Below are 72089 nucleotides of genomic sequence, written 5' to 3' on the forward strand. Positions count from 1 at the left end.
GCAGGGGAGAACGATAAATAAGGAATATTACCAGCAAGTTATGCGCAATTTGCATTAAGCGATCCACCACAAAGGCCGAGATTTGTGGAAGAACAAAAATTGGCTCTTGCACCTTGACAACGCCCCTGCTCACACATCGCTGCTTGTGCGCGAATTTTTGGCCAAAAACAACACACTAATGATGCCGCAGCCACAGTATTCCCCAGATCTGCACCCAGTGACTTTTTCTCGATCCTGAAACTGAGGAGACACATGAAAGGACGACGCTACGCTGCGATTGACGAGATAAAGACTGCATTGAAGGAGGAGCTGAACAAGATCACGAAAAATGGTTTATTGAAGTACTTCGAGGATTGGAAAAAACGTTGGCACAAGGGTAAAATATATAATTGGGATTACTTTGAAGGGGACAAAATAGATATTCATGAATAAACGAATAATTTTATAAAAACATAAAAGTCGCGATACTTTTGGAACAGAGCTCGTATGTCGCATGAGTATCGGATTGAGGGGTGACATGAATAAATGATAATAGTTCCCATTTTTTTAAATACTGGAGGATATATGTAGCCACCATTGATATTGACCATCCTTCGATCGAGGTAGAAGTTACGAATAGCTTTCAATAAATTTATTCGGTTCCGTCAATCACATTAAGAATCAATACCCAATATTGCCATGGGGCACTTCAACCATTATCACTGGCCGTTTGGGACCCAAGGGGTAGTAAAAACGGCGGCGAAAGCCAAACGAAGCCTTTTAATACTCATTTTCCCTTTCTACCCCGTTTAAAGGGATTTTATTTTCTTCGAGCACATACTCCGGATGTGTGTAAATGGCGGGTTCCTGCGGGTAAATCAAAATTTAACTGACAGTGAAAGAAAGAATGCCGCAAATCACATCGACGGAGGAACTTGTCTTCCCTGCTGACACCCATGACACAAGGCTATTTATTCTAGATTTACTAGGTTTTTTTATCATTTTCTTTTCGGTTTAATTTATTCGCTTGGTTGAATTGGTGTTTTATAAATTGAATGAAATGCTTACCAGCGTGTAACTTTTGGAAAATAAAATGCATGTGTCTAAATATTTCCCAATGGTTAACTATGTTACAACATTGAGTTAATTTCGGATCTGGACCAAACCTTAATTTTATCAGATAGTCTAACCCCTCGCGATTTTTCCGCCCAACTTTGGCAATCAGAGAAATACGATGTCGGCTTATAATAGAGTTCACGCAGGAAACGTTGAACATATGATGTTACACGGCTACTCTCGATGCACCGGTTAGAAGGTTCAAGACCTGTTAAGGCATTCGGACCCTCCAAGCGGTGTCATTTTTCAGCCTCCATAACTGTTTGAAAACCTCAGAGAAAGAATCTCGCTTCGTTGCTTAGAATGTGTCAATATCACACGCCTGTAGTGATGGTTACTACACGCTGGGTTCTACCTTTGCCCATGAAAACCAGTCATGAACTTGGTTTTTACTATATATAATCACCTTATTATAAACATACTCCTCTGACTGTGTAACTGATTCTGAGGGGGCTATACGTAAATGCCCATGCTTGGGAAGTGTTCTCGCGAAGCAAATCATACATTTGGTGTAAGTTTTACCATTCGGAATTTGTCCATCCAATCCAATCCATTCAATACTGGCCAAGTGAGGCCCTTTAGACGAACTCCATTCTTTCCCTGGCCTCTCCGCTTTGGGTGACGATATGAGGAAGCTATGGCTGCAGTCAGATGGTGGCACGGTCGTAATCCTTGGCCAGCCTCTCTCATGACCATAAATTTATTTTATTTATTTTTATTTATTTAATAATTTATCGTTGTAATCAGGCAATTTTCGCGGTGGAAACGGTCAAGTCTGATCAATGATCACTCTTACAATGCACATACATACATACACGCACAAGAAAAACAGAGAGGAGACAAAATATTCTTACTTACAATGACACTTAAAGATTACCAACCGCACCTTTACCATCACCCATAGCTAGGTTCACGCCGTACGAGTATATACTCGTACTACAATTCATTGATTGCTCGATCAGATGCATTCGGAGGCATGTTCTACGTAATTGAAATAGGCAAGGCTTTGCTTTTTGCGAGTGTCATTGGGCAGAAAGCAAAATCAAGGGACCAAGATCAATTTCACGGTGCAACGGTACACTTTTCCATTTCCCAATATTTTTGTAACCCTTGTCAAATGTCATTGCCTCTTCCTTACGCTGTCAGCGCGCTCGGGATGCTGAGGAGGTCCACTCTCACCGCTGCAGACCTAACACACTCGGATCTCTCTCAATCCGGATGGAGTCCAACTTCCCGCCGTGACGTCACGGCACTCGACCGAAAGGAGGCGTGATTACGTCGCTCTTCGCCGTCTGACGTCAGAACTTCCTTCCCCCCATCCCACCACTGCCTCACCCTCCCCGGTCGGCGATACTCGCATTGCTGGGAGATGCCACGGGCGTGTGTGAGGTCGTCATTTCCCTTCCGTCTTTCTCCTGATGTGAGGTGTCGCCTCAGAGGGGAGGGGCGAGCGGATGTTTGTGTTGAGCCGCCAAAATCGATTCGTTCAATGTGTCGGAGTAATTCGAGCAAGGCGTGTTCCATCTACGCGTTCACGCACGAGGGTTTTGAGGTAACGGAGGAATCGATGAAGATTTTCCTCGGAAAAAAAACACTCAGCTGTTAGCAATTCACGGGTTTTCCGAGCGTTGTCTCCTGCATCACAAACTGATGTAGGTAGCCTTAATACCCGCTTGCCTCTGACTGCTTCATTGAAAGTAACGGTTATGGAAAGCTGATTTTTTTCTTTTTGGAGATTTTGCAAAAGTGTTATCAATTAAATATTGTAAATCCCTTTGTTGACAGCAATATGGTGCGTTTCATTGGCCATATTAATAGTGAGCGAAGGTTAAATTGCAGATTACATCTCTTAAATTAATTAGAAGGAGGTACTTTCAGCAATGATGTTGAAAATGGATTATTAACCTTTAGTACGACGGTATGAAAGATCGTGAAAATAATTTAGGATCCAATGTAAGATGTACAGGTCATTGTGTCATTTTTCCACGAGTGATAAAGGACCAGAATAAGTAACGGCAAACGACAGCGCCAGGGGAGAAATTCGCATCATCAAGCTAAAATTTGAAACGCCAAGGATATATTGAGCATCAGAATAAACGGTATGAACATAATTGTATTTCCAAGGGTAATTATTCGAGGTAGATATTGTTGCTGTGTGGGAGGAGGTTCGCTAGTCGGATAATTCAACCCTGGAAAGGAAATTCTTACGCACGAGTATACGTAGGTATCTGAATCCTAATTGTTCGAACTCAGCGGGATCAGAATTCAGCGGGATCGCCACTCGAGGAGTAAGCGATCCCGCTGAAATGCGAAATTCTAATCACCAGACGAAAAAGTTTCCAGGTCGCACAGCTGAGAACGAGGTCATCGATCGGAAACGTACTCGACGAGGAGCGATTGCGCCTCCTCAAATCATTTGCCTCCGTTCGACTCTCAACGCGTGTGATTTCCCTTCCGCCTCGGGTAAGCCCTGCCCCACCAGAATCGCCGCCCCCTTGCGCGCGCCCTTCTGGCCGCGGAGGCGAAGTGACGCATGGGGGTCGGGGAGGGGGCGGCGTCGGGTTCACCACCGCACCTGGGATTCGCCATCGGTGCAGGAGAGGTGGCTCTGGCGCGCCCCATTCTCCCCCAAACACAGGTGGGCCACCTGTGGCCGCTGCTCCCTCCTTGCCGTTACGTCGTCCTCGTGCCTTGGAAGCGAGGGTGCGCGTCTTAGGGGAAGGAGTGGGGTGGGGGGATGTAAGATGGTCGTGGCACGACCGTAGAGTGCCCCATCCCAACCCCTCCGCCCCCTCTCACCCTTCCCTTCCATCATCCCCCTCGACCGCCCATCCTCCCGACCCACGGCGTCTTATCTCTCCCCGTCCGCCGTCCCGCGAAGGGCGCAGCGATGAGGAGGAGGCGGCGGGGGCCGGGGGGGGGGGGCAGAGAGGGAGAGGTTAGGTTATCAGGGAGAGAGGGGGGGGTCCCCATCGTCGTCTTCTTGTCGCGGGAGAGGGGAGAGAAGATCCCCGCTCTCTCTCTCGTGTGGGAGTCGCAGAGCGTCGCTCAGCGTTGTTGTGTAGACGGCCGTCCAGACTGAGAGAGAGGAAGGAAGAAAGAGAAGAGGAGAGGATAGATAGAGAGAGTGTGTGTGGAGGAGACGGGTGAAAAGGCGGAGGCGTCGTGGCGAGGGAGCGGAAGCAAAGGAGAGAGACAGAGAGAGGAAGATGAGGAGCGAGAGTGCGGAGGAGGTGTTCCTGGAGATGCTGGGTGAGTGTGCTCCCTGCCCGGGCCCGTCGTCGTGTGCGAGGGGTCATGGAGGGTGAGAGTGTGTGTTACCGTGTGTGCATGCTGGGGCGGGAGAGAGAGAGAGAGGGGGGGAGGGACGTGGGAAAGCCGTCCCCTCCCATCCGTGACCCACCTGCTCACACCTCTCTCCTTCTCCTCGCCCCCTCTCGCCCACCCCCGGCCTCCCCTCGCCTGCTCTTTTGGTACTCGCTGAATCCCGAACCTCGTGAGACCGTGCCCTCCCTCTCCCCCTCCTCCCCTCTCCCAAAATGTGGAGGCACACCCCCTGCCATAAGTCGCATCGCCAAAGTTGGGATCGCCCTCCTCTGGCTCAGTGTAGTCGTCGGACGATCTACTCAACGGGAAAGGGAGGCTCGGGAGTCTGTGTGCATCCGTCCATCTCTCCTGGATATTCCCTGCACGAGCGGACGTTCGAGGTGGCGGATGCGACCCCTCAGTCATTGAGGGTCCTCTATCCCTTGAGGGACACCGAACGGGGGTGTCCGGGCATCCGCGTCCGAGATGGTTCCATTTCGGTTTTCGGAACGACGTCCAGTGTTCGTCTACTTCCATGTTGACCTCCGACTGCTTGGTTTGGTGATGCTTGACATTTCACTGGTAAATTTTGACTGAAGAGTTCACTCGTAAATCTATTTCCTCCTCTGTCCTCGTATCCCTGTGTTGTGACATGGAAGACACCGCTTCCGCAGGGCAAAGGATTCGGTGGAGGGGGGGGGGCGGTGTCCGTTCGCGCGTCCCGTGGTAATTGGATTCCGAATGCTCGCTGCTTCTTGATTATCCAGGCCTATGTCACTCTTCAATTAGACTCGACAAAGTCGTGACTCTCGGGCATTCATTTTTTGCGTCTAAAATGATACTTCAAGCTTCTGCATATCCAGGCATCCATCACATGATAGCGTATCATGCCCTATCAGCTGAAAGTAGTGTTTCGTTTGGTAATTTGCTTCGGTAGTTTTTTCATTATCTATCCGTGGAAATGTTGGTGCTTATTACGGAAAGTTGAAGATATTTTTTATTATTAACAGAAAACAACTTATGTTGCAAACAATAAAATGCGACTTATTTACCATTAGAAAGTGGCTACATCGTTTTGGGTATAACTTTATATTATATATAATATATATATATAAATATATATATATATATGCATACGTTTATATGTACATTTATATATATATATACATATGTATATGTATATATACATTTAAATAAATAAATAAATAAATATATATATATATAAATGTATATATATATTTTTTTTAAGGTAATCCACCGGTCAAGGTAGGTTTTTGGATGGACACAACTACCAAACAAACATTTTATTACTCCTAACAAAACACAAAATTCATCATCCTACTCGATATCAGGTCCCTCTTCATCTCTGAGTACTTTCTTCCTCCCTTCATCCCGTCCAACATCCCTATCCTGTTCCTTCCCTTTCCTCGTTTGCCAAACATTCTCCCCTCAATTACAGTCTTCAACATCCCACTGCCGGCCAATACACCCTTCATCCACTTTTCCTGCCTCCATAGGATTTCTCCCAACAAACCCATCTCTTCGCCCACCATACCAAGTACTTCCTCATTTGTTTTCTTCTCTGTCCATTTCACCTTCTCCATTCTTCTCCACACCCACATTTCAAAAGCCTCCAATCCGCACCGTACATAGCTACGCTCCATATCAAAGTTTTTACGAGTCTTTTCTTAATATCCTTACTCAACGTCCCTGTCATCAACGCCCTCCTCCTAGTGAAAGCATATATATATATATATATATATATATATATATATATATATATATATATATATACATATATATATATATATATATATATACATATATATATATATATATATATATATATATATATATATATATATATATATATATATAAACCATAACACAGTAATTAACCCGAAGGTCGGTTTGGTAAGTGATGGTAGAGCTCACCCAGTACTAAGCCCGACGGCGTGTGAAATTCACACATCAGGGTAGGGGGGCCAGTTCCTTTCCCTGTGCCGGTTGTGGCTTCCCAGGAAGGCCTGGTACCCGAAAAATCACAAAGCTTGGGTGGAGCTTTAGGTGCCCAGAGTGCCTTGCCCGGGAATTGAACCCGGGACCCTCCGGTCAGTAGTATATATATAAATTTATATATATGTAGACATTTATATTATATATATATATATATATAAATCAGATGCTTTCCTTTCTATATCCGAACCTTCCCTTCTGCCTGCTGTCATAGGTACGAGTAGACTTTTGCTTCCTGTCCTACGTGTTGCCTTTTGCGACACTCGCTCTAACCCATGCATGTTCACCTCGTATATTTCCGCCGCGCCGTTCCAGGCACTCACGGCCCCGTGCCTCCACTTACGAGATTTGAGTGATGATGCGTGATATTTTCAATATTGTTTATGACTGCAACTATCTGCCAATCCATTGCGTTGGCTGATAAAGAGTCGGAGTCACTGCAGTCGAGCAACTGACATCCCCCGCCGATCGCAGCAGGGAAGCGTTTCCGTTTGTTCGCGTTGCCTCCAAGACTCATTCCTCGATTCTGGGATCGAAAAGGCGATATCGGAGCACTTCCTATCGTCCACGTACGTTGTTCCTTTTTAATTATTTACATTCAGAGTTCTCCAAAAGAGTCAAAACAGTTGTCTTTGAGTCTATAAGAAACTTGACGTTCACTGTAAAGAGTTGTCTCCATTAAACTGCAATCAAGTCTGTGAATGACAAGGGGAATGCATTCGCTTTAATAAATATTTAAATTAAGAAGAATGCTTCATTCAAAATAGTAGTTTTTAAGCCAAGGGATATCGAAATCATAGCAATTGTAAAATGAAAATTAAGATAAGTGAAAGTTTTGTGAAAACTTAAATTAATTATTTTTATTAGTCGATTATAAATGTCTTGAAAAAAATGAAACGTATTATGTGACTGCATTTTTGCCTATCGTGCAGAAAAATATCGTTTGGCATCCTTCAAATCACATTTTGATAACGCCCTGTGTGCGATTTCTTTTCTGGTGATCAACCATCGAGTTAATAATGATCAGCCGACCCGGTAACATATTGAGTGGGAAAGAGTAATCCAAGGACTATTATTTCAGTCCTTGCTTTACTTTGCCACTGCTTCTGCTCAATCCGAATCACATCTCCTGCGTGGTCGCGTGTATCAAAGCAGCGAAGATGGAAGTCGTGCGGATGTTCTTAGCAGCGGAATGCGCCGCGAGGGCTTCTCTTCTTAAGATGGACTCCTCGGACACTCCAGCCGCGGTCACGTTGGATACCAAGCCCCAGATGAACATTTTAATTTGGTCTTGTTTACCAATATTATGCACGGTTGCACTTATTTCTATTATTTCATTATTTTTGTTTTGGCATTAAAAAATGTATAAATTTTTATCAAAACATGAAAAAATTGTTCTAAAATATTATCAAAGACATAGAAAGTATAGATATGCTAGACTAGTGTTGTGCAGCCAGCTAGATTGCTGAGTAGGATAATGGCTTCAAATTCACGGCAGTGCCGATTGGCTAACCCATCTAAAATCCAAGCGGTGCACCCCGGAGTGATAGAGAACAGAGATTTCCAGGGCTTTGTGGGAATCCGCCGGTGACAAAGGTGTGATCAAAAAAAGACAGGACTGATTTCATAACTTGTTTATTTCGACGGATACAGCTAAATCGAACTTGTCGCCCTCAAAATACATGCCTTGGCTGACGACATAACTTTGCCAACGTTTATTCCAGCTCTCGAACCCTGGCTGGTAAGCCGACTTAGGGATCCTCTTCAGGTCTGCCATACAATTAGTTTTAATGTCCGCAATAGAGTCGAATTGGTGCCCTTTCAAGGTTGATTTTAACTTTGGATACAAAAGGAAGGTTTTAAGAAACTCTGGGTTAGCATTGGCTCGATCCAGGAGTTCCTGACAAATGTCCACACGTTTTTGTTTCTGTTCATCAGTCAGTACTCGCGGGACGAATTTTGATCCGACGCGCGTCATGCCCAAAATGTCCGCCAAAACTGTCTGACAGGATCCAAAACTAATGTCCACTTCCTCGGCTATCTCCCTAACAGTTAACCCGCGTTTTCCGTTCTATCACCTGTCATCTGTCACCAAATTGACATGGTTGGGGTCTGTCGAAGTGGAAGGCCGCCCCGTTCGCGAATCTTCATCTGTCGAGGTTCTGCCCGATTTAAAACGACTGTACCACTCGAAACACTGGCTTCGGCTCAAAGCTTCATTAACAAAGGCTTGATAAATTATTCCAAATGTCTCCGTAGCACTTTTACCAAGTTTGAAGCAAAATTTCACGCACACACGCTGTTCCTCTAGCTTCTTCATTGCTCCCGTTGCACGCGGCGACGAACAGGTACCGCTGCTCCTGCGTACCGACTCGACATAAACAAACGCAACACCTCTCATTTTAGTCGTCAGATGTGCCGCTAGATGATGCACTTTATCTAGTTTCGATCTGTTGAACGGTTTGCGCAGAATAAAATCAGTCTAGTCTTTTTTTGATCAAACCTTGTATCTCACGCATTTTAAAGTCTTAGTTCGAGTCGAGCTTTGACCTCGCATGCAATTCAAGGGATGATCGCTTTGGCAGTACTTTTCATTTAGCTATTATGCTGCTATAAAGATGTAACCCTTGAAGATGTAGCTTGATTGAAATGCATGGCAAATAAGAACAAACTCATGTCAACCTCCTTCTTAACATTATTTCCCTAGCAGCATATTGATTTCAATATTGTCCTCTTAACGTATTTTATCATGTGCTGAGAAAAAATTATTTATGCTTACTGAGATGTAATTCTACTATCTACTATACTTATGAAGATTACTTTTGCCTATTGGGCTATTTATCAAACAATCTGTTATGCTGAAGAAATGAGCCTGAGGTGTCTATGTCAACGCCGCATATCAAATGCCATGCCCCAAATAAAATTCCAGCTATGACGAAGAAAAAATACTTGCCTGAGGTTCCGATAGGATGTAATTAAATTCATGATTGAGTAGTTCATAAGTAAGGCGAATTGGAAGGGTAAGACTAAAGGGTGTTCAATTCAGGTGTTCCCCAGGGAAATTTTATCGGACCTCTTTTATTCCTACTTTACCTTAACGACATTGACTGTGTAGTCTACTGGTAGATATGTTTATTTGCCGACGATGCAGTGGTTTACCGTGATACCCGTTATCCAGAGGATACAGCACGGTTATCAAATGACCTTAACGCTATAAAACGATAGTGCGACACTGGGCAATCAGAAATGAACTTAAAAAAGTGCGTAGAGATGAATTTTTGGAAAAAGAGCAGTTCCCTCCCGAACGCCGACTGTATCGGGAACATGGAAATGGAATGCGTATACTCAATTAAATTCCTATGCGGTATCCTCACTCACGACTTCTCCTTTGTGAAACGTATACGGCGAATATGTGGACTAGCGAGCAAAAAATTAGGATTTATTAGAAGAGTACTGGGTAAACGTAGTGAAAAACAGAAAGGGAAATGTTGTCTGTCGTTGGTGAGGCCTCATTTAGAATATGCTTCTAGTAAATAGGACCCTCACGATGGTGGATGCATTGCCGAATTGGATCGCTTGCAGCGTAGAGGAGCTAGATTTCTAAAAAGTTGTAATGACAAACTTAGTAGCGTATCTAAAATATTAGAGCAGCTAGGCTGGGAATCACTCACGGAGCGAAGGTTAAATTGCAGATTGAAGCTCCTGCATAAATTGGAAGGAGGTATCTTTAGCAATGATGTTGAAAATGTATTATTACCCCAATCGTACTATGGTAGGAGAGATCATTCCAATAAAATTAGAGAGGTTAAGTGTAGACCAAGTAGATTTAAGATGTCATTTTTTCCACAAACGATAAAAGATCAGAATAGCATTGTCCAACCGCAGTAGGGGTAAAAATATTCGGGTCAAAATTAGTCTGGTGTGTATTCACCCCCTGCCACACACCCTAGCGGTGGATTGCGGGGTACCAAAAAATAAAAAATGAGTCCTTGTGAATTAAAAGATTAATATCGGCCTCAGAGATTTTCATAAATGCTTTCAGAAGATGACGGTACAACTATAGTAAAATTGTATTGGTTTCCTTGAATTTACAGTTGATCGTCCGCTTCCTTCCCCTTAAAATGGTTGATTTAACACAGTAAGCATGAATCGCACAGGCATATGTCAAGAAACACAATCCTCGCTATAGGTCTGCAGTCGCGATCGGCTCACATGAGCAGACTACCCTGCGTTGCACTCAAATTAAGAACATTTTCAAAGAAAGCAAACTCCATTTAAAGAGGAAAATTATTTCATTTGTAATGTTTAAGTTTATCTAAGACTCAGAACGATAGGGCGGACTGTAAAACCAGGCGAATAAAATCCATGTGTATATACCCCCCATGACGTCATCCATTGTTGGGGCAAGAGGGAGGGATTGCAGAAAGGGGGAGACGTTTTCCTCGGAGGGACGCGGTGATTTGGAAGTGGCAGAGCGCAGACGGAGCGTCCGCCGACGGACGCCCTGCGAGGTCCGAGGGCAGCATCAGCGGCGAATGCACCGACTCGACCGCTTTGTGAGTGTGCGCGAATACTGCTACGGAGTGTGCAATCCTTTGCTGTGAACGCACGCGTTTTTCTTCGCAACGGCCCGGTAGCTTGCAACACTGTGAGGCGTGAGGACGCACACACACACTTGGAAATATTTTTCCTCATTCAAGTCTAACTTGTCGTAATGCGTTTTCCGTATCCAGTGTGTGATGCATGTGCTGGCTATGGGTGGTGATACAAGTGCTGAAGATGATGATATATTTAGCCATGTACGTTTAGTCAAAGCCAATATTTAAAAATATAACTTGGGCATTGCTCTTTCCATTATATGAGACTAAAAAGGGCAAGCGGGGTTCATCGCTAGTATCTGAGAAAAAAATGATTTCGCCTCGCGCTCGAGATAATCTCATGAAGAGGAGGAGGCGAACCGTATCGTTGGCATTTTATGTAACGAGTACAGCGTTTATGCAATACAGATTAGATTAACACCGTCAACTCAATAAATCTACGAGGGAAATTAGTCTGGAAATTGATCTTTTTCTTAGGGGATACTCTTTTCATATTTTTCGTTTATCGTCATTCGAAATACTTGGTCATACGTTGAGTCTCATTGCTAAGAATTCAATTTTTCGGAAAATAGCGAAAAATACTTTATAAAGTAAGTTGGAATGCCAACTTTCAATTATATGTGATAATGAGTGACTCCACAACCACGAATGACGGGGAAATGTAAACAATGAGATAACACAGCGTTCACTGTAACAATAGGATATTTGAACCAATATTAATAGAAACACCACATATTTAATCTGAGCCGCTATTGCACAGAAGAGGGTTTAAGCTTTTGGAGGGAAACGAGTGAATCGGATTCGTCCTCAGAATGGCTGCCGAGGTCAGAGGGAGGTCACATTAATTCACTCCAAGCATGCACCGAGGAGAGTCCGAGAAGGACCCTCTGGTGATTAGGAACTAATCGTCGGAGGAACTGGGGCCACTCTACGGATCGCCCCCTCCAAGTGTGCATTTCAAACACGTTGTTGAGTGGTTTAGCAAGAGCTGAGCCCACCTCTCATCTAGCGAACCAACCTTCAGGTTAATTAATAGAGTTTTACCCAATAATGAAATGAGGCAATCAAAACACAGTCTAAATCCTTGGAATTCTCAATTTGGAGAGTCGGGAGGTTCGCAGCCTCCAGGTTCAAATAGCAAGGTTGAAATATCCTCAGCACAATTTATTTCGCCCTCGCTATGTGCATTCTGTATACATGTAATATTTTAATAGAATGAAGTGATTTTCTTCCCAGCTCACAATTTACTTGACAAGGTAGTTGATAATCGGAAAAGTAGGAAATAGAGAAAAATAAATGGGTAATTGGACACACTGGACGTTAGCGTAATGCTTCTTATACTTATGAATATTTTTATTGTTGCTTTCTAATTCTACTGGCGGGGTAATACGTCATCCTTCTTTTATATTCATTTCAATGAGATTGAGAAAGGGAAGGGACGTAAGAGTATGGAATGTAGGAGACTAAACTGGGGCGAAAAAGAATTGCTGTGGGCAGTTCATTAATACAGTTACAGGATAATGGGATTAAATGGGTTAGAATCGAAAAAAGATGGGACTATGTCAAACATGGAATAAAGAAACGTCGTGCAAAATGACGAATTCTCGAGTCAAAGAGAGGAGAGTTCGAAAGGCTAAGGCAAGTAGAAGTATTGCTCAAAACGCAGAGGTGAAGAATCTGCCAAAAAGTTTCGAAACGGGGAAGGCATTGATGGAAAACATAGGAAAGATGGCTGCCAGCGCTCCTAGTGATAGTGATTCTACTCGTGAGAATGCACGGCTCTCGAAGCTGGTTAATTCAAGCGGAAAGGCTTTCCTCCCCAACCAATTAGATGTGAGTCGTCAATCGGGTCCCTATGGAAAGCGCGAGGACTGAGAAAGGACAGAAAATGCTGTTAATTCAGGAAAATCTGAGCCATTTCAGACATGGAAACGTAAGTCTAATCGCGCCGCACACCACTTATCCAAGATTTATATCATTCCAGCTGTACGATATCTTTATCTTCTTGTTTGTGTAATGCATATTGCAAGTTTGAAACCGTTGGGAAATATATACTTGAGAAAATACACTTGTATTTTCTCTATTATGTACTGTTTCGGTGTTTAAGTCTTTTATGCGAAAAAACGATCATTGGTGTTAGGGTGACCTAATCAAGTGAAAAATTTAGAATTGAAGACGTAAGTTGAATTGTCATTGATGTATTGACGCCCTTTAATTCTAACTACTAGGGAGGAATAAAGCTCAAATTGTCTGCCAAGTAAAACCGTTTTCTCTAATATGAAGGAGAAAGAGGTAATGGCAGGCTCATTGAATGTGTTCGTATCTACTCTCCACGTGAGAAATAAGAAGCTAGCAGAACGGTTTTTGGGAGCTAATAATCAGTAAACGAACCAGGATGTCGAAGGACTTGGGGCTAGACGAGATAAACTCTGACCTTTTTTGTTTTGACTACTGATTTCATTTCCAGAACTTTTCTAATAGCCCAAGATTTATTTATGACATGGAGGAGGAAGTAATGTCTAGTCTTCTTACCAATGCCGTTGTCCTCAGAAAAAAAATGTGATATAGTCAATGAAAAATATTTTCATCGACAAATGAATGTCTAGAACTTTGTCGAGAGCATGTAGTCTTTCAAGATATTCTCCTTAAGAAAAATGCTCCGCTAAATATTCGTAATGATTTTGTTTCGTTCCTCACGAGTTTACTTCCAATTTGCAAATACCGTGGTTTCCTATCCCTGACCGGACATAGAAAAACAATCTTGGACACAGAGTTCTGGGTTCTCAGGAAACCTCCCCCCCCCTTATATACCGGTTATGTGTACTAAAATCGGCATCACGAAACTCATCAATATGCAGTTATATAAAAAGAAGACTAATATCAAGTGAACTCCAAATTGAGCCCATAAAAACTAGGAAATTGATGGTATTAATATTACAGCAGCATATGATAGGCAAATAAAATTTGCTATACCTTCACTTGACCAGGAAACGGGTACCGAAACGACCAGGACGGGTACTGGAATTCACGACTTTTTCGCCATCATTTAACGTCTAGATGTCCACGTGAAATCCTAAGAGGTTTTAACCATTCACTCTTTCCTACTACAGCCTCAGATACAGGGTTCGTCCGGAAAATAAGTGTACTGATTTTTTCCCGCCGCTCCAGGCGCGCCCAGCACCGCTCTGACGGGCTGCGATTGGAGGGGGGTATGTTGGCAAGCGACACTGAAAAAGGCAGTCGGCTCTGAGCTGTGGTGTAGTGAGGAGCTCTGTTAACGCGAACCTCCACGCTCGACCCACGTCACGGAACGCGATGCCGAAGTTTTTGGAGCAGCGTTATTCCATCAAATTTACGGTAAAGCTTGGGAAATCGTCTACCGAAACTGTCGGTATGATTAACCAGGCTTACGGGGAGTCAGCCATGTCCAGAAACATGATCTTTCGGTGGCACAAGATGTTCGTGGAGAGCAGAGAAGAGGTCGACGACGAACCACGGCCTGGACGCCCATCAACGACACTCACCGACGAAAATGTGCGAAAACTTCGCGATGTACTGAACTCTGATCGTCGTCTTAGTGTTCGGATGATAGCAGAGCAGTGTAATGTGCCAAAACAATAGTGCACGAGATTATTAGGCACCAATTACAGATGCGAAAAATTTGTGCAAAGTTGGTGCCGAAAGTGCTCAGTGATGATCAAAGACTCAATCGTTTGGAAATCGCGACACAACTTGCGGATCACTGCAAAAATGATCCACATTTTTTAGAGAACGTTGTTTCGGGTGACGAGACGTGGATCTTTGAGTACGACCCGGAGTCGAAGAGACAAAGTGCGGAGTGGCACACCCCATCATCACCCCGTCAAAAGAAAGCTCGCATGAGCAAATCTCGGATCAAGGCGATGCTCATTGTCTTTTTTGACAAAAGGGGAGTCGTCCACTACGAATTTGTACCTGAACGACAAACTGTAAATGCTGCATTTTACGTCCAAGTGCTCGACAGGCTTCGAAAACGAGTCGCCCGCGTCCGGCCAGCGATCAAAAACATCTGGCGGCTGCATCACGACAATGCGCCGTCTCACACCGCGCTTGTCGTGTCGGACTTCTTGGCCAAGCACGGCGTGGCAACACTGCCGCACCCGCCCTACAGCCCGGACTTGGCACCACCGGACTTCTTTCTGTTCCCGAAGATAAAGAGGAGTTTGAAAGGAACGCAATACGGGACTTTGGACGCCGTCAAAGAGGCCGTGACGACGTGTTTTCGAGAGGTTCCCGATGATGCCTTCGCGGGAGCGTTCCAGGAATGGGAACTCCGCTGGAACAAGTGTATCGACTCACAAGGGTCCTATTTTGAGGAATATTAGCTTATGATATGTAAAAGTGTAATAAATTTTTTTTCCTGAGCTCAGTACACTTATTTTCCGGACGAACCCTGTATAAGTATCCGCGGCTTTGAGCAAGCATCACCTGCCATCTTTAAAAGGTGAATATTTGATGGAATCAGGATACAATCAAATGAAACATTTCCCTATGAATTTATCACCCTGGGATTAGCCTAACGCCTAAAACGATCGAGTTATATTTAAACGAGTTTCATTCAACAAAATTGGGAGTTATTTTTCGGCTTCAAGATTACGATTTTAATACGAACAATCAGCCTTTGACAGTGATTTGTAGCATGGTAACACTACAAAATGTTATATTTTTACCGTGAATAAATTTTCCATGAGAAATTCATTTCTTAAGAATTACTGTGACGCGTTTTGGAATGGGATTTGGGTTCGATTTGATGCGAAGGCCGTAGGACGCCCGTGGAGCTCCATCCAACGCGACTGGCAGTACCTCTCAGACAGGGAGGGGGTGAGGTGAGGGGGCCATCTGGCTTGAGAAACTTCCTACATAGTTTGTAAAAAAAGTTGCGGGAAAGAACTCGTAAAAATAGATTTATGTCAGATATTGCTGCAAAAAATTCGTCAGAGTACATCCCTTGAGCGCCAACCCACTTTTGCCAGCGGTTTTTCCACGACTCGAAGGCTCCCTGATTGGTGGATTCCGGAAGGTCATTTAGGCTATGCAGGCAAGCTTCTTTGACGGCACTTAGGGTCCCATGATTGTGTCTTCTGAGGAAGAATTTCGCTCTTGGGCATAGGAAATAGTCTGCTGGTGCCAAGCCGGGACTGTAAGGGGATTGGGGAATCGTCGCGATGTTATTTTTCTTTCTTTTTTTCTTGCCACTTTTGGTCATCCGTCAAGACGTCAGGGATGAGTTCAGCGCAGATCTTTCGCATCGCCAAATTTTCAGTGATAATGGTGTGTGCACTGTCATCTTATCAATGCCAATACGATCTGTGATCATTCGCACACTTTACCGACGGTCTGAATTCAGCACTTCACGCACACGTCAAGAAAAAATTGTAACCTATACTTTTTATTTAAACCATTTTTTTAAAATTTATTTATACTGGGCAATGTGGGCGGAGCACAGGGGCTTTCACAGCGGAAATATTTGGCCAAGAACAGTTGTGAAGAAGGCCTGTAACTACGTAATATTCCGTAATCGTTGCATAGGCATGTTGACAGAGGTGCTAGGGCAACAGCTCGTACAAAATTGTTGCGCCAATTCATTAAATTATAATATGCAAGATTATTTAATTATTTCGGGCTTTGGGTTTGATTAGCCTATGCTTGTATTTCGTGCGAGGGAAGAACGAACTCTTGATTCTATCTGTGACGGTTTTTGAGGATCGACAAACCACGAGCTCATAGTGTGGAGAAAGTGCGTAGGAATTCTTTACCGAGTAAATACGTAAAAATTATAAATACGTAGAATGTAGTAATAAAAATAAATACGTCGAAAGAAAATTCTTCACATGCTAGTCCGCTAGTGGCAATTTAGTACACTGGCCACGTAAATCTTCTGTGTTCTTATAACCCAATTTCCACTCCTTTCCATGAACTCGATAGCTGAGAAACGATAAGATATTATTTTTATGGAAAATTGTTTCATCTTCCGAAGAATTAATTTTAAAATGAACTTCATAATCGTATACGATACAATCAAAATCGGTCGTGGAAATATGATGAATACGGTCTCAAACAGAAACTTTTCTTATACTTTAAAATTATCGTAAGTATGAGAAATTCGGTGTTTAAAGAGAGTTTCAACTAACGACATTAAGGAAATAGAATTTTCCAACACAGCAATTGGTATGACCTCGCTGCTTGCTGAAGCTGTCGAAGGAATACCGTGATGGAATGTGTAAACTCAATTAAATACCTAGGCGTTGCCCTCACTCACAATCTCTCCTGGAAACACATATGGGTAATATGTGGAAAAACTGATAAAAATGAGGATTCATTGAATTAGTACTGGCTAAATGTTATGAAAAGGTGAAAGAAAAATGTTATCTGTTGCTGGTTAGGCCTCATTTAGAATATGCCGTAAGTATATGGGATCCTCACGAAGTTGGATTGATTGCCGAATTGGATCGCATGGAGCATAGAGGAGCAAAATTTGTAAAACGAGTTTTGTTTATTAAAAATGTTTAAATTTTATTTTTATTTATTTTTTATGCACCCTGCAAACCACCGCCAGGGTGTGTGGCAGGGGGTGAACCTACACCAGACAAATTTTTACCCCAACATAACTTTACCGCTGTCGAACAATGTTATTATCATTCCTTATCAGTCATGGAAAAAATGACATCTTAAATGTATCAGTTCTATATTTTATCTCTTTAATTTAATTGACATGATCCGTCTCACTGCAGTACGATGGGGATAATAATACATTATGCAAGATCTTCAATTTTGTAATTTACTCTTCGCTACGTGAGTGATTTACAGCCTAGCTGCTCTAATATTTTAGATACGAAGTTTATCATGACAACGTTTTACAAATCTAGTTCAACTACGCTGCACTCGATCCAATTCGGCAATATAAAAGTTAATCTTAAAATTGAATAGAGGATGATTCCTGAGAGTGAGGGTTGGTTTCCCCATTGAGAAAATCGAACCTTGTTACTGGACCATTTCGAATCTATGATATGTGAAACCCGAGAAACTTGTTCTACATAAAAAAAAACGAACGTCATACTCAGATATACAGGCATAACCTTATAAAACTCTTTTCTTTCGGAATCAGCACATATAAAATGGCTGCTTTTGTAAAACTTGTTGTTTCAGGCGTAAGTTTATGGAATTCACACAACATGTTGAAATGGATGCAGTCACTTCCATGCACACTTTATTTAGAACACGAGCTATGTTTCGGCGTTGAACGTCATCATCAACGTCGAAACAAGGGTCGTGATTTAAATGAAGAGTCTGTGTAATTACGAAGTACTTCCTTCATTTCAATATGGCTACCTTTGTGACATATCGGGAAACTTACTCCTTTTCAGTGATTTCCTCCACACTGCCCTGTCCTGGAGTGCTTCTATCGCTTCCCTCATATCCACGCGCGTCGAGTCATACCCATCTGTTCTATCCGATGATAACATTCCTGGTATTCCTAGTGTCTTAGGAGAGTCTTTCCGACAACCTTACCCACTCATGGAATTTCTTCTTACACCCTGCCCCACCCCCCTTTCCATCTCTCTCCGCTCATATTCATACTTATTCTCTCGTACCCATTGAGTGGTGATGCGAATCTCGCCTGTTCTCTCTCTCAGCGTAACCGAACCAGCGCATCACACCTCTGCCCCGCCTTCACACCTGTCTCTCTCGATTGCCGCTGCACCCGGTCACCGTTCTTCCATGGGACCCTCCACACCCACCCACTGACTGCGCCCAAGTTCCAAACTGCTATGTCGCGAGGTAATAAACACTTCTATATTCTGCCTTAGGCAAACATTCACTTTTTGATATTCGCGCTTAGCATATTATCAGCAGTCTTCCCACCGGCATTCCCACGCCTGTTTTAAATATCGTTATCAACTTATATAATCATCTTTTGCAGTCATATGCCCGGATAGAAAAAATTCCACCAGTCCTATCATTTCGACTTATACGCTCACTAGGCATTCATTCTTCCCACTTTCCTTAGAAAACACAACTACTGTATAATTTAGGACCGTTAATAATAAACTTAGTAGCGTATCGAAAATATTAGAGCAGCTGGGCTGGGAATCACTCACTGAGCGAAGGTTAAATTACAGATTTGAAGCTCTTGCATAAATTGGAAGGAGTTCTCTGTAGCAGTGATGCTGAAAATGTACCATGACCCCAATGGTACAACGATGGGAGACATCATGTAAATAAAATCAGAGAGATTAAGTCTAGAGTATATAGATGTGAAATGTCATTTTTTCCACGAATGATTGGGGATCATAATAACATTCTCCGACAGCGGTAGGGTTATATTGGGATTAAATTAGTCTGGTGTGAATTCACCCCCTACTATACACCCTGGTGTGTGCTTGCAGAAAAAAATAAAATGAAAATTTCATTTTTGCTGTTGTCGAAATGAAGCCAATGAGAGCTCCCGGTAAATATTGAGCCAGGCAGTCAGCCAGCAATACGCCATAGTCGGTGTAGTGAAGGACGGGCAAATTTACATATCCAATCCTTAAGCATGCGTGTACATTATGGTTGCCCCCAACTCACACATAAAAATTGCAACAAGATATCCTCGACTGCATTCTCCATCTTACTAAATTCCATGGACTCTGAATGATGTGGCTGCAAATCATTCCGCTCTTACGCTCTTTCAAAATTTGGTTAAGTCAGCGTTAATTAAGGCATGTTTACCCATCAGCGTTGTCTATGTGCCCGTGTGCGACTCTCCCGGGGCTTTCCTTACCTCTCTCTCTCACACTTTTGTCTGCGGTCTAGCGAGAGTCCTCGAAGCTGGAAACCGAAGAGCGTCCCTTTCGAGCTGGTCCAGGACACCTTTTGGGGGAGTCATTGTCTCTGGGGTCAATTTTAGGGCACTTGGTTTAACTTCATTCCCCTCCTCTCCAAACAATAACGTTCCGCCTCTCTAGGTTGGACGAAATTACACTTATTTTTAGCTCAGACTAAGTATTTGGTGCTGGAACTGGGAACCAATTATGCACTTTAAGTTATTATTTTGTCATCAATGTGTGAGATAAAGAGGAATAGAGATAGATAGATAGAGGTTGGGAAACCATGAAAAAAATTACGCGGCCACAGCTCCGTCCATAGTTTTTCGTCTGGGGAGTCTTCGTGAGCAGGATTTAGTTTATCAAAGCTACAATTTGATTTACAAATCCTCTGAGAGCAATTGTAAATATAATATAATGCATTATAAATTAGGTTAGCTTTGGAAAATAAACGTGATTCATATGCCGAAAAATTTTTATCAGGGCATTGGTAAACACGAAGATTTCTGAATTCACTAGTAGTAGCCATGAAGAACCTGGAGCCTTAATTACACTAAATGTCGTGCGATAATGAGAGACATGATGCATAACAATTTTTGATGCCCCCAAAATTTCATTATGTAAGAAAAATATTCATTTTGAAAAACTTATTGATTTTCATTGCCCAATTAATACTTTACATAATTTATTGTATTGTTTCGGGTCTCCGTTCGAGTTCCCTTTGTCTGTTTCCGCGCGGGATGGTTTCTCTGCGGCCGTCGCTTTTGAACTCGGGGCGAATGGCGCCGCCGTGTCTCGGCCCAATGGCGCGGACGGCCGGAAGAAAATGGACGGTCAGCCGAGGGGGGCGTGGCCTCGATGGAACCGCCCACTCCTTACTAACCTTTCAACCTCCACCACGCCGTGCACACGGGAAGAGGGCGGCGCCGGCCGGGAAGAGGACGAAATATGGCCGGCCGTCTCTTCTTCCCTTTGCGGCGCTTATCTTCTCGAGTGGCACCCCCGCAGCTGTTGTGGATACACCCTAGGTGCCTCCCGAGTCACTCGGCGCCGCTCTCCACCGAAAGGCCTTCTTCCTTTTCAAGATACACTGTCCCTTCCTCGCTCGCTTCTCTCTTCTCTCCAATATATTCTTCCAAGATTCCCCTCCTCTTCCCCCTCTCCTTCGAACATTTCCTTGTTTGTATCTCTTGCCTACCCAACTGACCCTCAGCGTTCGTCGGCAACACCCATCTTAGAGGGCTTTTTCCTTCCGAAACTTTGACCCAAATTTCGCACCCACATACATCATTCTCCACGTAAAAACTTTAATTATTCTTCATTTAATTCACGTTAAAATATTTTTTGTCAAAATGTTACTTCCAGTTGCCATTCCCTTGTCCTTTGGCATGGCATGTGTTCTCATCCTTCATACGTAATGGCACTCTTCCAGTCTCTACTTATTACCACCTTTTGTACTTCAAATGTGGGAACGTTTTTTGTCCGCAGTGCCCGGAAAACAACTTCTCCTCTTGCGCTTTCACGAATTCGGTTTCCAAAAGTGGAGAGACTCAATGGGGGGGGGGAGGGATGGCGGGTCGATGAGGATTTATGCTTGCTGTTGAGCCCTGCGAGCGTCCTCTGATGATGGGGTAGCGACGCTGTTGCCCAGGGGTGGCCAGTTGGTTGTCCTTGGCTTGAGGGTTTGCGATGGACCGAGTGGCGGTGGGTGGAGGTCGCAGATGGGCCTTCAGGGCTGGAGCCAGATTTACCAAGTTAGTGATCCTGTTATGGATGCCCTTGTAGGTATAACCTGATGTCTGAAAGCCACGATGTTTAGATTCATTAATAGAAAATTCAAAAATATGTATTCGACTATCACGTTTCTATGAAGTTCCTGCTATTTCGCCGCAAAATGTCTTTCGAATTGTTAGTCAAAGCTCATTATTTTAACGTTGACGGATGTGAAGTTCTTGTTGACTGAATACGCAAACCTTATCAGTAATATTTGGGCTATGGCTTTTTATGCGTTTATTTCAAGCATGTATGGTAGAAAATGGGATTTGTTTTGGTCATTTGAGGGAGTTTATTCAAGTCATACTTGATTGGAGGAATTTTAGGTTCGATGGCATCTATGATCGAATAAAGCGTCAATATTTTCCACCATCCGAGGTCACGCCATAATCATCTCCCAGTCAGATATGTGATGTCCACCCATGCCGTCTGTAGGAGTTGTGCAGATTTAATAACTGGATCGTAGGTCAAACTCTGGGGTCTTGCCAAAGGCATCAATGTGGACCAGTCGCAGGTCAGATTAGAATGGTCGTATTGGTCAGTCATTCAGTCAGTCTAGCCGCTTTGAAAGTCGGTTACTATGCCATGCAGAGTGGATGGTAGTATGCATTTTATTTGTTTAATCGTTGTGTATCGAATGGAAGGAAGTCCTACCACTTAAACGGCAATGTAAGTAGCGACATTTCTCATTGACAGTGGCATGTGTGATAGTCAATTTTTTAAAAGAGTAATTACTTTTGTGGCACATTGGAGTAAATAAAAGTGTTCTCTCAAGTTATATAATGGAGCTCAATCTACTAGTCGTATGGACCTACATCGAACGCAGTTCCCAATCCTGTGTTATCCGCGGATGTATGCAACCATATAGACGCCGAATTTTCAAATATACTAACTAGTATATTATGTACTTACGAATGAATGCATTTTGCTTGCTCGGCTTTAGAGACGAAACCAAAAAAAAACTCCACATTTCCAAAGGATACGTGTATCTCAAAGACCACGGCCATTACAAAGCGGTGGATACCGGGGAAAATGGAAGGGATCCATTTGAAATAATTCAAATGGTACTGATTGCACACTACTCATTTATTTTTATTCGGTCACCTTATAATTATATATTCAATTCAGAAATTTTATTACGCAAAGAAAAACTACGAAGTGTCAGATGTAGTTTTCTTAAGCATGGAATATATCCTCTTCACGAGTCCTTTTTGGGACATGATATAATAATTGTTTTAATTGCATTAGTATTTTATGCGGGGGATATTACTATAATAGATAATTGGACATTTTCATTAAACCAGACAAACATAAAAATATATACAGATCATCTTTAAGTGTTACTTTATTGTCATATGGGACGTGGTAATCCAGCGAGTAGAGCGTTGGAATGCTAGCCAGAGAGCCTCGGGGTTCGATTCCCGGGCATACCTTTACTCAAACTGTGTGAATCGTCGCGTACCAGATCTTCCTGGGGAGCCGTAGACGGCACACGGATAGGATCTGTCTCCCATTATAACCCTGTTTATGAGTGTATTTCAGACGCCGTTGGGGTTAGTATTATGGTAGTACTTACTACTAACCCTATTGGTGAGTTTTATCCTCACCAATCAAACCAACCTTCGGGATGACTGCTGTGATTTTTTAACTGCCATCTTCTACCACTAAATGTCCATTGTATTTTTTTCTCTCAAATGTTCCTGATATGTGTTATTGTTTGTTGACCAAATTTATCCCTTAAACCACAAGTACGCTTGGGTAAATTTGACTTGCAATAATTAATTTAACTAACTTTTTTCAAACGAAGGCAACTTTAGTAGCAAAAGTCATTGTCTACACCATTATGTTGATTATTCACAAACAGGAGACGACTTTAGAACGGGTCGAACCGGCCTCTTTGGATTCAGTTGAGGTGTTTTGTAACCGAACACACCAATAAACCAGCAGCACCACTCTGTGATCGAAGAAAGAGGTGGTGCCATCCCGACATATACTCGTACTTGTGTTGATCTATATTCGGGATCTCCATCGCGGACACTCCTGCCGAGATGTCGATGTTTCCAAGGATGGATCGACCATCATCTTCTGGGCGGAATTTTATTCTGCTTGCTATTTTGACATCCATCTAATTGTAGGCCCATAGCACTTAGGAGACCTTGTTTCTCAAGATATTCCAACTTGAAGAAGTGAGGTAAAATGACCTGCGAATCGTGACGGAAGAGATAGAGCCAAGAAGATAATTTAATTCTCTTTTCTGTTTTCACAGACACCCATTGTATTCCAGCTAGACGGCTAATTCTGCGCAATAAACTCATGCGCGTATAAAATGTAGCCCTGCAAACTGCCGCGAGGGCATGTGGCAGGGGGAGTAAATTCACCAGCCATTAGATTAATTATGGATCACCGTCGTAAATTCTGTTTCCTACTGTTGCGACCACTTCCACCGTAATGATAATAAAACTTGTTTTCGAGGATTAAGGTTAGGACTCAACTCTTATTCTATTTATCGAATTAACTGAGCGAGGTTGAGACTAATAGTCCCTTCTTCCACCTAACCCTACATTACAGACATTATATTGAAGACAATCACAGACAACTAAGCCTCTATTCTAAGCCCTCTACGGCATGAATGACATTCACACCAATCGAGTATTGAATGAGGGGATACAGTTCCTTTCCCTGTGCAACCGTCCGGTTTTCCAGAAAGATCTGGTATCCGAAAAATCACGCACCTTGGGTGACACCGGGGTTGCCCAGAGGTGTCACTCGGAAGCACCCTCTGGTCAGATGGCGGAACGCTCGAGCCACTGGGTTACAGCGCACCTATGGCATTACACGAAGGAATGAATTCTTTAAAAAAAGTAAATTCCTCCGTCAGACTATCCATGACGAGGAAATTGAAGGAAAGTTTTTTAACCCTGGAGATTGGAAACACTGCAAGAATAGTGAAATTTTTCTTAATCAAACAGATGCCATCCTCAAATCATTAAGCATCAGCAGCAAGCTGTGCCCACAGATTGATCGGCGCACATGCTAATGCGTATATAACCAGTGTGCAAATCCTTCTCTGGGGTGGAACACGACGAACCTGCGTATACTTTTCTCGGGCCACCCACGAGTGACTCCGCGAAGCGCAGAGGGCCTCTGGTTCGAATCCGACCGAGGGTTCTGGACTCCCCCCGCCGAAAGTCCGAGGCACGAGAATTCCGGGAGGACTGCAGAGGAGACGGGGGTGCCTCGAATCCGACTCCGGGGCATTTTGTCCTCCGGCCGCGGGCACTGGAGGTTGCTTTCACGCGAAATGTGTCTCTGTCCGTCCAAATTTCTGTAAATGTCCCCCCCCCCTCCCCTAGCCCCATGAGGAAGGGGATGTGATGGGGGGGGGGGCACGCGCATCCGAAATCGGCCCTAATCGGCGCGGCCGTACGTCATCCTCTTTGCGCCACTGCAGGCGGCTTCGTCCGAAAAGCATTCTTGTCTTCCTCGACCCCCTGCCTCTCCCGTGAATCAGTCGCCAGTGCGTCAGCCGATGAGTCACGGGCATCCTCGCGCTGATGCACGAGCCCCCGCCGCTGCCGTGGTTGCGACGGGGACTCGCATTGGCCCCCTTTCTCCCTCCCCACTCCCTTCCACTTCCCTCCCACCCTCGAGTGCGGCGAAAAACAGCTGATCCAACCCATTACATCCATTATATGTGCCCACTCCTCGAGCTATGTTGACCGGTGTTCGTGTGCTGTTTGTGGTTTCGGAATTATTTTCTGCGATCTCCTGAGGGATGTTGGATGAAAGGATATTCTTCTGCGGTGACGACATTCAACATCATCTCTTTGTAACTGGTAGGTGAATGTTCAGTGGTTGCCGAGGCGGCGTGTCCTATTTGCGTGGAGGAGAGCGTTCCGAGTGTCGAACGGCGCCCTCCAAAGGTGTATCTGCATCCCCCCGTTCCCCCACTTCCGCATCACGCTTCAATAGTTTTGCGTCGTTGAGCTCACCAGCTGCCGTCCCAACGGCACAGTTTCGCCTAGTGCTCTAAAGCTTGGAGCACTAGGCGAAACTAAGCTTGGGATAAGGAGTGAATGTCCATCGATTCTGAAAACTTGTTTATCATCACCTTAACTGCTTTCCGTACAACTACATACAATGCTGTACATATAAGCTATTCGGACTAGATGTGATCCGCAATACCTCTTATTTTTTCTTTTAAGCTGGACCGTGCTTCAGGAACACAATTTAGAATATCTCAAAACCTGCTTGCAGTTCATTAATCGAGAATCAAATCTATGAGGCAATTTTATTGTGACTCATATTAAAATATTTGGGAAATTATGAAGGTCAGTATGTTTTTTGATGAGTTTATCGATCCCAGTGCGCTAATTTTACGAAAGTCACGCTGGCAAGTGAATAGGTTTAGTTTAACCGTAGAGATAATTGCATATTCGCTTTCAAACACTCGCAGGTTTTTCGGCGATTTTAAAAGGGTGCCTTCGTGTAGGCTGACGTATTGCGCTTGGATGAAAGGTCTTCATTACAATTAGTATATAAGTATTTGCAACACAAAGCAAGGTGAAGTTCGGGAATCAATTGTAGTGAAAGCCGTACACTGTGCTATAAATATGAAATATAAGTTAAGATAGGCACCAAGTATTATGAGTTTGTCAGAAAAATTATGAGTTTTGTAAATGCATCTGATATTCTCTCACGATCTATAGCTTCTCCTCACGTTTCTGTCTTGGGATTCGATTATATTCGAGGCCTGAATCGGTAATAAATCCTTAAAAGTTGCGGTAGACACAAAAATGCGTAGGTGCAATATTTCAACGGGTCCATCTATGGTCAAAGATTATTGATCCTCATCATTATAAATATTCACTATAAGCGTTAATCTTTCCAATTTTTGAAAAGCAGAGATCTAATTTTCAGAATTTTGTTCTAAAATCAGCGGGTTTACGTTTTGAGTATGATATTTTATCTTAACTTAGAAAAACTAACAATTGATATTTGCTTTCGTGTGTCCATCAAGGACTAACTTGTGGCGTTTTCTCCAGCAACCTGTGACGCTATTTTCTTGTAAAAATATTTAACAAATAATGCGGTCATCCTTTTTGTGTTGTTCAGCTCAAGTTCGACAGTCTTCTCTTGTGCAGTCTCGCTACGAACGGCGGACGTCATCCAGAGGGCGAATCAAACTTCTTTTGTGTATGTTTACTTTGTATCTCTGGTCTTTTACGCGAAGAAATATGAGGAAATTATTTGAGGGAAAGGAGGAAACTTTCCCTGCTTTTTGTCTGAAGACTGACCGGCGCTTTGCTGGCATCTCAGGCTCTAATTTTAAATCAAACGTGGTGCCCCGGATTTCAAATAAACACAATATTCGATGACTGATTAAGTTGAAGTTTATTATATTGAAACCATATTTTCCATTATTATTCTTTTCTTTGTATGACTAGCTCATCCAACAACAAATATCCCTTATTCATATGGTGCATCGATCCCAATTTTCGATAGTTACTGGCCATCCGATTATTCACAGGCACCTAATGGTAGGGAATCTGCAGGCATGACTGCGTTGGGTCCCAAATGCTGTATGTATTCAGTCCGAATCTTTGCGTGCTTCGGTAAAAGTCTGTTCCGTCTCTCCCTCGAAAGACCCGGAGCTGAGGATGGCCCTGGCGCCGGCGTCGGCGGCCGGCCCCCAGGTCCCGGCCCCGTCCCCGCCGTCACCGCCCCCGCAGCAGCAGCCACCCCCCGCTGCGCTGTGCATCGCGGGCCCACCATCGCCGCCGCTCGGTGCCATGCACACCACCGCAGGCCACGGCCCGCACCACCAGCTGCAGCAGTGTGCCATCTGCGGGGATCGCGCCACGGGCAAGCACTACGGCGCCGCTTCCTGCGATGGCTGTAAGGGCTTCTTCAGGCGCTCCGTACGCAAGAACCACCTCTACACGTGCAGGTACTATACCACCCGGCTTTACACACCCGGCCCCGCAAGTAACCCATAACCCCCTTTCGCACGTTGAAGTCTCCGGCGGGAAGTTCCCCGGTGGGCGCCGCCACCTCGCCGAGACGTCAACGTCTTTGGGCAAACTAATCCTCAGACTCTCGAAACCATGACAGATTAGAACGATTCTAAGGGTCGTTGCCTGGAAATGAAACGTAATCGATCCCTAGAAGTGAATTTTTATGGTGTTTGAGCAGATTGCTATTGATCGTGTATTATGTTGTGCGAGTGAATTAACAGTGAAGAAATAATTCAAACTAAACTCCTCATCTGAAGGTCGATTGACAACTATCTTCGAATTTCACGCCTCAAACATCTTTAAAATTCTATAACTTTTATGGACTGTATACTGTTTGTCCAAAGAAATCGGCGTGTCTGCCCTCAGCACGCCGTCACGGTCACTCCGCTTCAGGATGGCGTCAATGGGTCATTCTAAAACGGAGCGCCCCGGCCACGGCATGGGCTCGGAAGCGAAACACGGGTAGAGAAAATAACATGGCCACATAGGGTGCTCACAGCTCCTGGATAAACAATTAAAATCTTGCTATGTACTTAATCAATTCCTTAATCGTCCACTTGTTGAGAATTGATGAAGAAGACATGAAGCTATTTCAGTATCTTAATAATTCAATCTATATATTCTGAAGTCTTACACTGGTTACGTTGTTGCTATACACATATATTTATTCGCAAACAAATTAAATAAGGGTTTGGACTTGTAAGGCATCTCTGTTGACATAAACACCTTTCTCTCTACTTTTTCCAATACCTGTTTTCATCGTTTACCTTTTTGCCTTTTCTGAAATTGGTAAACCCTTCAATCTGTCACAAATTCCCAGTCTCTCTATAGTTTCTCCCTGCTATATAGCTAACTCAAATATTCCATTACCTCTACATATGCTCTTCATCAACTGCCATTATTTTCTGTATAACTTTTAATAACAAGTTTTCTCTTTAACATAAGTTTTCATCGTCCATTTCCTCTTGTTTATAATGCTCCTGCAAACGTAATTCTCTTAAATTTCTAACTTCTACACTTATACTCGTCCAAAGTACTGCCTTGATACGTGAATTGTGCGCAGAATAATTTATTTTTTCATTAATTGGCGTCTCAGCTTTATGTAACTCGCATTGCCCACATTTTGTCGTGTCTCATAATCATACAGTATCTTTCAAATTGCTCTCATTAGAATGCGCTGTTACATGGGCTGTAGGCCAACTGGGGTTTTATGACCTGAAAATTTACCAATTTTGTCTAAAACCCTACACGTACCTATTTCCATTCTTGTCCCTTGCATATCCACTCCCTTTTCTTTTTTGCATCTCACTATTGCTCTTACTTAGTTTTGAAATTACTATTTTCTCGAAATATAGGTTACCAGCCATCTTTGTTCGTCTTTCACTGTTGTCTCTATCTTATACACACACACATATGTATTTGATGTATATGTATGTATGATATTATATATAGTTTTGATGCGTACTTGAATTTAATTATGGTAAAAAAATATAAAGATTAACCAAAACACAACTCGCTTCGATATTTCGATAGTCCCGGCCACCTTCATCCCAGGGCTATACTTTGAAGTTTTCCAATTGGCGTGACATAAAATTAAGGATTCACGACCTAAGAAAGTACTGCTACCTCATGGATACTTAGGTTATTATATTCAGTGCAATCAATTTTTATTTTTGAATTTTTTATTCAATTACATTTTCAAAACTTTGTAGTTAATTTTGTGTCTCGCCTCGCAAAGAGGTTGCAGAATGAAGAGTGCATAGTACTTAAAAGCTTGCTCTCTCTTTGGACTGCCCTATGTGGCCCTATTTAATAGACAGCTGACTTTTGGGGGCAGGTTAGTCATTGAGGTCAACCCCTGGGTCACTGCGGAATTGTGCTATCCGATGTAGCAGAGAGGCAATTTGTAATTTCTACCTTTTGATAAATGCATCGCTAGGTATACATATATCCTTATTTTGAACATTTAATTTCTCATATTTAAAATTGAGACATTTGAGAAATTTGGAGAGTTGATTCTGGGAAAAAGTGATGTTATACATTCATGAAAGTGCAGTTTTTAATGTAACGAAACTTTTTTTCAGGTTTAGCCGCAACTGCGTGGTGGACAAAGACAAAAGAAACCAGTGTCGGTACTGTCGACTTCGGAAATGCTTCAAGGCGGGGATGAAGAAAGAAGGTGAGCGATTCCCTTTCTCTTGAATACTTCGCAAGTTCGTACTTGGGTCGAATAAACCCCACCCCTCTTGTCATACTTTTCTGCATTATTGCGATTATTCATTGTCGTAAGGCTGCCAAGATGATAAATGACATTGAAGTAGTAGTTTAGGGGAGGTGACCGACAGCTGAGGTCATTCGCGCCATTAGGGATGGGCAAGAAAGAAGGAGGGGTGGAGAGAAACCCGGCGTCGGCATTAGCCTAGTCTTAACGGAAGGCACCAAGGGGTCCGCAGTTTAACATCCCATCCGACAGACGGCGTACTCACTCAAAGTGCCTTCCATAAAGCACCTCAATTAGGGATCGGGATAACACTGAGCAAGATTTGTCACCTCCAGGATTTGAACCCGGGCTCTCTGAGTGGGAAGCCAGTACGTTATCCACCGCAACATCCCGATCCCAAATTACATTGTTTAACAATGCAACAATTTCAGAGTGTAAAAATCATTCGCCTTGACTGGGATTCGAGCCCAGATCTCTCAATATCCGGTCGAGTGCTTTTAACCAGTTAAGCTATCGAGGCATCCTCTTAAACTCTGAAATTTTGGGGCTTTTACAAGGAACATTGTGTAACGCTGGCAATGGAGGACATGCTACATTTCTCGCCACCGGCTCCGGCAACATTTTTTTGAATTCATGGCATATTCTCTTTTGGTCTCTTAGTGTATTTAGCCCGAAAGTAAACATTGAACTTTATTTTCAGTAGTTAAGTAAGGGTCATGATAATTTATGGAAAAAATTCTGCGGAGCAAGGCGATCCTTGATACGTTCTCCATTCACCATCAATGGTTTCCAACCCAAGGTGTTTTTCCAAAGCTCTCCAACATACGGCACTACCTCCTCTTTCCTTTGCTCTTTCCTTTGCAACTTTATGCGTTAGCCTTTTCCATCACATGCTACCCACGCTCTATAATCCCTATTTATTCCAATTTCACTTAAAAAAAGAATCGGAAAAAAGTATTTTAGATTTCGTTTATTTTCTTCTTCTCCTCTAAACTTAACCGTCGAGAGCACTGACCTGTTCGAAAGTAAGTCCAAGGAAAGGAAATTTAACCATTGTTCCCTGGAAATAATAGGTAAACTTCTTCTTTAAAACAGAAATCTAATTATAAACTCTAATTCCTTTATTCTTTCATCATAGGATACCCAAATAGGGAAGAAGAGCCTCATTCAATCATCTCAAATTTAAATAACTTCTTACTTGAATTCGACGTATCAACACACAAGATACAATTGGTACTTCATTCTATTCCTTTAAAATTAATATTTTCGTTACCATTCTGTTATGTGTATGAAAATGTTGAATTGATGATCCTAAATATTTCTTAGCGCCGATAGTAATTCTTATTACGGCCTTTTCGTCGATCGACGCTTTTCTTTTAGTTTTCCATTAAATGAACTCTCTGAGATTAATAAAATATTGTTTAAGATACAAGAATATTGAACCAATTCGGGTTAACCAGTTGTTGAACTGAGCATGCAAGATCAATCCAAGATCCAATCGCCGCTTCTTTCTTTATATGTACTCCTAGAGTTGTTTTCTTTGTCTGATGATATCAGTTCTCACCGATAGTGATTGCGTAGACAAATAAACGGAGGCTTATTCAACCCTGTAAGTATGGAGACTGTAGATGCTCGGCTCCAGTCGATTACTTTTTGGAGTTCACCATATTTCTGCCATCATTTCGAAGATATGTGATCAAGATGTGCCTGGGTTTTGCCTGTGAAGTGCTATCGTGTGTTTATTAAACCATACTTGCGTAGTGATGTTGCTATAGTAAACCCATAACGTGCGCCCCTTGTCGTTGACTTACCGGCAACAGCAAACATGTATTTTCTACCTGTACATGAAATATTCGAATTATGAAGAAAACTTCGTATTTGGCATTTAGCGACGCCACGTTAATCTGTTCAAAACTGGACGATATTTAAGAAAGAAAAAGATACCAAGGTATGTTGTTTTCATTCGCGCAGTGTACGCTCAATATATTTTATTTTGCGACAAAACGCAAAATCGTTTTACAGCAGTTGCATGCTTGATTATCCGTTTCATTTAAAGTTCGGGAGATACGGTAAATTACACGAACGCAGCCGAAAAAAATAATTTTATTTGAAGTATACTCCTGAAAGTTATCCATTTCCATTTAACACATGAGTTTTCCAAAGAAGTGGTGTGTTTGGGCAATTGCTCCTTGTCATACAATAACCCATAAAACTGTCCTTATTTCGTCTATATCGTTGGCAACTCTTTGAGGTGGCGACTTTGATAAGTAACTAACTTTCTGATGACAATTGCCCCTAATATATCGAGCAGATGTGAAATGATTGCAAAAACTGTGCCCGCCACAGGCCTCTCAATGTGTTAATTCGAAGATGCTCCTAAGATTCCACCGCCAGATCGACTGCCAGGATGGGGACTCGGCCGCCGTCGTCTAACGGGGAGGAAGGCCGCGGGGGTGGTGAAGGGGGGAGGAAGGGGGCGGTGTTGGGCAAGTGTGTAGCTGCGCGGCGCTCGGGTTGAGGGGGAGGGGAACGGGACCAGGGGGGCGGGCGGGAGGGGCAGTTAGTTGACTCAGAAGATGGCCGATTCGAAACGGCAAGGTCATATAGGACTGCTCGTCTTTGTCGTGAACAAATGTTTTGAAGTGCTTCCAGAGATTCTGAATTATCTGGGAGGAGCTTAAGAATAGTTTCGTTTTGTAGGGGAGCATTACGGTGATTCTTTAATCTCCTCTCTTCTTGTTACAATTGAAAAATACACGAAATACTGAAGGAATATTTATTATTGCCAGAGTAACGCACTACTGGAAGGCCGGACGCACTACTTAATTTGTGAAATGGTAAAACGAAGCGTAAGTTTTGTAACAGAAATATGTATGTATGCATGTGTGTATATATATATATATATATATATATATATATATATATATATATATTCATATACACACATTCAAACACGAAAACCTGCCTCATGGTGAACATATATTCATTCATATGGATACAGATATAAGAAAAAGGGAGGGGAACATAAATATAAGAAGAACACAGAAATGGTCGGGAAGGTAGAATTGAGCAGATCACAAGCGTAAAAAAAGTTTCCTTGACAGAAACTAGAACCACGGAACACACTCAAAGATAATGTAGTACGACCAAACCATGGTCGGTAATAAATATCTTTATTAACACTACTATTTTGTCATGAACTCGGTGTTGGTGTTAATTTTAATTCAAACTTCGAATAATTCCGAAATGTGCTAGTTTTTTTGTGATCAAGCGATTCTTTACCATCATATTTCGTCCACCATTAAAAAAAATTGCATTCATTTTTTATCGTTTCAAACCATTGTTTTAGTTTATTTAACAATCCAGCTTTTTTTAGAAGTTTACATATTACTATTATTATTATCATTATCATTATATACCCTGAATAGGTGGCATTAATACATATGCATATCACGTTTATTGAAATTCACTCCAATCCTTATTTTTACAGCAAACCAAATCAGAGGAAAGTTTTATCCTAATTTTGTACATTTTTGTCATGAAATATTATGAAATTGCAGCTACCTCGCGGTTCCTTCTTGTTGGAATATTAAAATTGAGATTTCGGGATTTATAGTAATTAGTGAGTAATTATGCATAAGGGGTTGTCGTTGAAAACTGCAGTTTCCCGGAGTGAAGTTAATTTGTCCACGGCGTGAATTTCTCTCTCTCTCCTTTCCAGCCGTGCAGAACGAGAGGGACCGGATCAGCTGCCGCCGGCCCAGTTACGAGGAGCAGTCCGCCGGCAACGGACTCTCCGTCTCCTCGCTCCTCAACGCAGAGATGCTCTCCCGCCAAGTGGGGGCCTCCCTAGAGGTGAGGCCGCGCGTTAAGCCCTTAGAGGTGGAAATGTCCCCTGCTATATTTTCCCGAAATGGAATAATATTGTATAAATTCTTTTCGGCACGCTGTACAAATTGGTTGTTTGATCTCGTGTTGACACAGCAATGGTTGATTAAGTATTTCCTTCCAGCCCGGTTCCCCGACGAGTGATTACGACCTTTCATCGAAGAAATTCGCCAACATAAACGATGTATGCGAATCGATGAAGCAGCAGTTACTGATCCTCGTGGAATGGGCGAAGTACATCCAGGCATTCACGGAGCTACCTCTCGATGATCAGGTAAGGCTTTCGCCATAATTCTGGATGGATTCAACTGATTCAAGACATAGCGTCGTCCATCGAGTGCACCGCATTGAATTTGACAGACTACTCATCTGGCTTCTCATTTGGTTTTCCAGTCAGTCGGATAACGCGAAACATATACTTAGCTAATTCAAGTTCTAATGGTGTTCTTGTTGACAACGATAACAACACCCCTAGCACGTCTAATATCTAAACTCTTGTCCACGGAGTGTTTATATGAGCAGTTTATACGACACCACCCCCTCCTCCATGCCCCCACACCTTTCTCCATGCCCCCCACACCCTCCTCCATGCCCCCTTACCCTCCTACATGCCCCCACCCCCTCCTTGATATCCCCACCCCCTCCTAGATGTCCCCACCACCTTCCCTCCGCATGCCGCTGGTTTGGAAAGGATTTTAGTGCTGCCATTCTAGTCGAGGTGTGGCACTCTGCTTGTCTAAGATACGGGCGCGGGCATTGGGTGGACCTACGAACGCGGTGTACCCCTCTCCTCCCAGTTCACGCCTCTCTTCTACGCATTACCGCTAACAGTTGCTAACAAAATGTGATCGTGAAGAGACTTTGAAAACCGCTTTACATTCATGTCGTACTGGCGCCATTCGATATGATGTTTTCCAATGAAATTGAATAATTTATATTGTTACTCGAGTGATTTAACATTTTTAGGCCCTTGACGGTTGGATTTTAAATTTAATAGACGAGAATATTCTTCAAAATGAAATTTAATGCGAAATGCAAATGATAAGGCGCCTGGAGTTCCTCCAGTCTCGACGAGACAAATTTGTGAAAAAATAATTATTTCTCGTACATCCTTTCTGAAAGGGAAAGTTAAAAAGGATTCATGTCATATCATGGTGATCGTTCCTTAGAATCAACGCGTCGTATCCTCTTCTGTGTTTAATCACTGTTCAAGTGCTCTCATTGCACCTCTATCAAGCTGTAGGATACCTCAGTGTCGAATACCAGATTGTCCAGCCTGTCTCGCGGTAGGCTCGTAGTGGGTGGTACACCCTCTTGTGTACGAGGGCGTGCTTGTCGCATGTCAGCATTTTCTCTGCTGCATTTCCTAGGCCGCGTCTGCTCCTTTTCGCGTCCGACCCGCAAGCAAGTTCTCTCCTTTCCTCGCTCCCAACTCGTCCGAGTCTGGGAAATGCGAATGGACTGCATATATACATATATATATATATATATATATATATATGTATATATATACATATACATATATATATATATATATGTATATATGGGCAAAAAATAATATATACTATGTATATATATACTATACATGCCACGAGGTAGAGTGAAAGGGGATGGAAACAAGGGGAACGTGGTTTGCAATGCAGATGCTTCTTTTTTCAGTTGAATGATCTACGTCTACATAATACGCCGCAACCCGCAAAGACGTGTGGCGGGGGATGTTATGTCACGAGCCATTCATGCACAAACCCAATCATGTCTCATAGAACAAATATTAGTTTTATCATGCACTGGGGCAAAGTTATTCACGCCCAGGAAGGTACTTACATGTGACAATATTCAATAACAGGATAGGTATATTAAAATCATGGGGTAAAACTGTTAAAAAGATGGGCTTATAAATAAAAAATAATACGTAGGTTATCGACACACCATGCTGCTAATTCTAATTATCCCCCACTTGGTTGCAGTCATGTATATTTTGATCTCTAATCGTATGACGAAAAAATGATGGTGATCTGACCCACCATAGTAAGTCGGTACATGATGTATGTCTTTAACATCCTCAGATAAGTAACCTACCTCAAATGTACGCAGTAAATTTACTCGGTATTTTAACCTACGGCCAACTAGTGGTTCCTATCCTGATTCGTCTAAACGTGTGAAACTGCCACCTTGTGTGTAACAACTTTTCACAAACCTAGCTGCTCTACCTCTATCCTATGGGTAACGCCGAGGCCTAAAATCTAGACAAAATAATTAAATATAGTATATATATATACATAGTATATATTATTTTTTGCCCATATATACATATATATATATGTATATATATATGTACATATATATATATATGTATATATATATGTATATATATATATGTGTATATGTATATATATATATGTGTATATATATATATGTGTGTATATATATATATATATATATATATATATATATATATATATGTGCGCAGAAAGTGCTTGTATGCTTCCAATCTGTGCAGGACCAAGCCAAACGGTCTACAAGGTGCCTCCCTTGTTTTCAGGTGGCGCTGCTGAGAGCCCATGCGGGCGAGCACCTCCTCTTGGGACTGGCGAGGAGATCGCTGCACCTCAAAGACATCCTGCTGCTCGGCAATAACTGTATCATTACTAGGCATCCCATGGGTGAGTGAACGCCGCCTAAATGCTTCTCTTTTATGGGCAACATCACGGTGGGGAATATCAAAATGTCTTTAACGTAGTCGGAGAAAATCCAAGAGCTAATTTTAAATTTCGAAAGCCAGCAGGTCATTAAGATACGTGTATTACAAGTGCTACACCGAAAAAGATCAAAGCCGAGTTAAATGAATCCATGGCACATCTGCTGCTGTGTTTGCGACTGTTTACATGTGAGTATATGGATTGAAACGTGACCTTATATCCACAAATTATGAGCATCGTTCGAGACGTCAAATTCAAGTGACTCCCTCCGATATGATTGATTGGCGAAAACTGAACTCAGAAACAATTGCTCGGCGATAATCGTTCCACTTCGAACGAGGAGGTAATCGTCAATACAGATACCTATTTTGATGATCTTTGGAAATCCTCCTTTTTGAACGGCATGAAAGATTTGAGGAAACGCTGAGAATAATGTGTCGAGCTAAAAGAAGCCTACGTTGAAAAATAAAAAAATCGACCAAAATGATTTCATTTCGTATTTTTTTAAGGATATATTGAACGACTCACGTATTTGCTGTAGGGTGTTACGTGTCGTGTTTAATGAAGCGTAGGAAATTAGCGTTGGTTAATCTGTTTGCTCATCCAAAACCTACCTTCGACGTTAGACCTGGTTGAGTACTTTCAGTATTGTAAACTTTAAATTCTTTTAGGTTGTCATATGGTTTTAAAGCATTTTTTCCTTGACTTAACATCGCCATTTGCTCTATCGGGAGGTCTAAAGGTTTACTTGGTTGGGCTAAGAGGCTAACATTAGCGGCCCTTTATCGTCTCCGAAATCGAATAAAGTGTCAGTTAAAGTGCAGTCGAGGGAATTGATAATCATAGCATATCATTTACATGATAATGGGAAAAGTGTTTGACAATAACTCTCGATTTAGTTTGTGGATACAGCTACTGGTGTGTAAAGTAAATAAAGGCCATCACTCTTCCATCATTAACAATTAAATATGTGTAAACTTAAAGTGAACGTACTTACTGTCGTGAAACATTGGAAAATGAAAGAGCCAAGATTGTAAACGTGTGTTAAATTGATTTTCATCGAGAAAATTTTCACTTTAAGTTGGAGGTGATAAGTTTCTAATTCAAGTTTCGCTTTCTTAGAGAAGAAATGGACCACGGAATTCCACCATTTTTATTTTGGAGTTATATCGGGAAAATTGATTATTTCCAAAGGCGGTGGCGGAGATGAATTTGGGAAGGGCCCCGAGCTTTTTTCAGTTTCTTAGGAATTGTATGTCCAAGGGAATTTGGTAGAGATTTGTCTTAAGCCGGAAATATCTGGTACGTTCAGATGGCATGAAGGCCATGATATAATGTGAACTTAAAATGAACGTACCTGCGGTTGTGAAATAATGAAAAACGAAAAACCCAAGATCCTAAACTTGTCAAGTTTACGGTCTTGGCTTTTTCGTTTTCTATTAAATGTATGTTAAGTTTCCTTATTCACTTGTCACAGGCTAATTAAACGCTAATTATTGTTTACGATGGAATACTAAAATATAACGCAGAATATTATGGAATATGTTTCTATTTGTGTAATTATTTTTTATTCTATAATTTTTTCCATAATTTACATAGGGTTTAATTATGTGTGTTGGAAAACGAAATGAATATTTGAATTTTGAAAAAATATACAAATGCACATTGGCTTACAAACATAATTTTAATTATTTATATTCAACAGAGAGCGGAATATCATCGGATGTCGACATAAGTCGCGTTGGGACGAGGATCATGGATGAGTTGGTGCGACCCCTCGCTGAAGTTCAAGTGGATGACTCGGAGTTTGCCTGCCTCAAAGCCATCGTGTTCTTCGACCCCAGTCAGTATTTTAATTACTTGCCTATCTGTTTTATCTATTGCATTTGAATGCGAGATGGAAGCGTGTCAAGCATAATTTTCCGGAACGGAAATTTTTAAAATTAAAATTATTATGAATTTTAAACATCCGTAAACTTAAAAGTGGAAAATTGGAATATAATTGGAATTTAATGCGTACTATACACAATTTTAAATTAATATATTCGATTTATGCCATTTATCCTTGCTTCAGTAAATGTTCATAAACCTTTTCTGAGATCATGCCGCTTCTACTATTTCATCTTGTCTTTTTCTTATGTTTTTAAAAGATATTTGAAGTGAAGCCAGAAATCACATAAGTATAATAGATTTTGCAATTACTCATTCAGACCTTGGAATATTTCACTCTCCTGAGAAAATCTTGCAAAATAAGGAGATGCAGAGTGCTTTAAAAGCATTTCCGCACAAGAATATACTAATTTACTTAAATGAGCGAGTAATTTCACATTTGAATGGTCCAGCAATTCTTCTTCTTCTTATTATGGTTTTGGACCCATGGATTTTCGATATTGTGATTCACATTGCAGGCATACATGTTTTACCTTCCAATTAATTATTTTTAAGGCCTGAGCTTAGGTATTTTTGCACAAAAGTTGACGGAACTGATATGTATATGTGTAGTTCTTTGGGAAATCACACACTATACAAGCAAAATAAAATAAATACTTCAACTCTAAATAGTACCAATTCGTTAAAACGTACGTTAATTTTTGGTGTTTTCCTATCAGAAAATTCGATGCATATTATTACGAGATAGATAATGCAGTTAAAAAATGGAAAACGACGCACTTAATGAAACCACCTAAGAGAATATTATGTAATATATTGTAAAAGCATAATAATAACATCTGGTTTCTACCTGTCAAGGTAGGTTTTGGGAGGACAAAGCATGTACAATACAATATCAATACAGTTATTTGCTATTCCAAACAAAACACAACCTAACATCTGACATTACAATAAGCTCCTCTTCATCTCCGTATACTTCCTTCCGCCCTTATCTTCGTCCAACATCCCTATTCTATTCCTTCCTCATTTGCTTAAACTTCTCCCCTCTATCACAGTCTTCAATATTCCAATGCCAATCAATATGCTTTGCATCCATTTTTCCTGGCTACTTATGATTTCCTTCGACAATCTCCTCCTCCCCCACCATATTTCCTCGTTTGTTTTCATTTCGATCCATTTGACCGTGTCCATCCCTCTCCACACCCAAGTTTCAAAGGCCTCTAATAAACGCCCATCATCCTGCTTCATTGGCCATTTCCGTGCCGTATAAAACCAAGCTCCGTATTAAAGTTTTGACTGGCCGATTCTTAACATCCTTACTCGACATACTATTTCCTCCTCCATGTGCAAGCCTCTTTGCTTAATGGAATTCTTATTCTGACCTCTCTACTAGATTGACCATTTTGGTTCAAAATACTTCCAAGATAAGTAAACTGTCCCACCTACTCTAGGTTATGAACTCCTATTTCAATGTGAAACTTAGCCTTTCTCTTTCTCGAAAACCGAAAAACCTTTATTTTGTTTACATATATCATCATCCCATACCTATCACGCTGGATTTTTTCAATGTGATCAGTACTGTTTGCAAACCCTTGGCTGACTGGCCACTAAATCTTGATCATCGGCAAACCTAACCGATTTAATTCATTTCCCTACTAAGTGTCATTCCTATCTCCAGTTCTTCACTTTGTAATAATTTCCTCCGCATATACGGGCTAGGGTAGACAACAGGGAGGGCGTGAACATATTATAAACTAACGAGAATAAGATAATACCCGACACTGTAGAAACTCCTGATTTACGGATGTTCTTCGGGGTATTTAAAATATAACAAATAATAAGGTGTGCCTAAATAGCTCAGAAACGACAGATACCTTCGACTTGCAAAAAACAGCTCACTTCCCCCGACAGACGGTATTAATGTGGAGGACTCATATTTTGTGAAAAAAAGGAAGATGAGGAAAAATATGTCAATGGGACATATTAAAAAGATAGAAAAAGTTCAAAGAAAGACAGCAAGATCTCGGAAGGTGCAAAAGACCAGATAATGTCACGCAAACGTAGGATATACCAAAATGGGAGAGTTTGAAAAATAGAAGAAAATGGAGTAGGTTAGGCGCGAATTGTTAAAAATGACGAAGCGTGGGAAGAATCATAGAAAGAGATGGAAAAACCAAACTTAAAGGGAAAATACGGTTTTAGTACGGAAAAACCTCAGTTTTAAAATAAAACTAAGAATAAAAAAAACATATAAGATAAAATACTCTTTCTTGAACAGAACTATTGTTGATTGGAACCAGCTGCCTGGAGGTTTGTTTTTTCCACCCTCTAAGAGCATTTTGTATCATACTATATCTGTTCTTCTTGTGTGTGTATGTGTGTGCATTTTAAGAGTGACCGCTGACCAGACTTGACCTTTGCCACCAAAAAAATTGCCAAATTGCAACGAGATTAATATAATTATTATTATTATTAAAAATCCACATGTGCTGATAAACAGTGTCAGTTGGCACACAAGTCCCAAATAATAACAAAGGTAAAATCAGTCGTTAAACAAAAGTACTCTTAAAGGGAATTTCAAAACACAAATCTCCTTCACAAATCAAGAAAATCCCCATCTCATTAACATCAATCAATTAGCAAGAAAAAAAAGATAAATTAAAAAAATTAGCTCTTTCATATAATACAATACACCACACATCAATCAAATCATTACATATATTCCTTTCATCTTTTCTTAGAATTTTGCACTCTGTTAGGAAAGGGCTCGAATATTTTTGCAGGTAAGGTGTTCCAATCAACAATTGTTTTATTTAGAAAAGAAACTTTTTTTATTCGTTCTTTGTGCCCGGCATTTTACCTTGAATTTGTGGCTATTTCTCCCTATAAAATTTGGGTTCCCCGCCTCTTTCCTAAGATCTGCCCAAGCTTTCTCCCCCTTCAGAATGCGGAACATTCCACAAAGTCTGCTTACTTTCATTATAGTTTGTAGAGGTTCCCAGCCCAGCGTTTCTAGCATGTCCGACTCACTCTCCATCCTCCTATGCTTCCCCAGTACATATCGGGCAGCCTTTCTTTGTACCTTTTCCAGTTTTTTGATCTACCCTTCTGCATGAGGGTCCCATACAAGAGATGCGTACTCTAAAATTGGTCTTACCTGGGTCTGACACGCCTTTTCCTTAGTTGCTCTAACGCTCCCTTTGAGGTTTCTCATCACCCAATGAAGAGTTTTGAAAGCTTCTTAAAAATGTATGATAATAATACGTTGAACAGCACACGTGATAATGGACACCTCAATATTACTCCTCTTTCTAAAATTGCCCATTTGGATCTGCCCTCCACCGCTCGTACCTGAGCTATCTAATACATGTACCGGCTGTTGATTAGTCCCCTATCTTTCCAAAATACTCATATTTTCTACAATCCGTTCATTAATTCCACAAAATTAACTCTATCGAAAGCTTTATCGAAGTCCACGGCATATACAAGCTCATCCTAGTTGTATTCAATGTTCCTCTCAATTAATGATCACACCATAATGCGGTCGTCAATAAAATGTGAAAATATAGAAGAACGAAATTAAAAGAGGCAAAGAAAAAAGTTTCAACTTCCCTGGGATTGAATTGAAAGGATTGGCACCGATTTTTTCCTTACGTGTGCGTGAAGTGCTGAATCCAGACCGTCAGTTTAGTGTGCGCATGGTCGCAGATCATATTGGCATTGATTAGATAACAGTTCACGAACCGTTAACACTGAAAATATAGCGATGCGTAAGATCTGCACTAAACTCGTCCCGAAGGTCTTGACGGACGACCAAGATCAGTGTTGAGTGTCCGCTTCCGAAGACATTCTGCAATGGCATCGCGACGATCCCCCGACCCTTTTATAGTCCCGACTTGGCAACAACAGGCTATTTCATATTCTCAAAACTGAAACCCACCATCCCTCAAAGGATACCACCATGGGGCCGTTAAATTGCCGTTAAAGAAGCTTGCACGTGTACCCTTAAAGAACTTCCTGGGTTGGCCTGCCAGGGAGACTTCGAGTCGTGGAAAAGCCGCCGGCAAAAGTGTGTTGACACCCATGGGACGTACTTTTGATGACCTTTGAGGCATTGAAACAAAATCTAAAATAAGCCTAATTTTCCGAAGCTTTTCCCGGTACTCTTAGTGCAAACCTTGTGCGCGCAAACTGCGCTTGTCAAAGTGCGCGCGAGGGAAATATTTAAAGAACTAGATCCAATCTAAGTGAATGTTAATGTCTAGCTGAGCAATTCCTTGTCAGCTGGATGATTACATTGGCTAGAATCTTCTCTGGAGACGGCGAATGCGGTGGGACCGACGGCGAATACTGATCAAGAAAATTAAAAATGACGCATGAACTGTCGAAATCGTATTGGCGAGCATTGTTGACAATCTACGAAGAAAGATGAAAAATAGACTATGAAGCATACAAAAAATTGTCATCACTTTGCTGCTCGAATATGCAGCTCAATGCAAGTCAGGTGCGATCGGAAAAATATTTGCATTTGGAGTCTCTAGTTCTAGAGTACAGGGTTCGTCCGGAAAATAAGTGTACTGAGCTCAGGAAAAAAAATTTATTACACTTTTACATATCTTAAGCTAATATTCCTCAAAATAGGACCCTTGTGAGTCGATACACTTGTTCCAGCGGCGTTCCCATTCCTGGAACGCTCCCGCGAAGGCATCATCGGGAACCTCTCGAAGACACGTCGTCACGGCCTCTTTGACGGCGTCCAAAGTCCCGTATCGCGTTCCTTTCAAACTCCTCTTTATCTTCGGGAACAGAAAGAAGTCCGGTGGTGCCAAGTCCGGGGTGTAGGGCGGGTGCGGCAGCGTTGCCACGCCGTGCTTGGCCAAGAAGTCCGACACGACAAGCGCGGTGTGAGACGGCGCATTGTCGTGATGCAGCCGCCAGATGTTTTTGATCGCTGGCCGGACGCGGGCGACTCGTTTTCGAAGCCTGTCGAGCACTTGGACGTAAAATGCAGCATTTACAGTTTGTCGTTCAGGTACAAATTCGTAGTGGACGACTCCCCTTTTGTCAAAAAAGACAATGAGCATCGCCTTGATCCGAGATTTGCTCATGCGAGCTTTCTTTTGACGGGGTGATGATGGGGTGTGCCACTCCGCACTTTGTCTCTTCGACTCCGGGTCGTACTCAAAGATCCACGGCTCGTCACCCGAAACAACGTTCTCTAAAAAATGTGGATCATTTTTGCAGTGATCCGCAAGTTGTGTCGCGATTTCCAAACGATTGAGTCTTTGATCATCACTGAGCACTTTCGGCACCAACTTTGCACAAATTTTTCGCATCTGTAATTGGTGCCTAATAATCCCGTGCACTATTGTTTTGGCACATTACACTGCTCTGCTATCATCCGAACACTAAGACGACGATCAGAGTTCAGTACATCGCGAAGTTTTCGCACATTTTCGTCGGTGAGTGTCGTTGATGGGCGTCCAGGCCGTGGTTCGTCGTCGACCTCTTCTCTGCTCTCCACGAACATCTTGTGCCACCGAAAGATCATGTTTCTGGACATGGCTGACTCCCCGTAAGCCTGGTTAATCATACCGACAGTTTCGGTAGACGATTTCCCAAGCTTTACCGCAAATTTGATGGAATAACGCTGCTCCAAAAACTTCGGCATCGCGTTCCGTGACGTGGGTCGAGCGTGAAGGTTCGCGTTAACAGAGCTCCTCAATACACCACAGCTCAGAGCCGACTGCCTTTTCAGCGTCGCTTGCCAACATACCCCCCTCCAATCGCAGCCCGTCAGAGCGGTGCTGGGCGCGCCTGGAGCGGCGGGAAAAAATCAGTACACTTATTTTCCGGACGAACCCTGTAGGTCGATATATATATATATATATATATATATATATATATATATATATATGTATATATATATATATATATATATATATATATATATATATACATATATATATATATATTACACAGTAACAAACAATATAGAACTTACTTCTCTATCTTCCGATGAAGACGGAGTAGAATTCCGTCGAAATTATCAAGAAATAACGTGTGAGTGATCTTTTTTTGTGTTTCTATATTGTTTGTTACTGTGTAATGTACTATTCGGCACTTCCGTGTTACGTCGACGAAATCATCTATATATATATATATATATATATATATATATATATATAATATGAAAAAACCTCTGGAAGACTTAAACCTCATTGTGTGCCAAATATCCCTCAAGAAGGTTATGCGCCCATTGATTACAACATCACCAATCAACTTTCACAACTTTACTTTGCTAAAGAAAATAATTTTTACATAGCTAGCTAACGACCAATCTCTTGCCCCACTATTTCCTATGCATTTATGATAATTTTATGCTGCTTGATGAATTGAAATATGAAACTAAGTACTGAAATTAGTAATATCGGTTTAGATTGCTCTCTATGTTTCGAATGGATTTCTGAAAAGATGGGCAAAGTGTGAGCATTTGGACTCCAATGAAACTCAAATTATTTAAGCATGTTGCATCATGAGAGAAGGAGATAAGTACTTTCTGTTTTGCATGTATGAAATTACACCAAATACACATTGATTAATGGAAATATTAATTTTTACGCATCTACTTCTGTTAATAAATTGATTTTCAACCTTTTATATTCCACATTACTATACTAAATACTGCTGTAATTCATTGCTTTGCATGCTTGTCTAGATGTTGGCTTATGTCATGAATAAATGGAATATACTAAGGTATTTACATTTTTCTGAAGAAAGTCGCGTCAATTGAATTGATAAAATACTTGATTGTCATATCATTTAAATAACTTGTATATTCGATATTTTATTGCTTATGTGCTATGCGAATCTGCACCGGGGTTGTAAGAATGTCTGTCTACTAAGCGCCGCCCTAATTTTCGTTGAAAGCGATAAAATAAATAACTTCGTTGATCTTGAGGATTCTCTTTCTCGTGTCGTCCCGCCAGATGCCAAGGGGCTCAGCGAACCTGCCCGCATTAAGTGCCTTCGATACCAAATCCAAATAAACCTCGAGGACTACATCAGCGACCGGCAGTATGACTCGAGGGGGCGCTTCGGGGAGCTCCTACTCGCCCTCCCCGCTCTGCAGTCCATCACGTGGCAGATGATCGAGCAGATCCAGTTCGCCAAGCTGTTCGGAGTGGCGAGGATCGACAGCCTCCTGCAGGAGATGCTGCTCGGGGGTGAGTGGCAGGGGGGTCGCCGGCCCATCGGCGCCACTCTTCTTGCCCGATTCCTCGGTGTGACAATTAATCCTTCTCCTAACTTCATTACCGAGAGCAGAAACAACTAAATTAGCATAACTATCACGCCTGTCGCTATCTATTAGAATTGATGCTTTTTGGAAATATTAAATTGTTGACAATTCAGTTTATCGATCACTGCGCGAAACGAACATTTTGGAATAAAATCCATCAACTCAATTTGGTTTTTTAAAAAGATTATGTCCTTAATTAGAAAACATGGATTATATTTCAACCCTGTGTCCAATAACATATTCCGTGAAATGAGTACTCTAGCAATTTTACTAATTAAAATCTCCGAAATAGAGAATATTTTTAATGGTTCTTGTTTCCTTAATCTGTGATCGGAATTTAGTCGTTTAGGCTTACATATTGTAATAAATTACGATTTATTACCTTAGCCTGATTCGTTTCTTAATGTTTTTGTGGTTATATTCCATGAGTCCATCAATTTCGCATCTATTTTGTGTTTCTACGTGATTTAATTCGTTGTTTTTATGTAGAATTATAAAGCACGAAGAAAGAATCAAAAACCAGTCGACAGTTATAAATTATTTCCTGTGGAAACGCAAAGTCTTTTATTCTTACTTCGTGCTTTACAAATTGATTTCCACAAAGTATCGGCCTCAACTATCTCTTAAATGTGGAATCATGTAGATTTAAATTTTTTTTCAAAAATCCTGATCACAAATTAGCTTATAATAGAAATCGCATTTCATCAGATGCACATGACTGTGCCTCTGATGAAATGCGATTTCTTTTAGAGGGAAGAGGGATCCGCAAATGTTTAATGATTTGCTCCTTTCAAGGAGCCACAGGGGACGTCTCGCAAGTGAGCGGCAGTGGAACCGGCGGCCAATCCAGCGCCGGGGGCGGCCCCGCTAGTGGTGCGTACCACGACAACGGGGGCAGCGAACCTTCGTCGGTGTCTTCGGTGGGCGCCACGAGCCCTCCCCCCAGGCACCAGGTGAGCACCCACTCCCAAGCCAAACTAGAATAGCCTGTGTGGGGAGGAAAGCACTTTCAAACGTAAATTTCCCGGCGGAGTGACTCGTGTACGTGTTTGTATTTAGCCCATGGGAGTTGGTACGCTGCGCAAGAAAACTTGCTACTTTGGTACCAGTTCCTGGAGCAGTAATCCTGGACATTGGTGCCAACCCCTGCCCTACATTTACTAGCATGCGATGTTTCAAGAGCCGGTGCCAATGGCAAGAAACGGGTACCTCTGTGCCATTATCTATCATTACTAGTACTAGGATATTTGCCATAGGTGTTTTTCGGCATCCGGCTCTTCTCCAACGTTTTATCATCCAGCATGACTGCCTGTAAACCCAGTACCTTTTGGCTTCGCAATATAAAGTTGCAGTGCTTCAAATTAGTTGAGTAAGCCTTCTATTCAGAATTCCTCTCTTCCATCATTGTGTTAGGTATCGTTTCGAATGGCCTCAGTATAAAATCCCCAAATTTCGGATCTGTCGCCTGCCCCACATCTTTTCTTCCATTCTAATGCATTCCACCAATCACTTGAATTGTGTCGCTATGTCCACAATTAAAAAAATGATCTGGCAAATCCAAACAAATTAACATTCATCTTTACAGCCCCTATAAATATTACAAATCAAAGCGCCCCCATTTCCTCTCAAACGTTGAAAAGAACTCTCAAAAGGGCATATGGTCCCATTGAAAGTGGACGGAAAAAATCTTTACTAAAACTTTCTATTCCCTGCACCTCTCAACTTAATCATGACCTGCCGTTAATAACCATTGCGTCTGGCAATTCCCAAACCCTCCTCCTTCATCTTCACACACATTCAAACGTGACGTCACGATTCTATTCCGCTCCCGCTGCCATCAGTGCTCGCATCTCCTCCTCAGTCCAAAGATCACCCGCCCTTTCATTGCCAATAGACGGACTACTTCGGAGAGCTAAAATGACGTACATGTAGGCAACTAAAGGAAATGAATGTAGACAAAAGGTAAGAAACTTGAGAAACATGACGCGGGATGCATTACAATTCAAGGAAAGGAAAAGAAATTTTTAATGGGAGATGAAAATGACTTGAAGAGATGGAAAGAACACTCGGAACAATTGTACAATGAAAGAGGACAAGTGCGCAAAATTTGTCGAAGAGGAACAAGATGTTGATGGAGGCAGCAAAGGGAACACTGCTCTCAGATTGAAATATGAGGAATCAGCGAATTGGGAATTGCGCTTGATAAAGGCCCATCTTATCGACGTGCCAAAGAGACGATTGCACCAAGCTTCATTTAAGACGTTATTCAAATCGTCAAGATAAAAATTCATTGAGCGTAATTTTCTCCATTTCTAAAACAAAAGTAGCAGCAGATAGCATGGAAAACTTTCGAGCCATTAGTCTGATGACACCATATGCATCGAGAATCTTGACAAATATTATCTTTTTAAGTTTGGAACGTACATCGGAGGAGTAAGAATGTTGACTCAGGAAAGTTGAGCCTATCAGTGGCCAGTCAATGTATTTGTCGTTGTGAAAAATACATACTATGATGTTGACTTGAATGGATTCTTCTTATTCTGAAGGGCATAGCGATGATGTTAGTGGCAGAATGATGGGGAAAGAGTGTTTGTAAAAGAGTGCGGTTCTCAGGCAACATTGAAAACCAGACGGATGTAATCTATTTAGAACTCGGGAGTTTAGGAAGCATGAAGAAGAAAGGCGTGCTGCAAGGATGTGCATCTGCAGCAGGCGTCGAAGGGAAGGAATATCGGAGGTAATCCCGAAGAGGTTAGCCGAAAGAGAGGATGTGGGTTTGGAGAAGGATGGAGAAGATGAACTGGATAGAATGGAAAACAAACGAGGAAGTGCTAGGCATGGTAGGGGGGATAAGACTTGGGAGAAATCCAAGGGAGGCAGGGAAGATGGATGTAGGGAGTTGTGATTGGCGATGGGTATTGAAGACTGTGATAAAAGTAAGGATGTTAGGTAAACAAGGAAGGGGTTGGAATACTCGTAGGATAGGGATGTTAGATGGAATGAAGGCAGGAAGGAAGTATCAGGAAAATAAGGGTAACTAGTTGTAATGTTGGGTGTCAGATTGTGTCTTGTTAGATGAGGCTAAGAAATGTAGCTGTGGTTGGTTTGTGTCCTTTCAAACCCTACATTAAACGGTAGGAAAATGGAAAATAATATTGCCAATGCATGTGATTTCCATTAGCTCTATTATATCCACGATTTTCTGCCAGTTTAATATTCTGGGAGCAACAATTTTAAATCGAATGTCTTTTGGGCATTGAATGGATTTTTTACGCTATTGCATACGTTTGCTGATTATTATATCGAGTGTATTTTTCTAATACCTGTATCATAGAAAGTGTGGTATCATTGTATGATCTTTCACTCCAAAAGCCTCGCAGTTCAGATTTCAGACAAATTTCTGATTTCCGAGTACATAGTTTTTATTAGAAATTTAGGAGTCATTTGGAACAATTTTATCCTTCCTCAAGTTATAAAATGATTTGCTTGTCTTCATATTTTCAAATAATGCTATCCCTATGTTAGTACAACATTCTTCTGGGCTTAGAAGAGAGAACTTTTATTTTCGTAAAGAGCTTTTTTCATTATTTGTATAAATGATTTTTGCAAATCTCGTTCCCCATATTTCACTATTAATTACTTATGTTCGTCGATTCCCCTCCCAATTCACTGAAACTTTGGCGTGGTGGTAGGTTCTGTGCGTTCTGATGACCCCTAGAGCTGTGCTTGAGTGAGCCATGATAGTTTTTCCTGGCAGTGTCACCCATGCCAGACAGGTCGAAGGGTAGGAGCCGTACGAAATGCGTCATTTCCTCGGTGCGACGGCAGCGTAGGCGTCAGACCCCGTTTGATTGATAGTGTATCGTTAAAAACAATATTGAGGAAGGCAACGGAAACCTGCCTCTGTTACTTATCCCTTGAATGTTATGCCATGATGGGCACTGTAGAGAAAATGATCCTTGGCAATCAAGGGCTCGGCCCAATCGGTCCTGTTTTGTGCCCGACAGCGGGGAAGGCAAGGCTTCCGCGGTCACCATCACAAAAAACCTTTGCAAATGAAAACTGCTGATAGCAGCAACACAGAAAACACAGAAAAAGAATGAACCAGTTAGAAATGGGAGCAACTCAGAACACGGAGACAAGGACCGAATTAGTTGGAATAGGGGCTTGGAATGCTAGGACGATGTTAACGACAGGGAAATAAAGAAATATAAAGCGAGAGATGGAGAGAGGAAATAAAGCTGCTTTACGGCTGTGGAAGGTGGGATGGAAGAATAATGGGTGACAGTTGTAGAGTACAATATAAAGCGGAGGGAAATAGGGCCTGTGAGTGTTACAATTGTAACGTCGTCTCCAATAGCATAGAAGAAAATAGTAGGAAGAAGCGTAGTTAACATAGAGCTGGTTGACGGTTGAGATGATAGGAGCTTATCAGTACTCGTAAAAGCCTAACCGACGAACTTGGTCATTGTTCAAGTCTACATGCCAACAAGCAACCGTAGGGAGGAAGAATTTGATAGGGCACACGATCAGTTACCGGAAGAAATAATTGTTTGATCTCCTGTAAGGAAGTGTATGATTGTAAGAAATTGAGACAGGTACCTTAGAAGAAAATTGGGAGCATACCAAAAAGAGATATCGAAAACCGCATGCGAAATAATGGGAACAGTAACCAGGGAATGTATAAATCATTGATAATGGACGAGATGATTATAAAGGTAGTTGAGAGAAAGAACGGAAGAATATGGAAGCAAAGTTTAGTAGGTGAGTGTGCAAAGTGTTTAAAAATAAACTGAATCTAATGCTAAGTTCAACGGCGCCAGAAATCACGCATGAGGCCTGTTTGTTTCCTGGTACGGCCTATGGTTTCCCAGGAAGTTCTGGTACCCAAAAAATCACTCAGCTCGGGTGAAGCTGAGGGTGCCCCGAGAGGTGTACCCGGGAATCGAACCCGGGCCCTCCGGCTAGATGTCTAGTGCTCTACCAATTGCACTATCACATTTCCTCCCGATCAAATATCAATCAAGAATATTTTTAATCAATAAAGTGGAACTATTCGGTAAAGAGTCATGACGCCAACAAGCTTAGGCATTTGAAGAGAATGTAACGTAGATGGGGATAGCTTAGGTCGAGGCATACCTGATGGTGAGATAGAAAATAATTAAGGGAATTTAAAGAAAATAAGACATTGGGGGTAGACAACATTCCCGCGGAACTACTTAAAAGATTAAGAAAAAGTGGGAGGAAGAGCTTTCTACTTGGACTAATTCGTAGCATTTATGAGGAAGAGATTTGGCAGGAGTATTTTGTCAGTCCAGTGTCAGTTCTTATCCCAAATAAATAAAAGGCATCCATATGTGAATACAGAACAGTAGGTTTGATTTCGCGTGCAGTTAATATGGTTCATAGGATCGGTCTTTTTTGTCTCGGAAACTTGGTCGTTGAAGCAAGTGATAGGCGTAGGTGGAAGGTTTTTGAAATACACGTATGGGTGTGAAAGAGGATGCGAAAGGTGAAATGGAAGGAAAGGCAAATAAACGGGGAAGCACTAGTCATGGTGTGGAAGGATAAGGGAATGTTGGGAGAAATGCAATGGCGGCAGGATACATGGATTTTGATTGGCAATTGGGCGTTGATGACTGTGATAAAAGGGGATCATGTTAGGCAAACGAATGAGTGGTAGGAATGCGTGTAGAAGAGTAATGTCGGACGGAATGAAGAAGGAGGCATACGGAATTGAAGGTTTTATGGTAAAGTGGGATGTCAGGTTGTGTTTTTAGTTGAGGAGGCAAAGAAATGTATCTTTGTACCGTTGTAGAGTCTATGCCCAGCCAAAATCCAACCTTAAATGGTAGAACACCAATAATAATTCATATACATATGCTTTGGGCTTTTCAATTCATCAAGTGTCTTACAACCTTCTCAACTTCTTGAAAAAAATATCACATCCTGCATTTTTTCCTTGGTTTAGGTCATTGGTTTATGGTAGACTGGCATATTTTTATTGAAATTTGTGCTTGAAAATGTTGTCTATCCGTTTTTATTTGCTTGCGTAAAATTGTACCATGATTTCCCATTGATCATCAATCACATTCTTGTGAAGCGCTGTTTTTTTTCTCCCTGTCATAGGCTTGCATTCTCCTACTCCTTATGAAGTCGATATCTTCTTATGGCTGGCATCTACGCTTAAGGAAATAATCCTTTCTAATGGATAGTTGATAATTTTCTATTTGGTCTTTGCATCCCACTTTAAACGGGATTGCTAATCCTCTTTGATCCTTTGCGTATGGACATGTGCATATCCATTATCTTGCCTGTTTATGTCTCTTGGGGCACACATTTGTCTAATTATTCACCATTAGTTGGTGTTTATAACCACCAAACACATATATCACCCAAAAGGATAACCATCTTTTTTTTGCAACCACCAGCTAATGGCCACGCGTCGATTCTCAATTTATTATATTCAATTTTCGATTCCTATTTCCTGTTTGGTTCATTATCTTTACTGCTTGGAGAAATATGCTATGGCTATTTGTTCAATATTTAAAGATCTTGAACTGTAAAAATGATGCAATACTAGGGTAATTGGGATGTGATATCCCAATAGGTAGAGCGCTGGGCTAATGAGTGGAGGAATCGGGTTTGATTCCGGGTGTCGCCTCTGGGCACTCTAAGCTTCACCCAAACTGCCCGAACAGAGTGATTTTTCGGGTAACAGAACTTTCTGGGAAACCTCAGGCAGTATAGGGAAAGGAACTGTCCAGATGTGTGAATTTCACGCACCGTTGGGGTTGGTAATAAGTGGGTTCTACCAAAACCTATCGAACAAATGAGTTTCGTCCCTGGATTTGATACTAAATTGCAAGGATATATTGCAATTTTTTATTCCATCTATTGAAATTGTTTTCCGACCCTTAAATGCACAAAGCGTTGATATATCTGCCATATTATATAATTAGATATAATATTCCTGACAATGACTTTCCGCTGAAACGCTTTTTCCTAGGCAAGTAATTCGACTAGAATAGAAACAGAGTAAAAATTGGTTAAGGCATTTGCATAGATAATTAATACTTAGGAGAGGAAGTTTTGGAAGACTTAGAGGGAGGGAGGGGGGTAAGCCGTGCAAATTTTATTATTGTAATATCGTAGCGAGTTTCTATCTAAAAATTGGTTTTCGCTGATGGTCGATTGAGAATCATTTTTAATTCTGTTTTTAAGTAGAACTGCTTATAGTCATTCTTTCGGCAAATTTCCGGTAGGTGTATATATTTTAAATTGGTTTCTTAGGACTGTTCTCTGTTCTGCTTCGAGCTACATACATTAGGGTGTGGCTTCAATATTTCGTGTAAATCAACGTCCCGGGTTATTTGATTGACGGGAATCTTGCAGATTCTAAATGGCTTCCTAGAAATGTTAACCAAAAACACCTTCTGCTAATTTTACAGCTCATATCTCGACATCACTTGTTGAAAATCTCTACGCTTTTATTCTTAAATTTAAATGGAGCGAAAGCAAGGGAACCCTTTCGCGAGGTCACTATTTCCCATGACTTTTCGTTTCGTATTTTACCACTTTTAATGGTCCTTAACTATCGTTTATAATTCAATCATTTTCAGGAGTAAATAAATGAATACCAGCTTTACAATTTCCACTGGACTTTTTATTTTTCATGACCATGGTGTCGCTGCAATATGGATCCTCAGGTACAGTGGAAATTGCACAGTTAGTCTTCATTAATTTACCATGAAACACTTCCACCAAGTAACGCCTGAAACAGTGTCAGGAGTGTAAAGATCACGTTTCTGTATCTTTTTATTCGAAAATGACGTATAACCTGCCATTGCACTGTTTCATTGAGTGGGACCAGCAATTGCATTCATTAGAAACTGCATAGATTATCCAAAATAAGTGTTAGATTTGGCATGGCGTCGATATCCCATACAAATTGCCCCTTGGAGCATTTCATCAGGATGGCATAGATAAATAGTCGTCTTTATTTCGGGGAGAGATCGAGACTATGAAGTCTCTTCTACCACCTAACCCCTCGTCACACATTTACTAGATTAACCTCACCGATAAATTTCACGAATTATACATAAATAGCCATAAAATTACTATAGACTATACCTTAGGACTAACATGCAGCAAAACAACACATTAGGTGCCTAGTGTAGTAGATACCTATAACACAGTATCTATTACATACACACATGCAATGCATACACACATACAATACATACACATACCAATACATGCCAGCAATACTTGTTAAGCAATGTTCCTGGTTATAAATACAAAGACCAATGCAATGTATGATGCTCCTGCGAAAGGAAAAGGAAGGATCTCGAAGTCTGCTTATAGCTGGATTCTTACTGGTTGGTTTGCTGTGAAATTAGTGATTTATGAAGTGCGCGCTTGGATGATGGGAGAGAAGGTGCATTCGTTAGGGCGAATGATAGCTCATTCAACTGCCGATATGCTGTGACTGCAAATTACTGGTTGTATGTAGTTGTTCTGCGATCAAGGATGACGAGTTAATAATTATATTTGGTTCAACAATTTCAGAGCGTAAAAATCATTCGTCTTGACTGGGACTCGAACCCAGATCCCTCAATATCCGGTCGAGTGCTTTAGCCACTTAAGCTACCGAGGCGTCCTCTTAAACTCTGAAATTTTGGGGCTTTTAAAGGAACTAGATGTTATGACGAAATACCGTACATACAATGTCACATGTATTCGTAGTCGTGCGCGAGGCGCCACTGTCCACGAGGTTAAAGCCAACTTTAAACACGTATGGTGTTTTTCCCTTTGACAAATTCCAAAGAAACTGCGGGAGATGCCGCAGCAGTAACTTTTAACGGAGTCATCCGCTAATGTGCATTTTAATGCAACAATTTCAGAGCGTAAAAATCATTCGTCTTGACTGGGACTCGAACCCAGATCCCTCAATATCCGGTCGAGTGCTTTAGCCACGTAAGCTACCGAGGCGTCCTCTTAAACTCTGAAATTTTGGGGCTTTTAAAGGAACTAGATCCATACGTGTTTAAAGTTGGCTTTAACCTCGTGGACAGTGGCGCCTCGCGCACGACTACGAATACATGTGACATTGTATGTACGGTATTTCGTCATAACATCTAGTTCCTTTAAAAGCCCCAAAATTTCAGAGTTTAAGAGGACGCCTCGGTAGCTTAAGTGGCTAAAGCACTCGACCGGATATTGAGGGATCTGGGTTCGAGTCCCAGTCAAGACGAATGATTTTTACGCTCTGAAATTGTTGCATTAAAATGCACATTAGCGGATGACTCCGTTAAAAGTTACTGTTGCGGCATCTCCCGCAGTTTCTTTGGAATTATATTTGGTATTTAGTTTATGTATTCTATCAAGGCTATTGAAGTCATTGGCAAAATACTGGGGGGGTTTAATGATTTAGTATTTGATAGAGTAAGGGCAGCATGCTGAGTTTCCTGTGAGATTCCAGAAATAGCAGGTTTAGTTTTTTTTAAATATTTTGTAATGTGATCTACAATTTTCAAATTGTTAATGAAGCGTACGCATGAGTTAAATGCCCTTTGGACTTTTACAGAAAACTTGTTTGAAAGGTACGCCACGTCACCATACTTGATATGCTATGTCACTATAATCAAAGCGAGGAATAAAGAGAGAGGGAATGATATGCTTTCTCAATGTGATGGGCATAACATACAGATATTTCCTAATGGAGTGGAGGGATTCCTTGAGAGAGAGAGAGAGATCACATTAGGGGTGATATCACGGGGCACCTTCTTGTGGTTATTTTCGTTTCGTGGTGACCCGTATATGCCATTCGCCCCCCCTCACCCTCCCTAATCCGTCGTTTCAGGTGGGTGGGTCCCCCGTGCAGCATGTGCACAGCAACGGCCACGTGCAGCTACCGGTGCAGCAGCATCACGCGGGCGGAGGAGGCGTGCACATCCACCAGCCCCTGTGCAACGGGTTGGACCCCTCGGGGCCGCCGTCGCCCGGGGCGGCGCTGCCGGGCTCGGGCGGGGCGCAGTCCCTGGGCGTGGTCATCCTCCGCGACTACAGGGCCGGTCCGCACTCGCCCCTCGTGGCCCACCACCACCAACGGGGAGGGGGCTGCGTGGTGGAGGTCGTCAGCGACTGCGGCGCCGAGGTGGAGCTGGAGGAGGGGGTGGCCGGAGGCCGGGGGCCTGCCGACGCCTTCACCCTGGCCTCCTTCAAGCAGGAACCCGACAACTCCTTCTGATCGCCCACCACCCCCAACCCATCCCACCCCCGCCCGCCAATGGGAACGGGAGCTCCCATGTGCTCCAAAGTTTCTGGATGCCATCCACTCTATGCCATACACTCGCATCCCTCCTTCGGCCGGTTCAAGCGGAAGCAAAGAGGGTTAAACCTTTCGACATCCATCGATTGTGGAGTAATCGCTTGTGGCGTGCAGCTTTGAAAGGCTATCCAAATTCTGGGAAATTTCAGACAACTCTATCCGATTTTTTGAATATTTCCCTAAGATCGATCGGTGCTTGTGGGATGTTTCCTTTTCCTATCGGTCGTGGAAGCACCGGCTGGATGCTGAAGAGATTGATGCTCGCGCTGTGGACTTCTGGGCCGTTGAGGAAGGAGGTGACCCCTTCGAGTGCCGTGTAGCGGAAAGGTCGTCCGGAGCCTTGGTTTGCCTCCGGTGGGGGTGGAACGGGACGTGGGGTTGGAAGAGATTGGGGGTCAACCGTGGTGCTCTACTTGTCTGGTATCCCTCGGGGGAGCAGCGAAGCAGATGTCAGCGATTGGATTAGTGTTGAAGTGTTTTCATCGGACGTCTCCGAAGCCTCGGTGTGGATGGAGGTCAGCTCAAAAAGTTCATACTCAACTCTGCAGAGGAACAAGTGGAGGATCTTGTGGCTGTGATTTCATTTGTACTTACCATCCAAGCAACTGTACCATTTTTCCGTTTCTTGTGTCACAGAACTTATCAATTGTTTTATAATAATTATGTGATTTTCACTGAAATTCAGAATATATTTCCGTGCATGAACATCTTCATTCATCGATTGATTATGCATTAATGTCAGAATTAATTAATTCAATGAGACTCGGAGAAGAATTGACATCTTATCGGGTGTGTGGCTCTAAATATTGAGAGATATGCTGGATATTGTAGCTGGTTATCGCTTGATCTTTCGGAAAATTTTTAAACAGTTTAACAGTGCATAGAGATGCTTCCTGTTTTTTTTAAACCTTAATTTCCAAATATTTTCATTTACCTTACAAAACATAATATGAGCTAGTCAGAGGTACTGTACAAATATTCATAGACTATGAAATGTGTTTAATAGATGTTTAATTTTGCTTTAAAGGATACTAATTTAATTTTCAGTTGACTGATTTCTTGATGAGCGGTCCATTTCTTGCCTTCAGAAACAAGGGTGTAGATTAGTTAGTTCTCTTGGGAGTAATCTTTGGGTAAGAGCTCTAATACCTTCTTAATTTAACTCAGCGATGACATATTCATGATGCATATATTGGATAAGAACTTTATAATGAAACTTTCGAATTAAAATATTCACAAGTATATGTAAATTATTATGTATATATATTTTTTGTTATTGCCATTGATGGGTGACGTAAAAAATAGTGTCATTTCTAATGTATGTATTTTTTTACTCTTTTAAAATTTGAATGATAAATTCCAGGAAAGACTTCTGAGAGTAAGACTGAAAGATTTCTGAGCCCATGTCCCGTCCAGCCTAAACTCTGTTTTACCCTGCCTTATTTTTTAAATTTATTTTTGCGAACCTTCCGTCTTAATGTTGTCCAAAAACCCTGCCTCCTTCTTCAAGTTAGACTGCATCAAGCAGTCTTACTTGAAGAAGGACTCGGAGAAGGACGAAAGCTTAAACAATCTACAATGTCAGTGTCCTTTTAAGTATTACTATTTTATTTGTGTTCTATTGTGCCCGTCCAAATACTATACTGCTCATGTGAGTGTTTCTATATCATCGATATATATATATAATTATATTTTTAATTATATATATAATTATATATATATAATTATATATATATATATATATATATATATATATATATATATATATATATATATATATATATTTTCGAAATTGAACGCTCTTCGGCGACGCACAAATATATGAAAACACAGATGTAGATTTTTAAAACATAGAAACACAAAGAAAGGACACTCAGATATGTAGTTTTGACGTTTCGACGGCTCGACCGTCGTCATCAGAATGGCGTTCTCGGGGAAGACCGGAGAGGACATATGCGGGGCCAGGGGGGAGGGAAGGAGACGTTAGGGACAAATAGGAAATGAACAAGGAGGTGGGAGGGGATACGTAGGCAGCTATTGGATGCATTCAGTGGGCTTGGTTCAGACAGGGGGGTTTAAATGACTGGGAAACCCAGATATGCGCCATCTCACGGGTTCTCACCTCTATGATATTTGTAGATTTGGGAAGGGTTTCAATCACCGAAACGGAGATGCAGTCATCAAAAGATTGGTTGTGGGGAGCGTGTGTGTATATAAACATATATATATATATATATATATATATATATATATATATATATATATATATATATAGTATATATATATATATACGGTAATCTACCAGTTAAGGTAGATTTTTGGATGGCTACAACTATCAAATAAATATGCTGTGGCTTATAACAAAACAAAATCCAGCAACCTACTCTTAATCAGGTCCCTCTTCATCTCTGAGCACTTCCTTCCTCCCTTCATCCCGTCCAACATCCCTATCCTGTTCCTGCCTTATCCTCGTTTGCCTAACACTCTCCCCTCTATTACAGTTTCAACATTCCACTGGCGATACGCCCTTCATCCCATCCCAATACGCCCTTCATCCATTTTTGCTGCCTCCTTAGGATTTCTCCCAACAAACCCCTCTCCTCGCCCACCATACCAAGTATTTCCTCATTTGTTTTCCTTTCGGTCCATTTCACCGTCTACATTCTTCTCCACACTCACATTTCAAAAGCCTCCAGTCTACGTCTATCATCCTGCTTCAATGATCACGTTTCCGCGCCGTACATAGCTACGCTCCATATCCAAGTTTTTACGAGTATTTTCTTAATATCCTTACTCAACGTCCCTGTCATCAATTTCCTCCTACTTGCGAAAGCTTCTTTGCCTAGCGCAATTCTTCTCCTTACGTCCCTACTACTTTGACCGTGTTGGTCCAAAACACTTCCGATATACGTAAACTGTTCTACCTCTCCCCTTCCTAAACCCAAACTGATCATCCCCTAAGTAATCATTTGCCCTACTCTCTATCCTTTTGTTTATGATCCTGAGAACAACTTTAGCTGCGTGGGATATCAAACTAATTGTCCTGTAGTCCTCTCATTACGTAGCCTTTACCTTTTTCGGAATAGGAACTAAAACTGATCTCACAAAGACTTCCGGCCAGATTCCTTCCTCATAGATACTACGAATCAGCCCATATAGCTTCTCCCTTCACATTTTCCTAAACATTTCAGTAGTTCCGCAGGAATGTTATCCACTCACACGGCCTTGTTTAGTTTCTTTTCCTTAAATGCCCTTTCTATCTCATCGTCGAGTATGTCTGGACCTAAGCCATCTTAATCTACCTCATGTTCCTTTTCTATGTCTAACCTTGTTGGTCTAAGATCTTTACCATACAGTGCTTCTATATATGCCTTTCATCTTTCTTGGAATTTTTCTGTGTCAACTATTATCTTACCCGCCTTATCTCTAACTATTAGCACAGGTCTTCCCTTCTTACTTCCCGATAGTGGTTTAACCTTACTGTTTAGGGGACCAAAAAATATGTATATATATGTTTATATATATATATATATATATATATATATATATATATATATATATGTATATATACATTATATATATGTATATATATATATATACATTATATATATGTATGTATATATATATATATATATATATATATATATAGTATATATATATATATATATATATATATATACTCTGTCCAATAAATACGCGAACTGAGGCCATAAACACTTTATTTTGCTAAATTTAGTCTTCATCGATTTGTCCCTTTCAAAAGTACTCTCCATTGGTTGCCATGTACTTACTTATTCCATCTTCTTTTCCACATTTTAAAGCACCCTTGGAAGTCCTCGGCAGTTAGGCTTTTTAGTTTTCTCATCGTTTCTTGCTTTATTGTTTCCACATCTTGCAAGTGATGTCCCCGCATCACATTTTTGCATTTTGGAAATAGTAAAAAGTCGGAGGGGGCGAGATCTGGCAAATGAGGAGGATGATCAAGGATGGTGATTGAATTTTTTTGCCAGAAACTGGCGAGCAATCAATGCTGAATGTGCAGGTGCATAGTCATGGTGAAGGATCCATCCATCATGTCCGTCAAAAATAGTGTGCACTGTTGATTTTCCTAAATTTAGTTCATCAGCTATCATTCGGATAGTTTTCCGACAATCGGTATGGACAAGGGACCTCACACGGCCAATGTTGTCGTCAACGCAGGCGGTTGAAGATCGTCCCGGCCTTGCATCTTCCGTGACATCTTTTCGGTCATCTTTAAAACGCTTAATCCACTTGAAAACGGATGTTTTCCTCAGAGCATTATCCCCGTAAACAGCAATCAACATTTTAGTAATATCTTGATTAATTTTACCGCGCTTCACCAAAAACTTGATGTTGATTCGTTTCACCGTGATTCCGTCAATTTTCATTTGCGACAAACAGTAAAAACAAGTGCAGCATAAGCTAACATGACTGGCACCATAAACACAGCTCGACGATTCGCCAAGCAAGGACGGCTCATTGGGTCTCGGGCAACTAGGCAACTAGAGCCGCTAGTAGCCGGGGCGGGACCGCCTCTCCGCTCCTCACCGGGAACGGCTTTCTGATAATGACGGCCGAGCCGTCGAAACGTCAAAACTACGTATGTGAGTGTCCTTTCTTTGTGTTTCAATGTTTTTGAAAATCTATCAGTGTTTTCATGTATTTGTTCGCCAGCGAAGAGAGTTCTATTTCGAAGATATTTATATTTTTGGCTGATATAGCCGGTAAACTTTTTATTCGCCTTCATCGTGTCATCTGCCCCTGTTTGTCTGCCGGCGCATCGTATCTCCGTGAGTGCTCTGTTCTCTTTCATTCACCACTGTTTCCTTTTTTTCCTCAGCTCAAAATAATTTCTTGCCTTTTCAATGAGTTACCCCAACCACTTCCAATATTGGATGCGCCAATTCCGCATACATGCACATAAAGTAGCACAATTTGCTAGCCATTCCGAGTTCCTCACCTCATGTTTATCGCTAGGTATCATACCCAATGGTTTTGTAATCAAATGACCCCTTTCTGGTATCCCACCTAGCCTTCACCCGCCCGTATAAACCTTCATACTCCAACATTCACGCGAACTCACGCGTGATGTTCTATCTCACTACTCCATCCCCCCCGTGTATTTTCTTCCGCCCAGCCCTCTCAGCTAGTACATGGGGCGGTGCATTGTATTCTATCTAGACTCCACCCAAGCTGTGTGATTTTTTCGGACCAAATTCTACCCGATTGCTTCGGGGCATTACAAGAAAAAGTATTCATGCCTTATCCTTTGGAATATTTAAATACCCAACTGAGAACTTTCTGCAAAAGTCGAAATGAAGGAAAATATGATACTTTCCTCTGCTGACCTTGATATTGACCAGCCAACCCCTAAAAACCTCCCCCCCCCCGTATTCTCCCGTGTTCTTCTTTCCGCCCAGCCTTCTCAGCTATGGATGCGCTGCACATCTAAGTCGGATCGAAGCTCTCTCACCGGGATCGGCCGCCTATCCCCTCCACAGTAGTCTGGGGATTGGGCCGAGTCTCTTTCCCTGCCTTGAGGCCAACACAACCGCACTCACACCTGGACTTTGTACAAATCGCTCATCGCACTAGTTGTCGTTTGGAGGGGAAAGGGAGTTCGACTTTGTGAAGGGTGGGTTGCAGTGGTCAGGAGGGAAGGGTGGGACTCCATCCAGTAAACTCCCCACCTCTGCTCGCTGAAAATTTCGCTCCTTCATCTTATACCCTTTCAATGCGTAGCATTCCTATATGCACAGGCTTCGCAATGTCGCCTATCCCATCTCAGGATACTCCTACAATACGCGACTGCTCCCCTAAAATAATCTGCATCATGTAATCATAGACCAGTGTCGCAAGGGGCGTTCCTTAATGGTGCGACACAAAGGGTATCGGGGAAAGTCAGTGATACCACACCGAGTCTTACCCAAACAATCGTTTATTATACAAAATACAATTGAAATGCACCATTTACAAAGTTATACGCAATTTATGGATGGCTAGACCCTCAGTACACCAACGCGCGTCCGTCAGGAAGGGGGTATGGCAGGGCGGACGCAGTCACGACACGCAAAACCTGGGCAGAGCCCTCGTCCGAAGTTGAGTCAGAAAATAGGACACGCTGTCGCGACAAGCGCAACATAGCCGAAGCATCGTGCCCTACCGGTCACCACCAGATAACCAACTGACCCTTACCTGGGAAAGGGTGTAGGCAGGTTGGACGCGGTCACGACGAACGTAACCTGGGCGGAGCCCTCGTCCAAGATGAGTCAAGAATAGGACACGCTGTCGCGACAAGCGCAACACTGCCGAAGCTTCGTGCCCTACCGGTCACCGCCAGATAACCACTGACCGCTTTTCGCCCCGCGATCAGGGCTTTTATACCCAACTTAGGAGCATTGTTGTTGGTCACGTGGGAGTTTTGGGGAAAAACCCTGGGGAGGAATACTATTGTTGTTGATCGCTTGGAAACATTGTCGTTGGTTGCTTGGGAGTTTTGGGGAAAACCAGGGAGGAATACTATTGTTGTACACCTGCAACAGTGCGTCGTTGATTGCTTGGGGTGGGTAGTCGGAGGAGCCAGGAAGGGAGAACCATGTCGCATACTTGCGACATTACCCCGGTAGCAAATAAAATCAAGGGTCTAACCATTCCAGGAAAACAACATACACAAATTAAAAATACAAAATACAAAACTTATTATAGAGTACTTGAACATAACCCAAAAATTTTCAACAGCAAGGGAAGCAGGAAAAGTTTTTCACAATTAGTTTTTCCCTTGAAAACAACAATTTTTTACGACACAATACAAATTTGAGAACAGTGGAGCATTGGACACATTCACCATGTTAAGAATATTATCTTTCTGGTTTCGGCTGACTATTCCTGGCAGGTATTGGAAGCCATCATCAGCTGAGCATCTGGGAGGTAAGGTAAAACTCCCATGACCATTCATTCTCAAAACCTGCTGTCATACCAACGTCCGAGCTTCTCACTGTGAATTGTATAGGGGGCCTTAATTATGTGCACACCACAGCTCTGAGCAATTTGTACAAATTGCATTTTGAAATCACTCACCGCCAGGTAAAGTGAATCTGTGGTCAATTAAATATTTTGATCACCATCTACTGATGGGGCCGGAAGGGGGTGAGCCTCAAAAATCGTATTTTTCTGACTCCTTTGTTGCATGAGTAAAATGACTAGCAGGGCAATCCTTCCAGAATGCCGCGCTATTTTAACGTGAGCCACCTTGTAAAGGGGTAAAACATCACTTCCTCAGACGCCCGTAAAGACAAAGCCTGGTGTATTCATTCGCTCCGCTCTCTGGGTCGCCTTTTTTTAGGAGACCGGGAGCAGGGATAGAAGGTGTTAACACCCCATACTCGGCTAGCATCACCATAGTATTGAGTCATCTGGCTTCATGGGATAGCTGGGAAGAATGCCGGGAGAGAGGGACAAAACTAATTTGTTACAGAGTGAGAAGTTCTTCGGTCTGTAGTACAGCAGTGACCAATCCTTATCACCGGTCAATTGAGCAATCTTCTTTAAGATATATTTAACTTGTGCATTTTGTACCTGCCAGAAAATGCAACCCCAATCTTCTGTTTATACGGATGTATTTGCCTTAAAATATTCACCGTTTACTTAAAATTAACACAAAAAATCCACATTTTATAACCACGTTCTTTGGAATCCCAAATGACTACGAAGTTCTTTACACAGAGAGTTTTTCTTTCCGAGTCCAAAATTGTTCGTATTAACATTCAATCATTGGTCCAATGCTGGTTTAAGGGCAACATAGCAAGATCACTTAATGAATCACTTTTTGCTACACTTAACACAGGGTACACTTAATAATCTTAAACATAGAAACACTTAAACCTAATGCACAAACACTTAATAATCTCAAACATAGAAACACTTATTTCGGCGTGAGGGCTTGGGAAGCTTGCACTCTTAGAGCCCGGCAACGTCGATATAGAAATCGTCTGGCCTTATTATGTCTTTTACGTCCTTAAGGGACAACATTGGCCTCTACAAGCGTAGAGGGGAGTCTACATTGTAGGGGAACACATGAGGAGAGACTGGGGAACTAAACGGGTTCTCGACGGATTTCGGTCTGCATCCCTTTGAGGAGAGTCCATGCGAGGTGGATGCCCAGGATTCCTCAAATTCCCGCATGGTTGCCTCCCACCAGCAACGGAACCGGCGCTCTTCGTACTGGTTCACCAATCCCACAACCTCTGGCTGGTTGAGATGTCCTGCGGGGGCGAGAGATGGCCTTTCCTCCGGGGGTCCTCCTTCGGGGGCGAGCCACCAATCTTCCAATGGATCGTCCCGGTCCTCCTCACCAGACTCTCGGGTGTTGCCATGCAAACTCTCTCCTCATGAGGCTCCATCGCCTCGGACGGAACTTCACTAACATTGACTCGCGACAAGTCTTTACCCCACACCTGACACCAATATGTCGCAAGGGGCGTTCCTTAATGGTGCGACACAAAGGGTATCGGGGAAAGTCAGTGATACCACACCGAGTCTTACCCAAACAATCGTTTATTATACAAAATACAATTGAAATGCACCATTTACAAAGTTATACGCAATTTATGGATGGCTAGACCCTCAGTACACCAACGCGCGTCCGTCAGGAAGGGGGTATGGCAGGGCGGACGCAGTCACGACACGCAAAACCTGGGCAGAGCCCTCGTCCGAAGTTGAGTCAGAAAATAGGACACGCTGTCGCGACAAGCGCAACATAGCCGAAGCATCGTGCCCTACCGGTCACCACCAGATAACCAACTGACCCTTACCTGGGAAAGGGTGTAGGCAGGTTGGACGCGGTCACGACGAACGTAACCTGGGCGGAGCCCTCGTCCAAGATGAGTCAAGAATAGGACACGCTGTCGCGACAAGCGCAACACTGCCGAAGCTTCGTGCCCTACCGGTCACCGCCAGATAACCACTGACCGCTTTTCGCCCCGCGATCAGGGCTTTTATACCCAACTTAGGAGCATTGTTGTTGGTCACGTGGGAGTTTTGGGGAAAAACCCTGGGGAGGAATACTATTGTTGTTGATCGCTTGGAAACATTGTCGTTGGTTGCTTGGGAGTTTTGGGGAAAACCAGGGAGGAATACTATTGTTGTACACCTGCAACAGTGCGTCGTTGATTGCTTGGGGTGGGTAGTCGGAGGAGCCAGGAAGGGAGAACCATGTCGCATACTTGCGACACCAGTATCAACTCCAAGATTCATAATATCTTGATAAAATATAAAATAAACATTTTCCTCTGTGATAACTAATATTTAGGGATAATTTAAAAATATAAGGTTGAATCAAAATTTACTGTTGCACTTCCAACAATGCAATATCTGATCCTCTTTTTACGCATAATAATGTGCCAAAATACATAATATCCAACTCAACAACCACTATGATCCCTGAAAACATTCTTTCCTGCCATTAGTTCTGATAGTCTCAAAGCACACCTCCCTCCATTATTCCTGAGTTCATAGTTCTTACAGAGTTCCAGTAATTGTTTCCCTCGGGCTCTCTAATTAAATATAAAAATCCTTAAGCAGGCCTGCAAATGGCTCTTTAAAGCATACTGGTACCATTCACTCAATGTTCACCTGGTACGTTCGCCCCCTTTTTCTTCTCCTCCCTGTTAGAGCGGCTCAGTCAAATTCATCAGAGCCCACTCTCTCCCCAGCTCAGTCCTTTCCTTCTTTCCAATTAAGACGAAGAATGATATATTTTCTTTCTCCTAAGATCAGGAATATGTACTTATAAGGCACAACATGGATTTATGCAAATGTCTTTGAAGTGTTCAAATAATGCATTTTGATAGTGTAATAATGTCACAGGAAAACAATTATCCCTACTATGCATAATATACGCAGGGGTATTGTTTTTGAATAATTATTGCAGAGAAAAACCGAGACATCATAAAAAAATATTCTGCATATTAATTGATCCTTATGCACTATTTAATGTAAATAACTACATATTTTTTAAATTACGGCTATTACTGTTTGATGCGGAAAACTGTAGATTTAAGTAACTCGCAGAGTTGAGAAAATGAAATCTCGATATACGAGGCTGACAGTGTGATCATTTGAAAGGATAAAGGGAAATCCTCGATGAAATGATGGCAATTTAAGTGCTATGGAAATGAAAGCCCATCCTTATTCAATGCAGTTCTGAGGTCGAATAGGAAACTTCAAACTGGCAGCTACACGTCCCTCGCGGACGATACAAGAAGTGGAAGACCATCAATCACGGACACGATGCTGCCACAGAGAAAGAGACAGTGGAGGACTTTAACCTATTGGACCAAAGAGCAACCATCCAAAGGTTTCATGAATGACACTAATTTTAGCTACAGCAGTGTTCCATAGATCTTAGCTACATATTTTTTCGCTAAAACCCGTCTCTAGGAGTTGGAAAGGGCGTAGCTGTCTTCCGTGTTGAAATTGTTGGACCACTCGGCTAATATCACGGCTTCACGAATGTGTCGTGCGAAATAGTGACTTTCTTCAGGGAATAATTTACATCTTCGAAGTTAACGTTGTGTTATGTGCGCAGGTGGACAGGCGTTGATGTCTATTTTTCGTAGCTCTCATATGTTCTTGAATCAGGCAGTCTCCAGAATATGTGTCTGATGTAGGATATCAATGTGCAGCTACATTGCATTTCATAGACACCACTGTCTATGAAAGTCTAGTCTAGTCTAGTCCGTTTGAGTCCGGTCTCAAGCTTTGCAGCGAATGTCGGCTGACATCGTTACACCGGTAAACCTGGACACTTGGTCATGTTCGGCTAGGGTTATGGCCATTCCATCTACATCTACAGAATACACCGCAAGCCACCGCAAGGGCGTGTGGCGGGGGTTGTTAGGTCACCACCCGCAAAAAAGGAACAAAACCACATACAAAATCAACACATGCAAAACTATACCCACAGTGGCGTATGCATTCATGCAAAAATCCTTTCATTCTACACGCATGTAAATACACATACTATCATCAAACAAATAACTGCATCCTAGGATGCAGTAAGAAATTCATCCAATAACGTGTAACCCAAAATTTGAAAAGTAAGAAGGTGAAATTCCACCATCATGGGCATGCAACATACAACGGTCTCCTCCCCAAGGACACAGGTAGGGAATGTTACCCAACGCTGCCTTCCTTCCGTGGTCTCTGCATATATAAGGGATTGTGACGAAAGTGGCTGCTTCTTTAGTGGTAGGTTCCTCAAGGGTCCAATTAAGATTCGATTCCCGGCAATGTATCGTAGGCATAGATAGAAGGGCGAGAAAGTGTTCAGAAAGTGCAGGTTCAGCGGGAGTTAATGGGACTCATACTCATGCAGGATTAGGGAAATGGTTTACGGTGAGGGAATTCGGTATGATTAACGTGGCAATATGTTGCCTATTTATTACGAATGTCAATGGATTGCATCCTCAGTATTGGTTTGTGCATAGTATGGTGATCGGCCTTTGATATCTTGTTCTGTCCATTTGCCAATGATTCCATTAAGCTTCCAGGATTTGAGCATTGCTGAATATTTGCGCGCTTCTATTTGATTGAACCGCTATCGTTCGTGCATTACACCGAATACGTTCATTGACGTCAAGACTCGTACATAAATTATTTGATTTTCCTGTTGCGAAATTAGTTTTGGGTTTCCAGGACCATTTCACTCAGTTGAGAACCAAAGGAAGTTGGTTCCAGTGGTCTCCAACTCGCCCCCTTCGATGTCCTGCGACCGAAGGATAGACAAGTTGTGGAATGCAGACTGCGAGGATGCCGATCAGCTGGTCTGCTGCGGCATTTGTAATAGAGCATCGGATGGACAAGTGAAGGGATGAGTACCGCTAATATTAGTTTTCCTTTGCGATGGCATTGAGTACCATATTTTGACGATTAATATGATTAGCAGATGATGCATTTCTAAATTTTGTTTATTTTTCAAAGTCCATTTTGACTGGTGTAGTGACATTTTTCACGGGTAATGTGGAGTGATCTTCTTAAAATTTTCTTTGTTATTTTATGCTATCTTCGAGAGACATTTGTCTTATGAACTTGCATTTGTGAAAGGTCCAGATGAACGAGTAATTCGATTTCGGAGTTATTACTTCTTTGCGCTATGTTTCCCGTGGAATGATAAAACGACGGAAACGTAATACCATTCATCGTTTATCATTTCCGACGAATGTAATGTTATCACTTCACTGAACTTGGTCCACGGAGAGCTAGCCCACGACTACTTAGCGGCCGGTGATGCTGGATTTTTCATACACATTTTTGCGCGAAGTGACTTAGTAAATCTCCTAAACCATGCCATTTATCTCACTACATTAGACACAATATACTCACCCTGTACTCACTAGCAATTGTAATACCGATATTGATTAGGTAGTAAATCAGTGGTTCCCAAAGTGGGCGCTACCGTCCCCCGAGGGGCGGTGCTCTAGTCTATGGGGGCGAAAAGAGGCAAAGTGGGGCGCCGGAGGGTGACATTTGCGAAGGGTCGGTAACCTTCCTGTTCTCTCCGTTTTGAAGCTTCGGTTTTAAAATTTGCATTGTTTCACGCATCTGGAAGTCATTTAAACACGTGTTTACTTATATTTTAAAGTAGGAATGATTGGAAAATATTTCCAAGCCTTTCTCGCCCAAGGGAAACTTTTTAATATCATTTGATCTGTCGTTGGCACAACTTTACGACACTGAGTACTTCGGCAGTAAGGTTCAGTGTGAATAAAACGGGTGTAAATTCAGAGAGGAATCAGTTCATCTGATAAATATATCATGTGGTTTGACATCAAATATTTATCTGGATAATCATTTTCCAAACCATTCGGTTCGAACGATATTATCAAGGCTGTATTGGTTAGTTATTTTTCATTCATCGCATGTTATCATTCTCGTTATATTACTATTATATATTTGTTTGTATAATTTTATGATGGCGAAGTACATTACGAAAATGCACGGTCACTATATTGTTTATGTTTTCATGAAATGGTAATATATAGTTCAAAAAGAGGACCTTTTCTCTCATACTTCAGTTCAGCGGAGGGGGGGAAAATTTGTCAAACATTGTTATGACCAATGCAGTAGCGTAACTACTTTGCTGGAAAATTTAGGCTGGGATTCCCTTACACAGTGGCGTTTATAATATAGATTAAACTTATTAAAAACATTTAAAGATGGATCCTTTTCCGATGACCAGAATGCTCGTAATCGAAATCCCCCAGAAGTCAGTTCGACACAATAAGTATTAACCTACAAGGTAGCGACTGCGCATGGCTATTCGATTATATTTATATATTTTTGCAGGTTCTCTCCAACTTTCCCCATCCATTTGAAAAACCCTAACCCCCTCATCCGTTACCCTTTCCTCCTAGTGCTGCACCCACTGCCACACACCTTTTTGGTGGCTCGCAGGGTATTGGTACAGATGTAAATACATTCCCGGTCAACTGATCTAAGTCACGGTTTTGCTGACATTGTGCATTTACTTGAAGCATATCGTTTTTCAAACAATGAGTTATACGAGTAAATTGAGTAGTAAACATACTTCTTCACGAAATTTCCCTTAATTATATATCATCAAATAAAAAGGTGCCCTTGCTATGGAATAAACTTTAGTTGAACCAACGCACATACAAGTATCCAAAAATTGATCCAAAGCCAATTTCACCGCAACAGCCCCTTGAACTGCCTTTCTTATGAATACAATTTAGGGAATTGCATGGACTCATATGATTCATAACAACAGAATGGGAGCCAAAGACATATTATTCCACCATCATCTGACTAGGCCAGTACCATAAATCGGCTTCGAGAGGAGCTTACTTTGCAGCCGAGTGTTTGGTTTCTCCATGAATGACGGCAAAGGTGCATGGGGGCAGACCTCCTCCACAAACTCCCTATGCACCATTTTTAAATTCGGGTTCGAGTGATTAATATATTGCATTTGTATTACAATGGTGTGACGAAAAAGTGAAGGAACGATGTTTTCTTGCCCTAGTCATGCCCCACCTAGAGTATGCTGTCAGTATATGGGATCCTCAAGAGATAAATTTAATTTCGGAATTGGATCGAGTTCAGTGGAGGGGGGCCAGATTTGTCAAAAATTGTTATGACCAACGCAGTAGCGTAACTACTTTGCTAGAAAATTTAGGCTGGGATTCCCTTACATAGCGGCGTTTACAATATAGATTAAACTTATTAAAAACATTACAAGATGGGTCCTTTTCCGATGACATCAAGAACATAATACGAACCCCAACGTATTACGGGCGGAGGGATCACGAATGTAAGATTACAGAGATTGACTGTAGGACTGACAGATTTAAATGGTCATTTATTCTGAGAACAATAAGAGACAGAATTCTTGTAATCTAAATCCCCCAGGAGCCGGCTCGACATAATAAGTATTAACCTACAAGGTAGCGACTGCGCATGGCTATTCGATTATATTTATATATTTTTTGCAGGTTCCCTCCAACTTTCCCCTTCCATTTGAAAAACCCTAACCCCCTCATCCCTTACCCTTTCCTCCTGGTGCTGCACCCCCTGCCACACACCTTTTTGGTGGCTTGCAGGGTATTGATGTAGATGTAGATGAGAGTTTTTTTGTGACCATTTAGCCACCCTGCCTTAAAATATGAAGCAGCGATTTGAGGAACTTCTTTTGTTGGATATTCCAGACTGGGTGATAAATCCGTTTGTAGATATTGAGGAAGTTGGAGTATTAGAGGATGAATTAATTGGACCACAAAATGACGTTGTATTGAAACCAAAGTTCAAGATAAATTATCAAGAGTTTTGGTTACAGGAGGAGGTTTCCGATCGTTATCCTACATTATGGATGGTGGTTAAAAACTCCTCGTATTTCCAACTTCACATTTGGCTAAACGTGGTTTTAGTGCAGTCATTCAGCTTATTTCCAAGCAGAGAAACAGGCCAGGTTTGTGATCGCGGTGATTTAAGACTCCTGCTAAGTGACATTAAACTGGACTTTGGGAAACTGGTATCAGGTTATCAAGCCCATCCATCCCGTAAAAATTTTAATTGACGGAAATATGTTGTTAAATTAGTAAATTGAATCTCCTTAAATGACTTCTATACCATCAAAAACTATAATCAGTAGTAATTAATTGTTTAACTAATAAGGCATTCACTTATCGTATGTTTATTGCTTAGTTGACGATCCAGGGCCCACTGTTCGTCACCAAAGTCGTCCTTTCCCACCAAAAATCAGGAAGTACTTAACAATATCTCCTAAACTTTAAATTTTTTTTGCTACAATTTGGCCAAGTATTTGTGGTAAACTATCGGAGTGTTCGTTTAAGAGTAAAGTTTCTTCAGCAAATTCACGGGAGGATCCGAACTGAGAGAATTTGATGGCACATTTACCAATGAGGTATTCACAGCGGACATGAATAAGTTTTACGACAATATTTAAAAAAATGCTCATGGAAATGGTCTCAAAACATTTTTAAGGATTAACTTTACTGACTTGCCACCTATTTACCGCATCAAAAAAGGTTAATGATCCGCATTGCAGACCAAAATGAATGATTATATCGCCAATGCCTCTGGTAACTTACGATGATTTTATTGTTATTAAAAGGAGTAATACCAGTTATTTCCTGTTCCTATCATAGATAGGATTTAAAATAGCAGAAAATAACGGTTCAGGACTATGTGATTCTGGTTTTCAAACTAGATAAAAAAGCTCGACGGAATTTGTCAGCAGTATGGGGACAGGATATGCTACCGGAAGAAATGTCTACAAACAAGCGGAAACAATACAATGGAAGTAATAAAACTTAATTAGCTCTGGGACATGGGGTTATAAATGGTTTGAGGCACTCCAAACAACAGAGATAACTATTGAAATCCATAATAAAAAAGGGATAACCTCATCGAATTCAGTTTTAGACAAGCCTCATGAAGACGGTCAAGGTTTATAAGACAACCATTGCGGATGAAAAGTTTATTTAAGTTCAAGTCTGAACGTAGTCCCAGGTCTTATTTTCCAATACTCTCTGGCAGATTGTTTTTCATAAT

At 41.9% G+C, this 72089-nt stretch overlaps 1 protein-coding gene across 1 annotated transcript; it reads left to right on the plus strand.

Moving 5' to 3' along the window:
• The first annotated feature begins 27294 nt into the window (after positions 1 to 27294).
• On the plus strand, positions 27295 to 55901 carry LOC139691032 (hepatocyte nuclear factor 4-gamma-like). The gene is made up of 9 exons (XM_071588753.1): positions 27295 to 27584; positions 29736 to 29830; positions 33594 to 33727; positions 33885 to 34034; positions 36303 to 36423; positions 38165 to 38302; positions 45339 to 45575; positions 46454 to 46602; positions 55515 to 55901. Exons 1-9 carry the CDS (start codon positions 27295 to 27297, stop codon positions 55899 to 55901), a joined length of 1701 nt encoding a protein of 566 aa, XP_071444854.1.
• The last annotated feature ends 16188 nt before the right edge of the window (positions 55902 to 72089 follow it).

The sequence above is a fragment of the Hetaerina americana genome, unplaced genomic scaffold, assembly GCF_022747635.1.
Source record: "Hetaerina americana unplaced genomic scaffold, ioHetAmer1.1.p SCAF_3, whole genome shotgun sequence".
NCBI lineage: Eukaryota > Metazoa > Arthropoda > Insecta > Odonata > Calopterygidae > Hetaerina > Hetaerina americana.

What these genes read in the sequence shown, in the direction of transcription:
- LOC139691032 (XM_071588753.1), top strand. Translation starts at nt 27,295, where the DNA reads ATGGCCCTGGCGCCGGCGTCGGCGGCCGGCCCCCAGGTCCCGGCCCCG. An exon ending in AAGTGGGGGCCTCCCTAGAG is followed by an intron (nt 33,728 to 33,884) that starts GTGAGGCCGCGC and finishes ATTTCCTTCCAG; the next exon opens with CCCGGTTCCCCGACGAGTGA. An exon ending in AGCTACCTCTCGATGATCAG is followed by an intron (nt 34,035 to 36,302) that starts GTAAGGCTTTCG and finishes CCTTGTTTTCAG; the next exon opens with GTGGCGCTGCTGAGAGCCCA.